The following is a 60,948-nucleotide window of genomic DNA, read 5'->3' as shown; positions in this document are numbered from 1 at the left end:
GACAAAGCATACAAGCTCTACAAACTTCATGATCATCCCTAATGTAATCTTAGTTGTTAAGAAAAAAAATTTATTATTTTATTAAAAAGTTTAATCTATATAAAGACATACATGCTTTGTATATTATGTGTGTTTCAAATAATAAAATTGTGTTATGAAAATTGAGAGGTGTTCCTTTATTTTATGAGTATTAGTAAGTTTGAAAGTTGAAAAATATGATAGCATTATTTATGTGAGTGAGTGATTTTGCGGCCAATATAGTGTAGATATTTTACTAACAATGTGTAATTTTTATCTACATTAATTTCTTCCTTAATTCATTTCCTATTTTTATGTTTTCATCTACTTTTATATATTTTTCATTTTCATATCTTTTGTCAATCATAAAAGACCAAAAGTAGAGATAGTGCTCTTTCTATATTTTTTTACTTATTAAATTAATTATACATTAAAACATATATTTAGTTTCATAATTTAACTCCATATATTGTATACGTAAAGTCTGAAACTTCAAATTTAGTTATGTATATTTGATTTTTTTTCATTAAAAAAAAATTGCAAGTGCAACTAGCTATAATTGAACATGCCAAAGGATTGCAAATTATCATTGTAAACTTCGAGTAATTAGTGAATAATTAGCCAATAAATTAATTATTAATCCAAAAAAATTAGAAAATTTAATTTTATAATTTAATGAAGTAGGATTAACTAAAACATGAATTTTGATACTGATGTTAAAAATTTTGGCCTAAAATTAGACCAATGGGCTAAATCGAGCAAACCGAGCCCAAGTGAGCCCAAGCCCACTCACTTAACCCACATATAAGCTGAATGTTCAGCCTCTTTTCTCCTTTCATTCACAAATTCCACGAAGAAGGAGAAGCATGGAGACAAAAACTTAATCCCCTTTTGCTCATAACTTTCAATCCAAAACTCCGATTGACGAGCCGTCAGTGGCCACGCGTTCATCATGGAATATTGTAACAGCCCAGACCACCCGCTAGCACGATATTGTCCGCTTTGGCACACAAGACCTCACGGTTTTGCCTTTGACGATAGGGATGATAGCCGAAGCCCCCCACACTCACTCGTCAAAACGCGTCATGCTAGGGAGAGGTATCCACACCCTTATAAGGCATGCTTCGTTCCCCTCTCCAACCGATGTGAGCCTTACAATCCACCCCCCTAAGGGAGTCCAGCGCCCTCGCTGGCACATCGATCCGAGCTCTGGCTCTGATACCATCTGTAACAGCCCAGACCACTCGCTAGCACGATATTGTCCGCTTTGGCACACAAGGCCTCACGGTTTTGCCTTTGACGATAGGGATGATAGCCGAAGCCCCCCACACTCACTCGTCAAAACGCGTCATGGTAGGGAGAGGTATCCACACCCTTATAAGGCATGCTTCGTTTCCCTCTCCAACCGATGTGGGCCTTACAATTCTGTAACAGCCCAGACCACCCGCTAGCACGATATTGTCCGCTTTGGCACACAAGGCCTCACGGTTTTGCCTTTGACGATAGGGATGATAGCCGAAGCCCCCCACACTCACTCGTCAAAACGCGTCATGTTAGGGAGAGGTATCCACACCCTTATAAGGCATGCTTCGTTCCCCTCTCCAACCGATGTGGGCCTTACAATCCACCCCCCTAAGGGAGTCCAGTGCCCTCGCTGGCACATCGATCCGAGCTCTGGCTCTAATACCATCTGTAACAGCCCAGACCACCCGCTAGCACGATATTGTCCGCTTTGGCACACAAGGCCTCACGGTTTTGCCTTTGACGATAGGGATGATAGCCGAAGCCCCCCACACTCACTCGTCAAAATGCGTCATGCTAGGGAGAGGTATCCACACCCTTATAAGGCATGCTTCGTTCCCCTCTCCAACCGATGTGGGCCTTACAAATATTCTACAAGATCCACTAAAAATTTTGGTAAGAAACTTGAGTTTTCTCACCCAGATATTCTCGTCTCAGTTTCAAAATTTAGGGTTTATAGTATTGAAGAATCGAATGATTTTGATGATTCAGGTGAACTCTTGCAACAGAAAATTATCGAGTTTTGCCCAATTATTCATGGGTAATGGTAAGGAACTTATAACCCTTGTAAATTCTTTAATTTTATGAGATTGGATAGTAAAATTAGTGGTTGTATATGCAATTATGTGAAATTAGGTTGTGTAAATGTGAATTGGAACAATAATGATGATGTTGGAGGCTTGAGCTCGGGTATTCAGAGCTGGAAATTCACTTGGTGAAGGTTTGGAGCTTGTGTATCGAGGGCTTGCGGTGCCTTGTGGCTTAGGGAGAAATCGGCCAAGGTATGGTTTCTCGTAGTTAATGTTTAATGTCACGTGAAAACTTAGGCTAGAAGACCTTAAGATAGGAATGAATTAAAAAAATTATTGATAGATTGTGTATATGGTATATAATGTGTGTATAAAGGATGAATGGATTTGTATGAGTTAGATTATGATTCTGATGAGTATATATTAATAATGATTGTTAATGTGTTGAGGGTTGATGGTAGACTTGTGAAATTGAATCAAATGGATTGATTGAGAAATGTGTAGTTTGATTTTGTAAACGATTTGATATTAGAGTTGGTTTGATTTTGAAATAATTAATTTGATACTAGGAATGATTTGAATGACTGAGAGGTGTTTGGTTTGGTGGTTGAGACCCTTGAAGGGTGGCAAAAGTCCAAGTTTTAGAGGAGATATTACCAAAAATTTTATGAAAATAGGTGGCTTCATTTGGAGTGGTTATTTAGTAAGATTTGTTTTTTTAAGGATTTTATAATTTGATTTTGGGTTATTAAGAAAATGATTACGCTTTGAGTTTGTTTTATTTAGAAAAGAATGAATGGTGTTTTGAGTTTGAATTATTGATGAACATGATTAGGAGGAATGATGATTGAATGACAATGAAGAATGATGAGATTATGATTTTAAAGTATGATTTTGAATGAAATTGTAATGATAATGAGAATAAACTTCTGAATGTCACTCCGGGTAAGATGCAGTGGTGTTATCCACTTGTTCCTGGTAAGAGTCAATAAGCCGGGTAAGATACAATGGTGATTATCCACTTGCTCTGAAAAATTTTGAGGCTTCGGGTAAGATGCAAGGGCTGAGTTCTGTCGTCGCTTGCTCCGGGTCGAGAATTGTAACACCGCCTAGGTAAGAGACAGTGGTGAGGTTTTCTCCTGCTCCGGGTATGCGAGTAAGATGCAAGGGTTGCGGTGTGTTCCACTTGCTCCGTGTTTGGTGTTCTGTCTAGGGTTAGCTACCGGACATATCGGGTTTGGCTTGATAACCGACAGATGAGACTCATTGGCCATAAGGCGGACATACATCATATGCATATGTGTGTTTTGTTTGATTGTGCATTAATTGCGCTTGCCTATGTGATTATTATGCTTAGTTGCTATATTTGCTACCTGCTGTATCTGTATCCTACTTGTGTTTGCTTTTTGTCTGTATTGCTTGTCTGTGCACCGGAGTTATGGAGGATTGGAGGAAGGCAGAAAGTAGGGCTTAAGTTAGAAAGGAATTAGAAATAAGAACCTTAGATGACCTACCCTGTTTATGGTTTTCCATTTATAAACTTTAAGGCTTAATATGAGTGTCGGAGTTCTAGGATCACCTCTGGCTTTTTCGGGACCTTATATATTATCTATGTGAGCACCTTTACCATACTGAGAACCTCCGGTTCTCATTCCATATCTATGTTGCTGTTTTTAGATGCAGGATGAGAAACACAGCACTGAGCATTCTGGTAACTCTTGGAAGCGAAGAACTATCTTGGAGAAACAGGATTTATATTTATCTGTTGGTTTATTTTTGGGGTTATATATATATATATATATATATATATATATATATATATATATTTTCTAGCCAACCTTTGCTTCACAGGTCGAGTCTAGATCTTGATTATATAACTATCATTTATAACTCTACTTTTATATATCTGTTTTTTGGTTTTCTGTATAAGCCTTCTATCCAAACGCCTTTCGAGTTGATGCGTTTTCAGTCTTGTTTTTATCATCCTTTCTTCCAAAGCTCCTAGTTAAATTATTCTTCATATATATATATATATATATATACGTATTTTTGTTTTAGAGGTCGTAGCGCCTTACCACCTTTGATTTATGTCTTAGGCGTAAAGCTCTGTGTGGTAGGGTGTTACAATCACCAACTCTATTTTCATGTTAGAACATGCCAATAGAATTCATCATCATCATATGAGATAAAAAACAAAATAAGAAACACAAATAGAGAATCCATTACATACATATTTGTATTTTTTTTAAATATTGTGAAATGATAAATTAAATTGTCCTTTATAATATTATTGGATAAAGATAGTAAAATATGCTTTTTGTTCCTAATGTTTTCGAAAATTTTTAAAATTATCCCTAACGTTTAATATGATTCGATTTTAAACCCAACATTTAATTAAGTTTCAATTTTACCCTTACCATCAATTTTTTAACAGTTAGTCAACTTGTCTTTCTAATTTTTCCCTTATTCGTAACCTCATTCACAATTAAACAATTAGTCAATCGTGAGTATAGTGTTCAATATTGGTTAATTGACTTAAATACTTCTTAATTGTAGCTAATATAGTAGCCAAAGTTGATTCATGTTACTTAATTGGTGTCACTAATTTGATATAAGGAATGCTAGAGTGCGCACTACAAGAAAAACACCCATTCAGCCATACTTTTTTTAAGCTACATTTGAAAAGTATAGTCTATTCCTAAAATAGGCTACGCTTTTTCGCAGGGTGCTCTTTTATAAGAGAATAGGAAATACTATTGAGGCATCACTTTAAAAGTGTCTCCTTAGATATTTTAAATATCACTTATAAAGTGTAGCCGTATCTGAATAGCTATGGGGACACTTTTTACACCAAAAGGAGCGCTTTTAAAAAGTAACCCATTTGTTATCTACTAAATCCCTCAATACTTAGTAATTTTTTTTTCATTTTCACCAATACTATCATCACCAACACACAACGTAACTTCAGAAGTGCTTCAGTCGAGAACCCCAACTCGTCACCACCAACATTTCGTCACCTATCTCATCAAACCCCAAATACGTTCTGCCGTCGTACCATCCACCCCTCTTCCACACTCACTGCTTCTCTTCCCCACTCCACGCTAACCACTCGAGAGCCATCAGTCGTCTTCGCAGCGTGCTTACATCGGTCGTCAGCATCGTCCTCCAATCGCGTCGCTCACCATCGTGGTGGAGAAGGTATGTATTCACCCTTCATTTTGTTTCGAAATTTCAGAGGGTTAGGGTTCCGATTTTAGGGTTTTCAATTTGGGGGTTTGGGTATGTTGCGGTGCGGGTGAACTCTTGTACCCTCATTTCTCCTTTTAAGAATTTTATTGTAACTTCTATGATGATTGATACTCTTGGTACCAAATGTTCAGAAACTAATGATAGGAGAGGACCATCATTAAGAGCTAAGATTGCAGGAAGTAATCACAAGAACAAGAACAAGAATAAAGCTAAGGTGGGGTTAACACGACGAAGCAATCATAAGAACAATTCTTTTGAAAAATGTTTCATCCATCTCAGGTAATATTCCTGAAACCTAAACTAGAAGCTTATTAAAAACAGAAACAAGCATTCCTTTAAAGCTTTCGTGCCTTTGTGTGATATAAGAGTTTTTGATAAATGCTCGTAAAGAAGACAGCTCTTCAGAACATTATTTTCTTCATAAATGAGGTTAAATAACCAGCAACAGTAAGAGAACTGAAATGTGTCGGCTGTATAGATAGGGAATAAGATTCTACAAGCAAAGAGATTAAGATAATAATGCAGTCTGTAATAAAAACACTAAAGATACAACTGGACTAAAATGATAATGTAGCAGAGCAATGTTACATCATACCACTTCAATTTTTCCAAGAGCATTTTCCAACTTTGCAGTTAAAGATTCAACCTATGTATATTATGTATAACAAGAACAGAAAAATTAGTCAAAAATCAAATGGGGGATCTTAATGGTTGCATTAAGAATAGTGAAGTAAAGATACAGATAGAGTTATAATATAACAAAATATAAGAGTAGAATAGTATAAAGATCTAGCCACGGCTCGTGGAGTTTAAGCCAGCTAGCTATATACAGAAAATACAGAATCCTGAAAGTTAAAACAGCTTATAAAAGTTTTTCTCTCAAAGTAAGCCTCTAGGCAAAAGTAAATACAAAATTGAGAGATATAGACAAAATAATCAAAAAGACTCCAAAACATATCCAGGATCCTCCGCTCTGTCACCATCAAAGCAACTCACCGAGGTGGGTTGCGACCTGCATCTGAAAAACAACAACAGAATATGATATGAGAACCGGAGGTTCTCAGTATGGTAACAGTGCCCAGTGATGTAAGATATAAGACTCTGGGATGCCAAAGACAATCTTAAAACTTTATATCCATCACAAGATTCATCTTAAAGTATAACTAAAACATTAAAACATAACTTAAAACCATAACATAATAAAGGGGTAATCTAACTTAGGGGATTTTCTAATCTAACAGTTCTCCGCTGTCCCACAGCCTTCACCCACCTATCCTCCATGCGATCCCATCGCCACCGCCTTCCGAACCTCCTCAATCCCAGTAGAATACACAATTAATACAATGCAAGTAAAACACAAGTATAGGCATATATGTCAAGTAATTCAATTAGGCAATTAGGCAAACAATTTCAAGTCGGCAAAGCAAACAAATAGATAAAAGATGCACATGATGAATACCTGTCCTATTGGCTGTGATATCACATTGTCGGTTCAACTGCCAACCCGACATATCTCTATGGAGATGTCGCCCTTCAGAATCATAATGGAAATCCCTGAGATATGGTGCTTGGAACACCGTCCAGGATTTTGTGCCTGCACACTCTAGTGATCCGAAGGGATGCGAGCAGGATACTCTTGCCACAGACCTCACATCTCAACGTAAGCGGGATTAACCACTGTCCTTACGCCACCGCCGTGATCTCAACAGGCGGGATTAACCACTGTCCATGCCAGGTGCATAGCGTCTCATAATTCTCATCATAAAATAGTAATTCGGTGGTTTTCAAAAATCATTTCATTCTAAACTCATTAGTTCACCACTTTCACCACTCATCACGAACTCATTAGTTCATCACTTTCTCAATTCATTGTTAGTAACCACCAATATACTCTTCTTCCTTCTCACTCAACCAAACCCATCCTTAGTACACCAGAAACTTAAGCCTCCGTTCTCTAATTTTTACTAAAAATACCGAAATAATTCCACCCAAGACATTCTTTATGTTTTAACATCCAAAAACAAGCTAAAAAGTCTTAGATAGGTGTCACATAAGTTTACAAGCTTGCCGGGAAGGTGAAACAATTAAAAACAAGATTTTTGTTAAAAAACTAGGCAATGTGCGTACGCACAGGAGTGTGCGTGCGCACGCCCAAGAAGATTTTTAAGATGTGTGTGTACGCATAGAGGTGTGCGTTCACACAAGAGTAAAATTTTCCAATTCTGTTCCCTTGCACAATACGTGCGAACGCCCTCAACAGACTGCACCTTCCAGCGTGTGTGTGCGCACAAGGCTGTGCGTGCACACAGCTTGCAAAACTTCGTTGGTTGTGTGTGCGCACAGAGCGTGCTAGCACTCCCAACCGTAGCTATATCTCCGTGTGTGCGTGCACACATGTTCAAAAATCCACGGGGTGTGCATGCGCACAAGGCTGTGCGTGCGCACACAAACCAAAAATCCTAAAATTCTGTAACATTGCAGAATTCAGATTTTGACACCAAACTTTGAAGAACATAACTCCCTTTACAAAAATCCATTTTCTTTAAACTTTGTATCCATTTAAAGATTTTTCAATGAACCTTAATTTAAAGCAACTTTCAACAAATTTTGAAAATTGAGGCTCAAGTTATGATCCGTCAAAGTTCACCAAAAGTCCGTTTTTACCAAAATTTTACAAGGTTCTCAATTTTCTAATTTCACAACCAAAACCACCTCAACTCCATCCCACATTAGATTTTACCATTTGTGTCACAATCCATTACTCATATCATATAATTCTCAAACTCAAATATCAATTATACCACACTAGCACCCATTCTCAACCATCACATTCATCAATCATTAATCCATCAATACCAAGCATCAAAATCAATCTCATTCCAGCTCAATCCAAATCTTCCGCACCATTTTTATCAATTTTAACATCATAATATATCAACATACTCAAAATCATCAAATCATCATAATTCATCATTCAACAACCAACTCAATCCAAACGTATCCTATGGGTCACTAACCTAACTGTCCAGAAATATTATATATTACATAGAGAAAACCAAAACCATACCTTGGCCGATTCCCAATATGCATAAAATCCAATTTGAATGCAAATCAAGCTTCCAACCATAACCAAGTCACCAATTCCACTCCAAATTCTCCCAAATGTCCAAAGCAATTCCAACAAGCTCCAATATTCAAACTAACATCATACATTTCATATAAATCAAAACCTAACACTCATAATTAATCAATTTACAAGGGTTCTTGAGAAAACTTTCCTTAATCACTGAAATTTAGGATAGAACCCAACATTTTCTCACTAATGATTAGCACCTAAACAACCGAAACAAAATTTTCACTCAATACAAAACCCTAAAATTTCGAATTTTTGAGAGGAAAATATGAGAGAGATTTCGTGATTTTCTTACCAGTTTCTTGTATGAGTTTTGTAGAGCTCTCTGCGGTGATCACGTGGCCGCAAACTGTGCGGCAATCGGAGCTCCGTAGCTCAAGTTATGAGCTTAGGAAGTTGAAGATGAATAGTAAATTTGGAACCCTCTTCCCTATTTCCTTCTCAGCTGAGTTATGTTATATTTGAGTGTGTTGTGTGCTGATAGGTTCATTAATGCGGTGTTTTATATGTTGGTCTTGGGCTCAACTTGGGTCCAGTCCAACTCGTTAGCATTTTTGGCCCGTTTGGCCTAACTTTGGGCCAAACCTTTAAAATTAATGCCCGATTTTCAATTTCTAATATTTTTCTAAGGTTTTCTACTGTTTTCAATTATTCTCACACAGTACCGAATAGACTTAAACCGGTTCGACCGGTTCGGATGCCGGTTCACGATTTTACTCAGTTTTTCACAGAAAATACATTTTCTGACTCAGAAAAATCTACTGAGTCAAAAAATCATATTTAATTTCCCTAATTCTCCTTCTAAATTTTCAGAATCTAATTTGGGCAATTTAACTAATTAATTAAACGGTTAATTAGTCGCGGTTCTTTCATTCTCCCCGCCAAATAAGAAATTTTGTCCTCAAAATTTAGTGATTACCTGAGAATAGCTCGGGATAATCCTTCCGCATCTCGGACTCTAATTCCCAAGTATGCTCTTTAACTCCTGCCCACTTCCAAGCAACTTTAACTAATGAAACTTCCTTTCCTCGTAGTTTCTTCACACTAGTGTCGTCAATACGCACCGGCGTGACTTGAAATGTCAAGTTCTCCCTCAACTCGACCGTCTCGGGCTCTAACACATGAGCCGCATCCGACGTGTATTTACAGAGTTGTAAAACATGGAATACGTCATGCAAGTTAGACAAGTGAGGTGGCAAAGCTACTTGATATGCCACTGGCCCGAATCGCCTTAGAATCTCAAATGGTCCTATATACCTCGGATTCAACTTTTTTATCTTGATTGCTCTTCCAATCCCAGTTGTTGGAGTAACCCTCAGAAATACATGCTCTCCTACTTCAAATTCCAACGATTTTCTTCTCTGATCCGCATAACTTTTCTGTCGGCTCTGTGTAGTTAGAATCCTTGCTCGAATCTTCTTAATCTTCTCAGTAGTCTCTGCTACCAAATCAGGACCCAAAACACTTGCTTCATCGGCTTCATACCAACATAGTGGAGATTGGCACTTCCATCCATACAAGGCCTTATACGGAGCCATCCCAATGCTCGTATGAAAGCTATTGTTGTACGCAAACTCCACCAATGGCATGTAACGGTCCCAACTTCCAGATTGATCCGAAACACGCGCCCTTAGTATATCTTTCAATGTCTGAATAGTCCTTTCCGACTGTCCATCAGTTTGCGGATGATATGTTGTGTTGAGTCATAGTCTCGTACCGAAAGCCCTTTGGAAAGCTCCCCAAAACCTTGATGTCAATCGGGGATCACGGTCTGACACTATGCTCGATGGCACACCGTGCAACCTTACAATCTTCTTGATGTACAATCTCACCAATTCCTCCATTGAATAATTCTCTCGAATAGGTAGAAATTGAGCGGACTTGGTTAAGTGATCCACAATCACCCAAACCGCATCAAATCCCGACCTAGTTCTTGGTAAACCGGTCACAAAGTCCATCGTAATTCCTTCCCACTTCCACTGAGGAATCTCAAGTAGATGTAACATTCCCGACAGTTTCTGATGCTCTATCTTTACCTTTTGACAAGTCAGGCACTTAGACACATCCGTAGCTATATCACCTTTCATCCCAGGCCACCAGAACATCTTCTTTAAATCATAGTACATCTTCGTAATTCCTGGATGAATGGAAAACCCACTATTGTGAGCTTCTGACAACAAATCTTGTCTCAGACTCCCAACATCCGTCACACAAATTCTCCATTCATATCTCCACAACCCTTCATCATCCTTAGTAAACTCTCCATGCCTCTTCTTGCCAACCGGTTGAAATAGTCGCTGAAGTTTTGTTTCATCTTGTTGAGCCCTCTAAATTTCTAACTTAAAAGTACTTGAAATCTGCAACTGATTCAAACAAGCTCTTCCAGCAACTTCACCAATATGCAACTTGAGATCTACAAACTTATCCACTAATTCCTCTTCCTTGATTCTCATCCAAGCTATCGTTAAGGAATTCCGACTCAACGCATCCGCCACCACGTTCGCCTTTCTAGGGTGATAACTTAGCTCAAAATTGTGATCTTTCAAAAGCTCCATCCATCTCCTCTGACGTATATTGAGCTCTTTCTTATCAAAGATGTACTTGAGGCTCTTATGATCAGAAAAGACGCTAAACCTCACTTCGTACAAGTGGTGCCTCCAAATCTTCAACGCAAACACAATCGCCGCTAATTCCAAGTCATGAGTTGGGTAATTTCCTCATGTAGTCTCAGCTGACGCGATGCCACCATGTTCCGGTGCTGCATCAACATGCAACCCAAACCCTTTGGTGACGCATCACAATACACTTCAAACGGTTCGTGCGGTTTTGGTAAGATTAAAACATGTGCTGAAGTTAACTTTTGTTTCAAGGTTTGAAAACTCTCTTCACACTTCGACGTCCACATAAAATGCACCTCCTTCCGGGTTAACTTGGTCATAGGTAATGCCATCCGGGAAAATCCCTAAATGAATCTCCGGTAATATCCGGATAAGCCCAAGAAACTCTTAACTTCTGTCACCGTCGTTGGTCTTTCCCATTCCATCACCACCTCTACTTTCGAAGGATCTACGACTATTCCCCCTTTGCTCACCACGTGACCTAAGAACTTTACCTCCTCCTTCCAGAACTCGCATTTGGACAACTTAGCATATAATTTCCACTCCTTTAAGATTTGCAACACAATTCTCAAGTGTTCTTTGTGCTCCTTCGCCGTCTTAGAAGAAACTAAGATGTCGTCTATGAAAACCACCACGAATTTGGCCAAAAATGGACGAAATACTCTGTTCATGTAATCCATGAACACAGCAGGTGCATTCTTTAACCCAAAAGACATCACCACAAACTCGTAGTGTCCATAACGCGTCCTAAACGCAGTTTTTGGAAAATCCTTCTCCTTCACCCTTATCTGATAGTAACCGAATCTCAAATCAATCTTGGAAAACACCCCAACTCCTTGCAGTTGCTCCATCAAGTCGTCGATCCTAGGCAACAGGTACTTGTTTTTCACATTCACTTTGTTCAGCTGTCAGTAATCCACACAAAGTCGTATTCCTCCATCCTTCTTATTTACCAGTAAAACTGGCGCTCCCCATGGTGATACACTCGGTCGAATGAACCTCTTATTCAGAAGCTCTTCCAACTGAGTCTTTAATTCTACCAGCTCTATCGGAGCCATTCTATATGGCGCAATCGATACTGGTCCGGCTCCCAACACCAATTCAATCGCAAATTCAATCTCCCTTTAAGGTGGGAACTCAGGAATATCTTCCGGGAACACTTCCGAAAAGTCTCTAACTACCGACATATGATCTAACTTCTGATTATCACCTAACGCATTTACAGCCAACAATATATAACCCTGACACTCTTTTCCACTACAATGCACTATTACAGAGTTCAGGTAACAACCCTCAGCTACCACTGCTCCATTTTCTCCTTCCGGCATAAACTGAATTGACCGCTTAAAGCAATCCAACAAAATTCGATTCTTTGACAACCAATCAAACCCCAAAATCATCTCCAACCCAACCAGTGGTAAACAAATCAAATCATGCACAAAGTTTCTACCCTCAAGCTTGAAACCTACTTGTCTACAACCTGACATAGTCACAATTGTCTGATGCGGAATATGTACATGCAATTTAAATATAATTCTGACACTTTCAATCCTAGTTCCTCAACTTTGTTAAATGCAATAAACAAATGCAAAGCTCCAGTATTATACAATGCAACTAAAGTTTTATCACCAATTAAGCATATACCTCTGATCAACGGATCCACTTTAGCAGCATCATTGGCGTTCACAGTAAACACCCGACCTTGTTGGTTCTGGCCCACATTCTGATTCTTCTTCTCCCGAGTGCAATCTCTCGCAATGTAACTCGGCAATCCACAGTTGAAGCAACCACCTATACCAATCTTGCAAGATTCATTCAGATGAAAACGCCCACAACGCACACAAGTTAAATTTGGAGAAATCTTACTCTGATTCCCTCTCCCTTTGGCATACTAAAACTGATCATAAGTGTTCTTTCTGAAGCCTCATTGACCTTGAGGCACATATCCTCCTCTCTTAAAATTCTGACCCTTCGGTTGGAAGTACTTGTCACGTCCCCGATTAGTGTTTAATCCACGAGTGTCCCTTGACGAGGCTACCATCTTTGCACTTTCCTCAATAACTCTCGCCTTGTTCACAAGATCGGAGAAGATCCGAATCTCCAAAGGGGCCACAGCAGTCATGATGTTATCCTTCAAGCCCCTTTGATACTTAATGCATTTCCAACTTTGATAGGTCTCCGGGGCACCCTGACACACCCTAGAGAACGTATAGAGCTCCTCAAATCGGCTAGTATAGTCCACCACAGACGAAGAACCTTGCTTCAGCTGCATAAGCTCCATCTCCTTTGCTTCCCTTGTAGATTCAGGAAAGCACTTCTTATAAAAATCCATCTGGAATACATCCCAAGGGATGTCGGCATTTTGAAGCTTTAGTAAGCGGCATTCTCCTTGCCACCAATGCTGAGCCTCTCCCAAAAGCTGATACGCAGCAAACTCTACTTACTAGTTGTTCGGAACATGCTGTGCTTGTAACGCACGCTCCATGTCATGGAACCAATTATCTGCTTCCGTAGGATTGGTTTGACCTCTAAAACTTGGCGGATGAAGCTTGAGAAAAGTAGCCAAGGTTATCGGAGCACCTCCCATGTTATCACCGTTTCCTTCAGCATTATCATTCCTGTTTCCTTCACCATTTCCGTTTCCAGCTGGCTGACCTAACCTCTGCACAGCTTGCAGAGTCGGAGCAGCATTCGCCTCTATAGTATTAGCGAGGTTAGCCATTGCCACCATGAATTCGGCATGGTTATCGGCCGGTTTCTCATTTCTACTCTCTCCTCGTGAACATGTACGACCTCATCTGCGAGTAGCCATTAGGGTTCCTGTCTACACCAAACAATTGATATCAAGGTGATTAATCTCAATATCAGAAGCCTAGTGCTTTAATTATCCCAAAAAGGCACTCACAAACAAGCATGCTATGCAATATCAATAACCTAAATAACATCAAGGAAAAAGACACAGAGTATGCAATGAAGCACAATCGGTCCATCCCTCAGGCTCACGAGGATAAACCGCTCTGATACCACTAAATGTAACACCCTAATTATCCTAAGAGTTACCTCACGTCGTAAAGAAAAGGTTAATCAAAGGTTACAATAGTTCTAAATCTTATACATACATATATAGAAGGAAATAATATATTCTAGAAGCCCGATGAAGGATACAGCTCAAAAACAGAGTTGAAAAGCGATAAATGTACTCACGAAGCTACACTAAATGAAGCACAAGATATAATTATAATATAACAAAATATAAGAGTAGAATAGTATAAAGATCTAGCCATGGCTCGCGGAGTTTAAGCCGTTTAGCTATATACAGACAATACAGAATCCTGAAAGTTAAAACAGCTTATACAAGTTTTTCTCTCAAAGTAAGCCTCTAGGCAAAAGTAAATACAAAAGTGACAGATATAGACAAAATAATAAAAAAAGACTCCAAAACATATCCAGGATCCTCCGCTCTGTCACCATCAAAGCAACTCACCGAGGTGGGTTGCGACCTGCATCTGAAAAACAACAACAGAATATGGTATGAGAACTGGAGGTTCTCAGTATGGTAACAGTGCCCAGTGATGTAAGATATAAGACTCTGGGATGCCAGAGACAATCCTAGAACTTCATATCCATCACAAGATTCATCTTAAAGCATAACAGAAAGCCATAACATAATAAAAGGGGTAATCTAACTTAGGGGATTTTCTAATCTAACAGTTCTCCGCTGTCCCACAGAATTCACCCATCTATCCTCATGCGATCCCATCGCCACCGCCTTCCGAACCTCCTCAATCCCAGTAGAATACACAATTAATACAATGCAAGTAAAACATAAGTATAGGCATATATGTCAAGTAATTCAATTAGGGAATTAGGCATGTTATACAATTAGGCAAACAATTTCAAGTCGACAAAGCAAACAAACAGATAAAAGATGCACATGATGAATGCCTTTCCTATTGGCTGTGATATCACATTGTCGGTTCAACTGCCAACCCGACACATCTCCATGGAGATGTCGCCCTTCGGAATCATAATAAGAACGCCCGAGATATAGTGCTCGGAACACCGTCCAGGATTTTGTGCCTGCACACTCTAATGATCTGAAGGGATGCGGGTGGGATACTCTTGCCACAGACCTCACATCTCAACGTAAGTGGGATTAACCACCATCCCTGCCAGGCGCATAAGGTCTCATAATTCTTAGCATAACATAGTAATTCAGTGGTTTTCAAAAATCATTTCATTTTGAACTCATTAGTTCACTACTTTCACCAGTCATCACGAACTCATTAGTTCATCACTTTCTCAATTCATTGTCAGTAACCACCAATATACTCTTCTTCCTTCTCACTCAACCAAACCCATCCTCAGAACACTAGAAACCTAAGCCTCCGTTCTCTATGTTTTGACATCCAAAAACAACCTAAAAAGTCTTAGATAGGTGTCACAGAAGTTTGCAAGCTTGCCGGAAAGGTGAAACAGTTAAAAACAAGATTTTTGTTGAAAAACAAGGCAATGTGCGTACGCACAGGGGTGTGCGTACGCACACCCAGGAGGATTTTCAAGATGTGTGCGTATGTATAGAGGTGTGCGTACATACAAGAGTAAAATTTTCCAATTCTGTTCGCTCACACAATGCGTCCGAACACCCTTAACAGACTGCACCTTCCAGTGTGTGCGTGTGCACAAGGCTGTGCGTGCGCACAGCTTGCAAAACTTTGTTGGTTGTGTGTGCACAAAGAGCGTGCTAGCGCTCCCAACCATAGCCATGTCCCCGTGTGTGTGTGCGCACAAGGCTGTGCGTGCGCACAGGTTCAAAAATCCACGGGGTGTGCGTGCGCACACAAACCCGAAATCATAAAATTCTGCAACATTGCAGAATTCAGATTTTGACACCAAACTTTGAATGATCATAACTCCCTCTACAAAAATCTATTTTCTATAAACTTTATATCCATTTAAATATTTTTCAATGAACTTTAATTTAAAGCAACTTTCAACAAATTTTGAAAACTGAGGCTCAAGTTATGATCTGTCAAAGTTCACCGAAAATCCATTTTTACAAAAATTTCACAAGGTTCTCAATTTTCCTATTTAACAACCAAAACCACCTCAACTCCATCCCACATCAGATTTTACCATTTGTGTCACAATCCCTCTACTCGTATCATATAATTCTCAAACTCAAATATCAATTATATCACACTAGCACCCATTCTCAACCATCACATTCATCAATCATTAATCCATCAATACCAAGCATCATAATCAATCTCATTCCAGCTGAATCTAAATCTTCCGCACCATTTTTATCAATTTCAACCTCATAATACATCAACATACTAAAAATTATTAAATCATCATAATTCATCATTCAACAAATTCAACAACCAACTCAATCCAAACCTATCCTATGCGTCACTGGCCTAAGTGTCCAGAAATATTATATATTATATAGAGAAAACCAAAACCATACCTTGGCCGATTCCCAATACGCACAAAAAACCCAATTTGAATGCAAATCAAGCTTTCAACCACTAAGTCACCAATTCCACTCCAAATGCTCCATGTCCAAAGCAATTCCAACAAGCTCCAATATTCAAACTAACATCATACGTTTCATATAAATCAAAATCTAACACCCACAATTAATCAATTTACAAGGGTTCTTGAGAAATCTTACCTTAATCACTGAAATTTGGGATAGAACCCAACATTTTCTCACTAATGATTAGCACCTAAACAACCAAAACAAAATTTTCACTCAAAACAAAACCCTAAAATTTTGAATTTTTTAAAGGAAAATTTGAGAGGGATTTCGTGATTTTGTTACCAGTTTCTTGGGTGGGTTATGTAGAGCTCTCAGCGGTGATCGCGTGGCCGTAAACGGTGCAGCTATCGCACAGTACCGGACAGTACCGGACAGACTTAAACCGGTTTAACCAGTTCGGTTGCCGTTTCATGGTTTTATTCGGTTTTTCAAAAAATACCTTTTCTGACTCAGAAAAATCTATTGAGTCCAAAAATCATATTTAATTTCCCTAATTCTCGTTCTAAATTTTTGGAATCTAATTTGGGCAATTTAATTAAACAGTTAATTAGTCGCGGTTCTTACACGACAGACTATTCATAAATTCTTGTTTTGCTCGTTTCCAGTCTGAGAGACAAGAGACATGGTTTGCTGATAACTCTCCCCTACTTGAGAACTAGTTATGCTTGATTTAGATTTGCTTGATTTATATGTACAAAACCCTGTAAATATAGGTACAAAATTAGATAAACATTAAAAAAGAAAGAAACTAAACAAAACAGCTTAAATCCACACAAATACAATTGATAAACTGAAACTGAAAATCACGTACCTGACTAGTAGATATGCATCAATGCGTTTCTCAAGAATTAGAAGCTTCGGTTTTGGTGCTTATTAAGGAATTCAGCTTGATAAAGTGATCTAAGGGTTTCGATGGGTTTCAGTTTACCTCTGTTCTTCTCTGAGCTCGGTTTCTGAATTGTTGTATCTCTTTCTTGGAATTTGAGTGAAATGGCTTGTGTGAAATTGGGTTCCGAACCTGATGCTTTCCAATGTCAAAGGCAAACATGGTATACACCCTTTTCTTAATGTGTTTGAGTGGTAAATTGTAATTTTCTTAAGCTCAAAAAAAGAAAAAGAAAAGAAAAAAGGATTTTGCAGTTTTGTTGATGTTTTTTATCTGTGTTTTGTAGGTTATATCTTTTGTTTACATGTTTGTGCATTGTAAAGTCTTAGGGTTAGGAATATGGTTCTGTAGTAATTTGATACAGGATGAATAGTTCATTTTGTGGAGGTCTTATTTTATCTAGTTATGGATGAAGTATCTTGAAGTTGGGTTTGGTACTTGAGGCCAACATGTAAAATGGAAACACACAAGTGTTTCATGACTTCTTTTTTTCAGTGTTTGCTCTAAGATAGTCTAGATTACCGTATATTTTTCATTTGATTTTGCTTCTAATTATCATAGCTTATTGCTTTATTTAATTTGCTTGTATTTTCTGCATTATAGGCAACAGCTGTCCATTTAAATGGCCTTGTGATGCACACTTTATTACTATGTTTCAAGTTTTTCCATTCTTTTCTTTTATTACTGCTCAGAATGGCATTTGTTCGAAAAAATGTTTCCAATGATGATAATTTTCTTGCCTTTAATTTTCAAATTAGACCATTTCAAACGACTCTGTTGTGTTGTGTCTTTTGGAATTGTTATTCAAATTTTTCCACTTTTACATAATGTGTAAGCATTTTTTTATTGCCCTTATGACTATAGGTTCTGCACAACTGGGCTTCCCAGTGACATTGTTGTCGAAGTGGGTGAAATGTCCTTCCATCTTCACATGGTATATAATGTTTATTTCTTTTAATATATATTTTTATTATATATAGCTGATGTACTGCCCATATGATCTTTTGTTAACATATGATGTCAATTTTCATGTTACTATTGGTATTGTTGAAATTTAAATCGTTTGGGAGTTGTTCTGGACTTAAAAGAAAGAACTATCATCTTTGCTTGTGTTCATAGACCATTTTGTAAAATTTAATGTAGTGACGAACTGTATTTGGTGCTGTAATTCTACATAAAATAGTTTCTTAGCTGAAAGGCAGCCCCTCAGTACCATTTTGATTAAAGGATGTTGATAAACTTGAATATAAATAAGCTAATTCAAACACATGGTGCAGTTCCCTTTGCTCTCTAAAAGTGGGGTTTTGGAGAGACTGATTGCAGAAGCTTCTGAGTCTAAGGAAGAATGTGTCATACACCTACCTGGCATTCCTAGTGGGGCCAAGACATTTGAACTTGTCGCAAAATTCTGCTATGGTGTGAAACTTGAACTTAAAGCTTCAAATGTTGTGTACCTCTGGTGCGCTGCTGAGAATCGTGAAATGACTGAGGAATATGGTGAAGGTAATCTTATTTCACAAGCTGAAACCTTTTTCAATCAAGTAGTCCTCCGAAATTGGAAAGACTCTCTCAGAGCGCTTCAAACCTGTGATGATGTTCTACCATATGCTGACGAGCTGATTATATTTATGGAATATTTTTCAGCACTTGCTTTCTGACAATTTAGCTGAAGAGCTGATTATATTTATAGAATATTAGAAGATACATTTGTATGATATAATATTTTGCTTTTTTCTAATTTATTAGTAGTAAACTCTAAGTGGTCTCATGCATATTTTGATATGAGTATGCTTATTCTAGTGTGAGATGTATGAATACTCAAAATTATGATTATCTTAATATTCTTGGTTCATTATATAAATATATTTTGTTTCAGGATAATTTTTATTATTTAAAGATTATTGTATGGTATTATTATGTATTTATTTTTATTTTATAATAACTAACTAATTTAATTAAAAATACAGGATTATATATATAATTATATTCTCAAATATTAGATTTTAGATAAAAAGATTATTAGAAATTTCTGTTTATATATATATATATATAAACAGAAATTTAAAAAAATTGAGGGAAAAAAGGCTACACTTATACAGAGTAGCTATAGGTATACTATTTGTTACGTTTATAAAGTGATGTAGTATTCTTGAAAAGTGTAGCCTATTCTTTTGAATTCTGGTAACCATTAGTGCTGAAAAGCGTAGCCTTTGGTCCTGGACAGCATCACTTAAAGAGCGCACCCTATTCCAAAAGTCCAGAAGCGTAGCCTTTGATACAGAAAAGCATAGCCTTTGAGAATAGGCAACACTGGTATAGGCATCCCCCAGAAAAGCGTCTCCAAAGCCTAAAAAGCATAGCCTTTACCTAAGGCATCATTTTTTTTATTTTTGGCTACACTTTTCAAGTGTACCTGAATGGGTGCTTTTCTTGTAGTCGTGTCATCTGAATTTATTGTTTTTGGCCATCAATGTTTCAAAATATGGTTAAAGTATGTTTGATTACTAAACTAAAGGAATCGAGTTGATAACTAAAAGTCAAAATGTCATTGGTTGAGATGACTAATGATATGTAACTTAATTAAAAGGTTAGTAGTAGCAAGAAAATATATATTTTTTGAATTATATAACTAAATTAATCTTTCTCATATTCCCATTATATATGATGATGATATATGATATAGGATAGAAGATAGATAACATGGCCCTTAACAACAATTCAGATAGAGTAAAAAATTAGAAGCATGAGAGTGTTCTCATTCACTAACGCAGAAAATAGAATTAGAGAAGAAGACTTGAGACACGGAAGTGAAACTGAAACTCATATACTGTAATTGTACCACCAGTTCTGGGTAATGGAGTAATACAATATATATAGTGAAAGTACCTATGGTTTAACAACAATCAAAACCAATAAAGACTAATTCACTTATATTCACTCATAGCCCCCTCAAACTTAGCAGTGGGTTGAAGAACCACTCTAAGTTTGTCTCGAAATTTGTGAAATAGAGGTGATGAGAGGGATTTGGTAAAAATATCCCCAATCTGATCTATAGAGGGTATATGGAGTAGGACATAGACTTGTTTTTGATTCACCATCTCTCTTAGGTAGTGAAGGTCAATTTTCATGTGTTTGCACCTAGTATGCAGGACCAGGTTAGCAGCTAATGAGCAAGCACTTTGATTATCACAGTAAATAGTAGGTGCCATTGCTTGTGGAATTCGAAACTCCTTTAGAAGCTGCTGTATAGACACTAGTTCTGACTGAGATGCTTCCATGCTCCTATACTCTACCTCAATGCTACTGCGACTAACTTTGGCTTGTTTATTGCTATTCCATGATACCAAATTGCTTTCTAAGTATACACAATAGCCAGTAATTAATTTCCTATCCTCCAAATCCCCTGCCTAGTCTGCATCTGTGAATGCAAGTAATCTAAAGTCAGTACATTTTTGAAATTTAATGCCTGCTGATACTGTACCTACAATATATATGAGGATGCGTTTGACAGCCTTCCAGTGCTCTATTGTTGGAGAGTGCATGGATTGAGAGACCTTGTTTACAGAGAAAGCAAGATCTAGTCTTGAAATAGTCAAATACTGAAGTGATCCAACTGTCTCTCTATACAATTTTGGATCCTGAAAATGCTCAGCATCATTTGATGTAAGCTTCAAGGCTGAGACCATAGGGGTAGGCATTGAATTTGTAGTGTCCATTTTGGTTTTTTGTAACAAATCTCGAGCACACTTTTGTTGAGAAACTAGAATGGATCCATATGTTAAATAAGAGAATTCTAACCCAAGAAAATAACTAAGTTTTCCAAGATCTTTAAGCGGAAAGATTTTATTGAGATCAGAGATAAGTTTGTCTATTTTACCAGTATCACTTCCAGTGACAACAATGTCATCTACATAAGCTAAGAGAAAGGTGATAGATATACTAGTGTGTTTAACAAACAATGAGATATCACTTTTGGTTTTTGGTAAAACCAAACTATAATAACATAGCAGCCAATGTATTGAACCAAGCTCTTGGAGCTTGTTTCAATCCATAGATTACTTTGTTCAACTTACAAACCTGTGATGCATTCCCAAATTGATAACCTGCTGGTAGAGACATGTATACCTCTTCTTCAAGAATACCATTCAAAAAGGCATTATCAAAATCAAATTGCCTTATTGTCCATCCACGTGATAGAGCCACAGTAATTACAATTCTCACAGTAGTAGGTCTCACAACTGGACTGTATACTTGGCTGTAATCTATGCCTTCAACTTGCAAAAAACCTTTTGCAACTAACCTGGATTTGTACCTGATGATGTTGCCTAACGGATCTCTTTTTGTGGCAAATACCCATTTAGAATCAATAATAGTTTTATGCTTTGGTGGTTCAACTAAATCACAGGTGTTACATCTTACTAAAGCCTCAATTTCAGTATCCGTTGCATTTTTCCAGTGTAAACACTGAAAAAGTTGTTTAACATTCTTTGAGGTATTGTTAATCAAATCATAAAGTTCTACTGAAGTTATAGCTAATGCTTGAGGCCTATTGTTTCTGGTTTTTGATCTTGTAAGCATATCGTGAGTATTAGAAGATGTAGTAGAATTAATGTTTGTAGCATTTTCAAAAGGTTGACAGATTTCAAGACATGAAATTGAGATGGAAGGATTATGATTGAGGCCAGTACTAGAAGAGGTATGCTCAGTATTTTGAGTGTCAAGGCAAGTAGTTGATGAGGCAGAATCTGAGATATCTAGAAGAGGTAGAGTTTGGGGAGCTTTAGAAGTCTTGGGTGAAATGTTGAATGTAAAAGCTGGCAGATCTTTAACTGTATCCTGTTTCACTACTATATTTTTATTGTGAAATAGAGAATTGTAAGGAAATTCAGTTTCATCAAATATCACATGTCTCGAATAGTGAATTTTCCCGTCTTTAGTCATGCACTTATAACCCTTGTAGTTACTATCATAGCCAAGAAATAAGCACTTTTTTTATTTGAATGCAAACTTTACTTTGTTAGAAGATCTTAAATAAGGAAAGCAAGCACATCCAAATATTTTAAAGTCCTTATAATCTGGTAATTTTTCAAATAAAGTTTCAAAAGGTGATTTATTATCTAATGCAGAATATGGTAATCTATTGATGATATATACTGCTGATGTAAAGGAGTCTTCCCAAAATAACATTGGTAATGCAGCAGTAGCCAAAAGTGACAATCCTACTTTAGTTATATGCCTATGTCGTCTCTTTACACTACCTTGTTGTTGATGTGTATAGAGGCATGAAATTCTATGCATAATACCATGTTTAGTTAAAAATTGACTGAAGGAGTGTGACATGAATTCCATACCTCTATCAGTTTGCAAAGCCTTAATCTTCAATCCTGTTTGAGTTTCCATAAACAGTTTATAAATTTTCAATGATTGTAGTGACTGAGATTTATGAGTTAGTAAGAAAATAGTTATGTATTTTTTATGAGCATCCACAAATGAGATGTAGTATCTATATCTATTTCTAGACATCATAGATGCAAGCCCCCAAATATCAACAAAAATAAGGTCTAAGGATGCTGTATAGACTGATTCAGATTTTGCAAAAGGCAACTGATGCATTTTTTCCGTAGCACAATATTCACATATTTGAACAAAATTAGAATCAAATTGAGCAGAAACTCCACATGTTTTCAAGATAGAAAGTACAATTTTTATTTAACTGTGACCCAGGCGTTTATGCCAAAGGTCAAGGGTTATATTTTTGTTGCTTTGAGTTACAAATGCTTTCTTAATAGAAGAATCTATAATGCTATGCTTACAAGAAACAGAATTATTCAAAGAACTATGCATTAAGGACTTATTAGGCACAAGAATAAACAAGTTTTTAAAGGAGTATATGCCATTTCTAGCTTTGCCTTGGAGAAGAATTTCTTGAGAGTTCTGATCACGCATAATACAATCATAAGGCCAAAATTCATAATATACATGGTTATCTAAAGCAAATTGAGTTACACTTAATAAATTCTATGTGATTTCAGGAACATAAAGTAATTTGTTTAAAAAAACTTGATTTTACTGTCTTTATCACAAAGAATTGAAGTTCCTTGAGTTAGAATTTTCGTACCTTGACTATTACCTACAAACAATTGATCAGAATCTGGAATTGAAGAGTTCGAATTCAGCAAGTTGAGTGAATCTGGTGTGACATGGTGAATTGTTCCTGAATCTGGGTACCATACAGATTCTTGATAATTCCAAGGATTTGAGAAATAAGCTCTTGGTTGATGAAACTGTGATGATAGTGGTGGTGGTTGTGTTTTAGAGTAAGGAAATGTGGATTGTTGTGATTGTGAGCTATTTCCATAAGCTTGAAAGTTAGGATCGAATCTATGGAAGCAAGTTTGAACCACATGGCCTTGGCAACCACAAAGTTGACACTGAGGTCGATTACTTTGATTAGAAAAATGACCTCCTCTTCCAAATCTTCCCCCTCTTCCTCTTCGAATAAAAGAGCCTCTTTGAGATTGAACGGTATACGGTTATGATTGATGCACCACTATTTCGTGGTACATCTTGTGCTTAATTGAGTGGATTTTATCCACTATTCTCACATTTATTCACAGAATTCGCATGTTTTACACTTTCTTCCTAATTTTGTGCTATGATTGAAAACATGCTTCTTTGGCCTTAAATTTGCTAACTTTAATCCTCTCTTATTACCATTCGATGCTTTGATATGTGTGTTAAGTGTTTTTAGGGTTTATAGGGTAGGAATGGCTTAGATGATAAAAAGGAAGCATGCAAAAGTGGGAGGAATACAAGAAACTGAAGGAATTACTAAGCTGTCCAGCCTGACCTCTTCGTACTAATTCAACCATAACTTCAGCCACAGAGGTCCAAATGAGGCGGTTCTAGTTGCGTTGGACAGCTAACATCTGGGACTTCAAAATGATATATAATTTGTCATGGTTGCTCTGCAGATAAATGGCGCGCACGCGTGCATCACGCGCACGTGTGCATCTGCGAAATTTCAGCGTTTCTGAATTCGCCCCCAGCGATTTCTGGGCTGTTTTTGGCCCAGTTCTTGGCCCGGAAAATATATATTAGAGGCTGCAGAGTGGAGGAATGAAGAGACAACTTTCATTCACATAATTTTAGGCCCAGTTCTCTCTACGATTTAGGATTCCTAGTTTTATGCTTTTGAGTTGGATATTGACAGAGTCACTACCCCGTTGAAGTCTTTATCATTCTAGTTTGTTTTCTTTTTCCCTTACTCTTTCATATCCTTAATCTTTGTTCAGAGTTACCATTGGATTGTTTTTAGAATTTATTAATGTAAGAAGTATTTTTCCATTTAAATTTTATTATTTGTTTAATTGCTTCCAATTGATTTTAATTACCATGTTCCCTTTTTACTTCTCTTATAACTTTACGAAGATGGTATTCATGTTGACAGAGTAGACTCCCAACTTGACTTAAGATTAAAAGGAGACCCTTGAGTTGGAATGCTCAAGTGATTAGTTAAATTGGAAGTTGTTGGCTAATTCTCTATTTACTAACGCTAATCCTTCCCAAGGGAGAGGATTAGGACTTGCGAATAAGAGTTAGCTCAATCACTTGACTTTCCTTTATTTAGTAAGGGTTAACTAAGTGAAAATAACAACCTTTTGATACTATACTTGAGAAAATCCAACAAGGATAGAACTTCCAAATAATCATTCCCCCGGTCAATGCTTTTTATTCCGAATATATAAATCTATTTTAATTTACATTACTTCAATTTATAATCATTTATTTTTCCACTCTCCAACTCCCAAAAATTTCTCAGAAAATCTCATAACCAATAATAAACATACTTCCCTGCAATTCCTTGAGAGACGACCCGAGGTTTAAATACTTCGGTTATTACTTTTTAGGGGTTTTGTTACTTGTGACAACCAAACTTTTGTATGAAAGGATTCTTTGTTGGTTTAGAAACTATACTTGCAACGAGAATTTATTTGTGAATTCTTTACTAGCGAAAATCCGTTCGTCAAAATGGCGCCGTTGCCGGAGAATTACAAACGTGTGCCTTATTATTGGTTATTGTAAATATTTGCTTTTTCGTTTCTTTGTTAGTATTTCTAGTTTTAGGAGTTTATTTTCATTAATTTTTAGGGTTAAGTACTGAAATCGTCCCTAAGGTCTGGGGTGAAAATCAAAATCGTCCCCGACCTTTTTTTGTTATTAAAATCATCCTCAACGTTATAAAACGCTATAAAATCATCCTTTTTTATTTTATTTTACCAAATTACCCTTATCAATTAATAAAAATAATATTAAAAATAAAAAAACCTCCCCCCTCCACCTGCACCCCAACTTCCTTATCTCTTCCCTTTCTTCTCTCCAACTACTGCCATTAACTTCCAACAACCCGTCTATTCTTCTTTGTCTTCTTTAGGTACTCTCAGCTTCCAGAACATACTGTCGCAAGTACCGCCTCCAAACTACCCTTCTCATCAACATCATCATGCTGTTTTTGTTGCCGCCCAAGTGGGACTGAGGCAACTAGTGCATCTTGACAACAACGTGAACAATGAAAACAGGTTGATGAGTAGCAGTAGTAATGATTCATCAAGGAAGGAATGGGTCCAGAGAAGAAGTGATGGTCAAGGAGAACTGATAAACCACTATTTTATGGTTTATATTGTGTTTAATTGTGTGGTTTTATCATGATCCTTACCCACTTATTCATTAAATTAGCATGCATTTAGATTTCCTTCCTGAATTTATTACATGTTTGAAAACTGTTTCCCAGAGACTTTAATTACTTATTTTTAATTCTCCTTTATTCCATTCGATGCCGTGATCTGTGTGTTGAGTGTTTCAGACTTTACAGGACATAAATGAGTTGGAGATTGGAAAGGAAGCTAGCAAAAATGGAAGGAACACAAGAATTTGAGGAGATAACCAGCGAGAAGTGACGCGGTCGCATGGCTCACGCGACCGCGCGAAGGAGCGCAATTCGTAGTGACGCGACCGCATCACACACGCGGCCGCGCGGATTGGAAAAGCTAAAGCGACGCGGTAGCGTGGACGACACGAACGCGTGGCAAGGAAAAACGCGAATGACGCGTCCGCATGGATGACGCGATCACGTGACATGTGCGATCTGCATAATCTGCAGAATTCGTTGGGGGCGATTTTGAACCTTATTTTGACCCAGTTTTCGGCCCAGAACAGCAGACTAGAGCCAGAGAATATGCAGAAACAAAAGGAGCATTCATTCTATACAGTAGACAGTTTTAGATCTAGTTTTACTCCCTTAGGTTTTCCTCTCTATGTTTTGGAGAATTTTAATTTTGAATTGATCTTAGCATTGGAACATTGAGAAGAGTTATTTCCTCATCGAGACCTCATCATTCTAGTTCGTTCTCTTAACTTGGTTTTATTCTTCCATGTTCTTTGCTTTGTTCAATTTTGTCATTTGAATACTTTCATGATTATTTGATACAAGGATTATTTCTTCCATTTTAATTTATTTTTCCATTCCAATAATTATGTCTTCTTTTAATTCCCTTTCATGTGTTATGAATTTATTATTTACAATGAGTGAGTAGTTCCCTCACTTGATGGGGAGTTGATTGAAAGGAACTCTTGAGTTGGAAGGATTGAAAGAAAAATTGTAATTGGGTTAACTATTGGATTGTTATCTAATCACTAACACCAATCCCTTTGAACTAAGTGGGTTGCAACTTGTGAATAGATCTAGCATTCCAACTTGTTTGACTTTCCTTTACCTAGTAAAGGATAACCAAACAGAACAACCATTAATTATAATTTAATCTTAAAATCACTCCATCAACAGTAGAAATTTCAACTAATCAACTCCCAGTCAAGGCTTTTATTCATATTAATTAAATTTCCTCAATTTAATTTCCAATTTACTTAACTCAACTTCTTGAAACATCTGATTAATAAAATAGCACACCTTCTGCAACTCGTTGGGAGATGACCTGGGACTTAAAACTCCCAGTAATTTTTAATTTAAACTCTCTGTGACATATTTCTAAATTGATAGGCAGATTTTCGGTGAGTTAAGAACTATACTTGCAACGTAACCATTTTAATGATTTTTAATTCACCAACTTCCGTACCTCATCAAGAACCAATGAACTTAACCCCCTTAATTACCCAAAAATTCAGTAACCATACAAATGAAACAAATAAAAAAGCCAAAATTGATTATCAACAATTATCAAAACAAACAAACAAAAAGAAGAGAACAAACTCCTCAATTGCTTGAAACTGCGATCGAGTTGTGCCTGACTAATCTGGAGCATCTCAGAGACCTGATCTCCGGCCACCGCAGCTTTGTCAAAGCTCTCTTTAATGGCTTCCACGATCTCCTTCAAGTCCTTATGCCGCACCACCATCTTCATCTCCATCATCTCCCCATACTTGCTCCTTGCGTCATCCTCCTCCGCCATCGGCGCTGCCTTCTTCCCTGCCATCGGAGGCAGCGGCGTCACCGGATCTTCCACCACCGACGATCCCCTCATGGAAGACCCCCTCACTGATGATCCGAAAGAATGAGGAAGAAGAAAGTTGAAACTTGGAAAGGAGGGTCAGGGGCCTGAGAGTTTGGTTAGATCTGAAAGTAAGAGGAAGGTAAAATTTTGGGGGTGAAGGGGGGAGAGACCGAAGAGGCTGGGAGTGGGGTGGGGTGGGGTTTTTCTTTTTTTTTTTAATATTATTTTTATTTTTATTTTAAGGATAAAATTGTCAAAGTATTATTATTTTTTGTAAAAAGGATGATTTTATAACGTTTTGTAACGTTGAGGATGATTTTAATAACAAAAAAAGGTCAGGGACGATTTTGATTTTGACCCAAGACGTCAAGGTCGGAATAATCAAAGATGGGAGGAGCCACGAGGATTTGATCAACCCTTTCGGCAACCACCTCCTCCAAGGTGCCATGGGCAATGACCATTCTACGATGCATCCTAAGACAATAGTTATGGTGGACCCTTTCGTGACAACCAACCTCCACCAAATTACTATGGTCAAGAGCCATTCCAGGGTGCGTACCAAGATGATGAATATGATGGACCCCCTTCTAGTTACCAACAAGCCCCACCATATGCTTATGAACCACCTCCTCACCATAATTTTGAACTACCGTACTCACAAGCCCCTTACCACCAAACACCCCCATATGACCCTAATCCTTCTCCACCCTACCAATCACCATATGAACCATACATAGAACCACCCCAATTCCAAAATAATTGCCCTCCTTCATCTTTCTATGACGAGATGCTTCAATCTCTTGCACAAGGACAAAAGGCCATGGAGAACACACTTAAATCTACCTTAAACGGTCTTACCTCTGCTTTACAAGCTCTCGCCTCACAGATTGGATCATTGAATACTCCCAACAATCAACCCTTAAGCTCTAGTGCACCTCCTTTTCAACCACATAATGATCTCTCCATCCCATCACCGCCCTCCATGGAAGAGCACCCACATCCATCAATCCAAGAGCAACATGATCCCAATGATGCTACTGACCCAAAACAAAAGAGAAGGGATCAGTTTCACAAATTCATACTTCACAAGAAGCTAGAGGAGGCCCTAAAGGTGAAGGTAGTTGAGACCCTTGAGGAAAGTTGTCATGAAGGGGAAGACATCAAGGAGGAGTCTGCTTTTGTACTAGAGAAAGTGGAGAAAGCCGAAACTATCAAAGAAGAAGAGGTGGTCGAAGACTTAGGAGATGCAGAACCTCCATGGGAAACTCAAGTCATAGCGCCTCCTTCCAAGACGTTTGAATTTGATGTTGAAGAAGGTGTACAACCTCCAAGGCATATCATGGTTGAAAACTTGGAAGCTGTTAATCATGAGATGAGTTCAATAGTAAATGAGTTTCTACCTACAATTGAACTCTCTCCCATTGAACTAGAGGAAGAGGTTACTGTTGCAGAAGCTTGTCAAGAGGTGGAATTTGTCAAGGAAGAGCTCAAGGAAACGGAGCTAGAAATCACCTTGCCAAAGTTTTTGGGGACATCTCCCCCAAAGCCATCACCATCCATTCCTTTATTCAAGTGGGTAAATCTTTCATCTCTAAGCTTAATTAGCCCACTTGAATATGCTTTGCTTGAGACGGATGGGCAACTTAGAGCTCTTTGTAGCTATAAGAGTAAGAGGGAGTTGGTTAGTGGTAAGAGTTGTCATGCAAGGTTCAATACGGTTGCATACTCAAAGTTGAAGTGCAAGAATTGGTGTAGAGCTCGATTGAATGGGTCTAGGAGGCTGTTTGGATGTCTCAATGAGAATTCTAATTGCTCACCACCCAAGTGGAAAAATGATGATCAACTTGAAGACGGGTGTGGAAACAAGATTTGGGATCCCGACATACAAGAGGATCAATTTTGGGAGCTCAAAACTTGTGAAGAACTCCATCAAAGCTTGGGAAATTTACTTGGAGATGTTATAGCTCATTGGAAGTCAAAGCATTGGTGGAAGTTTCAAGACGAGTTCAAGCACAAGCCACCATGATAAGGAGCAAACCAAATGTCCAACTTAAGGACTTTAACTAAAAGTGCTAGGGGGGAGACAACCCACCATAGTATGATCTTTCATTTTATTCTTATTTTTATTCTATTTTATTTTTATTAGTGTTCATTCATAATTTCTGCATATTCATCTGCATGCTGCATTTTGCATTCTGCATAAAAAAAGGGGGGAACCAACGCGTGTGTGTAGGCCACGCGTGGGCGTCGATTCCCAATTTTGCTATCCCATCCAATGAAGAGAAAGTTGTGATGGAATTGTGCGACTGGTGTGCTCTGCGCACAATTTGATCCACACGTACGCGTATATCACGCGTGTGCGTCACCTGCAATCTGGGAAATCCACGCGTACGCATCAAGCACGCGCACGCGTGGATAGGAAAATCGGCGTAATAAGCGTGCTAACCTGAGAGTTGTGCTGCCCTTGCGATGAAACTGTGCTAAGGGCACAAAATCACCCACGCGTACGCGTCCCTGACGCGTGCTCGTCATTTCGCTTTCAGACCACCCATGCGTACGCGTGGGCGACGCTTACGCGTCGAACGACCAACTCAGTTTTCATGCGTACGCGTGATGCACGCGTATGCGTCGCGCCCTGTTTTTCATTTCTTACTTCTTTCTTCTCTCCTTTCTCCTTCTTTCCTCCTCTTTTCTTACTTTCTTCTTCTTCATCTCTTTAACTTCTCATCCTTCTTCACTTTCATTCTATTTTACCTAATTTATTTGCATACTTTCATTCATTGCATTTTAATTTTGTGCATATTTTTATTCCTTTTTCTAAGTTTATTATTTCTCCATTGGTGTTACATGTTCTTATTCAAATGTTGCATCTTCTCTTGCATTATTCTGGTACTTCATGACTTCTTTTATTCTGGTTGGGTAATATTATTTAAGTCAATGCTAATCTTTTATGATAGTTGTACTCTTTTTGCATTGACATGAATTATATTTTCTTGCATTACCCATACTCTCTTTCCATTGTTGCAATTTTTGCAGTATTAATATGCCATGTGCTTCTACTGTTTTCTCACTTGCATGTTGTAACTACCATGTAATTGAGACTCTCATCATTTGGCATTAACCCAACCATATTTTAATTGTTTCCTATCTTTATTTTTGGGTTACTTTTATTCTTTTTCCTCTTCTTTCAGGATGGCCACCGAGGAAGAAAAATAAAAACGTTTACATGGGGCGACAGACAAGTCCATCTGCACGTTCTTGGGAGAAAAGAATCAGTGTAGCAACTCGTCCACTTGCACATCTCAGCATGCACCGAGGACGGTACAATCTTTAAGTGTGGGGAGGTCGATACCGACTTCCGTGGGTTAGTTATCTTATTTTCAACACCAAAGTTTTATTTTCTTTGTTAGTTCATTGTTGCATTTGCATGTCTGATTGCATGTTTGCTTGATTCTGTGCATATTTTACCACTACTTGGTTGAAGTAATATTTTCTTTTTCAAGAAATTTTTATAGCATTTCACTAATTTAAATTAAATCTTTTTTGTTAAAATTGTTTGAAGATTATAATTTGGAACATGGTTTTTGAGCTAAGAACACACAACCTGTGAGATTTGAGCTTAATTACATGGTTACATTATTTAACCATAATATGTTATTCTTGTGTGTTTCCTTCTCTATGACTGCAATCTATATTTTGTTCCATTCTATATGTCCAATGTTTAGTATATTTACATGCTTGCATATGATTGAGGCCATCATTTGATTTTAGCTCACTTACCTCAAATAGCCTGCCCTTTCAATTACCTTTGTTTGCCACTTTGTGCCTTTTCAATCCCCGTTTATTCTATATTTTACCACATCACTAGCCTTAAGCGGAAAAACAATTGATTACCCCAATTGAATCTTTGGTTAGCTTAAGATAGAGATTGTGTGTCAATTAAGTGTGGGGAACTGTGGAAACTTGGGTTGATGAAAGTGTGCTGTGTTTTGTTAACAAAATATTGGGAATTTGGGTGCATACTCATGTGAGACCAGAAAAATTATAAATCCATGTGCATTGATATGTTATGTTTACTTCCAAAAAAAAAATGAAAAAAATGAAAAAAAAAGAAAAAAATATTCAAATAAATAAATTAAATAAATAAATAAATAAGGGGACAAAATTATCCCAATATTAAGTTTAATAAAAGATCAATGCATATGTGATAAAATTAAAGAAAAGTTTATACATGAGTATGTAATGCAAAAGTGGGAATTTTGGGTAGCTAGGCATGATTTTAGAATTATATAGAGTGTGTGTGTGTGTTAGGTGAGAACTTAAGTTAGTCAAAGATTCATATTATAGCTCACTTGGTCATACATATATCCTCACCCTTACCTTAGCCCCATTACAACCCTGAAAAGACCTCATGATGTTTGCATTTGTACACTAGATATTTGTTGATTGGTTAGATGAAGAACAATGTTTTAGAAAGCATGACTAGAGAAGAGTAGAGTGAATTAACCCTAGACACTTGAGCGATTAGAGTGCATATACACTTCCTGTGAGGGTTCAATGCTTGATTCTATGTTCCCGGCTTTCATGAGCTATCTTCTTACAAGTTTACTTGTCTCTTATTGTGTGATTTGAATTAGTGGATCTGATTTATATTTGTCTTGAAGAATTTGTTTACTTTTAACCAAGTAGGTGGAAGTATTTTTGCATTTAGTTTCATTCATATAGATAGGTTGCATTTCATAAGTTTTACCATTCCTCTTCACTCCGTTATAGCTTCTCTTGAGCTTAGCATGAGGACATGCTAATGTTTAAGTGTGGGGAGATTTGATGCACACTATTTCGTGGTACATCTTGTGCTTAATTGAGTGGATTTTATCCATTATTCTCACATTTATTCACAGAATTTGCATGTTTTACACTTTCCTTCCTAATTTTGTGCTTGATTGAAAACATGCTTTTTTGGCCTTAAATTTGCTAACTTTAATCCTCTCTTATTACCATTCGATGCCTTGATATGTGTGTTAAGTATTTTCAGGGTTTATAGGGCAGGAATGACTTAGAGGATGGAAAGGAAGCATGCAAAAGTGGGAGGAATATAAGAAACTGAAGGAATTGCTAAGCTGTCCAGCCTGACCTCTTCGTACTAATTCGACCATAACTTGAGCTACAGACGTCCAAATGAAGTTGCGTTAGACAGCTAACATTCGGGGCTTCAAAATGATATATAATTTACCATGGTTGCCCTACAGATAAACGGCGAATGTGTGCATCACGTGCACACGTGCATTTACGAAATTTCAGCGTTTCTGAATTCGCCCCAGCGATTTCTGGGCTGTTTTTGGCCCAGTTCTCGGCCCAGAAAACACAGATTAGAGGCTGCAGAGTGGAGGAATGAAGATACAACTTTCATTCAAATAATTTTAGGCCCAGTTCTCTCTAGGATTTAGGATTCCTAGTTTTATGCTTTTGAGTTGGATATTGACAGAGTCACTACCCCGTTGAAGTCTTTATCATTCTAGTTTGTTTTCTTTTTCCCTTACTCTTTCATATTCTTAATATTTGTTCAGAGTTACCATTGGATTGTTTTTAGAATTTATTAATGTAAGAAGTATTTTTCCATTTAAATTTTATTATTTGTTTAATTGCTTCCAATTGATTTTAATTACCATGTTCCCTTTTTACTTCTCTTATAACTTTACGAAGATGGTATTCATGTTGACAGAGTAGACTCCCAACTTGACTTGGGAGTTGATTAAAAGGAGACCCTTGAGTTGGAATGCTCAAGTGATTAGTTAAATTGGAAGTTGTTGGCTAATTCTCTATTTACTAACGCTAATCCTTCCCAAGGGAGAGGATTAGGACTTGCGAATAAGAGTTAGCTCAATCACTTGACTTTCCTTTATTTAGTAAGGGTTAACTAAGTGAAAATAACAACCTTTTGATACTACACTTGAGAAAATCTAACAAGGATAGAACTTCCAATTAATCATTCCCCCGGTCAAGGCTTTTTATTCTGAATATATAAATCTCATTTAATTTACATTGCTTCAATTTATAATAATTTATTTTTCCACTCTCCAACTCCCAAAAATTTCTCAGAAAATCTCATAACCAATAATAAACACACTTCCCTGCAATTCCTTGAGAGACGACCCGAGGTTTAAATACTTCGGTTATTACTTTTTAGGGGTTTTGCTACTTGTGACAACCAAACTTTTGTATGAAAGAATTATTTGTTGGTTTAGAAACTATACTTGCAACGAGAATTTATTTGTGAATTCTTTACTAGCAAAAATCCATTCATCAATGATGCTTGTGCCATATTTGCCATGGGGATGCCACCTTATCGTTTCTTGTATCTTTCCAACATATCATCATAGGCTTTGAGAAAAGACTCAATTTCAGGCACACTGTAGGTTGATAATTTTGACATTATAGAAGTAATAAAGACAGTATACTCCTCAGGTAAACCATCAAGAATTGCTGAGATATAGTCATCTTGTTGAATTTGGTATCAAATAGATTTTAGAGTCAACAAGATCTTGAATTTTTTAGAGATAATCTGGTATCGATCCAGTTTTTCTTACTGATTTTAGTTGAGCTTTTAAGCTTTGAATTCTTGTGGCAGAGGTCTCAGCAAAATAGTCATTAAGTGCATTCCAAATTTCATAAAATTGATGACACTGAAGGATTTTGATCTTGAAGGGCTTTGTGACTGATGCAAGAACCCAAGTTGATAGAGTAAGATCATCTAACCTCCATTGTTTGAAGGCTTCAGTTTCTGTTTTAGTCTTCTTGGCAGCATCTTCTTCGTATTGTTGTGGAATCTTGCTTTGGTACAAATGATCTTCAAGACTTAAACTCTGAATTGTAAGCAAAGCTTGGTGTCTCCATGTATTATAATTGTTGTGATCCAACTTCTCAGAAATTGGGGAGATCGATCTCTTGGTTGAAGATTCTGATAGAGTAATTGACATTGTGGAACACCAAATTGAAGAAATCAAGAAAGAAAAAGGGGAAGAACAGAGACAAGAGGGAAAAATTGGGATAAAATTGGGACAAAATTTGAAAAAAAATGAAAGAGGAATCAGAATTTGAAAAGGAGCAGGATCTCAAGCTCTGGATACCATAACAACAATTGAGATAGAGTAAAGAATTGGAAGCATGAGAATGTTTTCATTCATTGACGCATAAAATAGAATAAAAGAAAAAGACTTGAGACACAAAGGTGAAACTGAAACTCATACACTGTAATTGTACAACTAGTCCTGGGTAATAGAGTAATACAATATATATAGTGAAAGTACCTATGGTTTAACAACAATCAAAACCAATAGAGACTAATTCACTTATATTCACTCACAACCCTTAAGTAGACGATTAGGATTGGTGAGGCACAAATTTATCCATCATTACCCCACTACTATCACCCACCACCTCCATCTCCATCTCCATTCCGCTGTCACCCAAATCCCACACTACTAGGGGTGGGCAAAAAATTCACATTTTGGATTTTAAACCAATCCAAACCAAACCATTTAAAAAAAAACTAATTTTAAATAAAAAAAATCCAAACCAAACTATATTTATTTTACAATTTGGTTTTTGATCCAATCTATTTAAATGGTTTTAAATCCGGATCCAGATCCAGATCCAAATTAAAATCCACATCCAAAAAAACCCTAATTTTGAGTCTTCTCCTCTTCTCCTCTTCGACAAATCCTCTTCGACAAAACCAAATCCACTCTTCGCCACCGTCAACATTTCTTCTTCTCTGCCTCTCGTCGGAGCTCGCCGGTGGTTTGTCGGCCTCTACCTCTTCGAGTCTTCAGTCTTCACTTTGATTCGAGACTCTGTCTCTCTGCCTCGACCTCCCATTCGCGACTCTGTCTTCTCTCTTTTTTGGTTCTCTTCTTCTTTCGTTGGTGGCTCACCAGAGCTCATGCTCATCAATTGAGGTAAGCCTCCTCCTTGCCCTTGGTTCTGAGTTCTGAGTTTTATCTGGGTTTTTTCTATTTTGTTGATTTGTTTTGTTTTGTTCCTTCATGAGTATACTGACTTCTTCACTTCAATGGATTGAATGTGCAGATTTTAAAATCTCTTAGTATTGAACATTTGAACTCTCCATTTCAATGGATCCTGCTGTAAGTTTCTTCTTCACTGTAGTTCACTTTTTGTTGAAAAATATCTAATTAAACTAAGTAGTAGTTGAATCCTTGATGAACTGATTGCCATGCTCATTTATTATTTTTTTGGTTCATGCATGTACCATAATATATATAGTATATATGTAGCGCTAGTTGTTTATATACGGTGTATGAATTTTCAAATTGAACCCCCCTAAAACTTGATTTCGTAAAAAATCTACTTGCTGAATTAAGCCAATAAAACTAACAACCAATCTCCTAATCTCTTATAGGAATTAGAATTAGATAGACTAGTAGTTGAAGTTGCAGGGATGAATGATGAATTTGAACAATGCTGCATAAGAGGGATAGTAAGAACACTTCAAATGGTGACATTGATTCAAGAACTTTAGTAAGAAGTGTATTAACTGTGGTTCAATTAGCAATCATATGAAAAATCATTATTTAGTTGAAGAAAACTAACTTATCTTATACATGTTTCCGGCTTTGTTGTTCTGATTTTTGTTGTAAATAGAATTTTGTTCTGAAAAATCATTAACTGTGTTCTGCCTTGGCCTTCTTTTTCTTATCCTTATTTACTGCCTTGAATCTCTCGCTCTAGCAAGTAGCAACTATAGTATAGGCAATGGAAACAACTCAAGATCTTAGGACTTAGGAGTGCTTGCTTTCACTAGTCCCCACCTTAATTTTGTTGATATGAAACACTGCTGCTGTCTTGTTCTGCTGTTTTGAGGTACAGGATAGTGATTTAGTGAATGTGTTGGTTGTGGTTAGTTAACCGATTTATTCAATGAAATTAGTGAAGTGCATGTTGGGATTAATTATAAATGTCTCTTCTTCGTTATTTTTAGGCACTGTGGAATTGGCTTCTGCTGGTGTTTCCATGACCATCTTTAACATCATATCAAAGCTTTTCAATATTCCCCTTCTAAGTGTTGCTACATCTTTTGTTGCTGAGGACATAGCCAAAACTGCTGCCGAAGAATATCTTTCGGGTGAATTTTATGTCCACAGTTAACTTCTTCATAGCTCATATATGTTGCTTGCTATCATTTTTCATTGTCAACTCATGCCATGAATGAATTTCCCTACAGAGCACAGTGGTATACAAAATATTGGCAATGGTAAATCCTTCGAAAGAGGCAATCGAAAAAAGCAATTTTCCTCTGTCTCCACTGCTTTGCTATTAGCACTTGGGATTGGAATTTTTGAGGCTTTAGCTCCTGCTGTTGTACTTTCTTTTGCTTTACAAGGCATTTTCCATGGTTTTAAGGATACAAAAACTCCTGTTCTATGCCTAGGCAAGTGCTTGGTTTAAATTCTGTTTCTTTGCTACATTCATCTTTTGAATGGTTTTTGTATTATTTTATTTATTTATTTTTATATATTTTGTATGTGCTTTGACACCTTGCTCTGCTATCTAGTGCTTCAAAATTAATGTTTTCTTATCCCTTTGAATGGTTCATGAATAAATTGTTATTATTAATTTATTACTGAAAATAAATTGTTGATCATTGCAGCCATACTATGCATTGTAATAATATGCTTCAATATAATTTAGTAAATTTTATATATAGAAATCAATATCTTTTAGGATTAGTAGTAGTTTTATTAGCCAAAAAAGTTGACGGTGATGGAAATCAGGGGCTGCCGTGCTGGTTTGGAAAGGTTTCGGAGGGTTGTGTTTTTTAATTTTTAATTTTTGGTTTCAGTGTGTGTTGAATATAACAATGTGAAAATTGGATTTTTAAAAACTAGTTTTAAAATTGAATTTTTGGTTGAAGAAACTAGTTTAAAACTGGATTTTCAAAAATTGGTTTTAAAATTGAATTTTTGGTTAAAAAATCTGATTTTAAAACTGGATTTTATAAAAAAAAACCGGATTTTAGATTTGGATTTAAAAAAAAACCGGATTTTAGATTTGGATTTAAAAAACCGGATTTAAAACCGGTTTTATATGTAAAATTGGATTTAAAACCGGTTTTATACGTAAAATTGGATTTAAAACCGGTTTGTAAGTAAAACCGGATTTAAATTCTAAAACCGGTTTAAAACCGGTTTTTATTTTTTCAAACCGGTTTAGAACCGATTTCTCTCTTCAATCTAGTTTTGGTTTGGTTTCATGAACCATAAAACTGGTTCTGAAATGGATCCAGTTTGGATTTATAAAAATCCAAACCATGCCCACCCCTACTTCTTCTGTAACCATGGAGAGGAAGCATGAAAAGCTTCTCTCAATACAGAGTCAAACAGAGTTCCGACACTCAACTTCTAAGTTTGGTGTTGGGAGGCCAACACCATTAAGCTCTGAGTCTCTGTGAAGCTCTCTAAGAGCTTCACTGTCAAGCTATTGACATTAAAGAAGCGCTTGTTGGGAGGTAACCCAATGTTATTTAATTATATTTATTTATTTTCCATTGCTATTTTATGTTTTCTTTAGGTTGATGATCATGTGAAGTCACAAAAACAACTGAAAAATAAAAAACAGAATGAAAAATAGCATTAAAAACAGCACACCCTGGAGGACATGCTTACTGGCGTTTAAACACCAGTAAGGATAGCAGAATGGGCGTTTAACGCCCAGCCTGGCAGCATTCTGTGCGTTAAATGCCAGAATGGGCAGCACTCTGGGCGTTTAACGCCAGAAAGGGCTGTCTGGCACAGGCTGGCGTTAAACGCCGGAAATGGGCATCTGGCTGGCGTTTAACGGCAGAAATGGGCATCTGGCTAGCGTTTAACGCCAGAAATAGGCAGCAGAGTGGCGTTTAATGCCAGGAAAGGTAGCAGAGCTGGCGTTAAACGCCAGATTTGGCACAAAATGGGTGTTTAAACGCCAGAATGGTGCAGGGACTCAAATTCCTTGATACCTCAGGATCTGTAGACCCCATAGGATCCCCACCTACCCCACCTCTCCTTTTCTCCTCTTCACACCTTTTCATAACACTCTTCCCCAAACACCATTGACCAGTCCCATCAAAACCTCTTTCCCAAATACCCTTCACCTATCAAATCTTACCCTCTTCCCCATCTTCTCTTCACCACTCACATTCATCCATCATTAAACCCTACCTACCTCACCATTCAAATTCAAACCATTTCCCTCCTAAACCCAACCCCACATGACCGAAATCCCTCTCTCTCCTACACTATAAATACCCCTCCTCACTACCTCAACTTTCACACAACATACACACTTCTCTCCCCCTTGGCCGAACCACTTCCCTCACTCCATCTCCCTCATTTCTCCTCCTTCTACTCCTTTCTTTCTTCTTTTGCTCGAGGACAAGAAAATCTTCTAAGTTTGGTGTGGGAAAAGCTAAAGCTTTTTGTTTTTTTCATAAGCACTAATGGCACTTAAGGCCGGAGAAACCTCTAGAAAGAGGAAAGGGAAGGCAATTGCTTCCACCTCCGAGTCATGGGAGATGGAGAGATTCATCTCAAAGGTCCATCAAGACCACTTCTATAAAATTATGGCCAAGAAAAACGTGATCCCCGAGGTCCCCTTTAAGCTCAAAAAGAGTGAATATCTAGAGATCCGACATGAAGTTCGAATAAGAGGTTGAGAAATTCTCACTAACACCATTCAACAAGTCGGGATCTTAATGGTTCAAGAGTTCTATGTCAATGCATGGATCACTAAGAACCATGATCAAAGTGTGAACCTGAACCCAAATAATTGGCTCACAATGGTTCCGGAGAACTACTTGGATTTTAGTCCGGAAAATGTGAGGTTAGCATTCAACTTGCCAATGATGCAAGGAGATCCTCACCCTTTCACTAGAAGGGTCAACTTTGATCAAAGGTTGGACCAAGTCCTTAGGGAAATTTGTGTGGAAGGCGCTCAATGGAAGAGAGATGCAAGAGGCAAGCCGGTTCAACTAAGAAGGCTTGACCTCAAACCCGTGTCTAGGGGATGATTGGAGTTTATCCAATGCTCTATAATTCCTACTAGCAACCGATCTGAAGTTACTATAGACCGGGCTATCATGATCCATAGTATCATGAATGGAGAGGAAGTAGAAGTTCATGAGATCATATCCTTAGAACTTTACAAGGTGGCGGACAAGTCTTCCACTTTGGCAAGGTTAGCCTTCCCTCATCTCATTTGTCACCTATGCAATTCAGCTGGAATTGCCATAGAGGAAGACATCCTCATTGAAGAGGACAAGCCCATCATTAAGAAAAGGATGAAGCAAACAAGAGAGCCCACTCATGGACCTCAACAAGAGCATGAGAAAATTCCTCATCATGAAATCCCTAAGATACCTCAAGGGATGTACTTTCCTCCATAACACTATTGGGAGCAAATCAACACCTCCTTAGGAGAATTGAGTTCCAACATGGGACAACTAAGGGTGGAGCACCAAGAGCATTCCATCCTCCTCCATGAAATTAGAGAAGACTAAAGAGCCATGAGGGAGGAGCAATAAAGGCAAGGAAGAGACATTGAGGAGCTCAAGCACTCCACAAGATCTTCAAGAGGAAGAACTAGCCGCCATCACTAAGGTGGACCCGTTCTTTAATTTCCTTGTTCTTATTTTTTCTGTTTTTTGAATTATATGCCTTATGCTTTATCTATATTTGTGTCTTTATTACATGATCATTAGTGTTTAGTGTCTATGTCTTAAAGCTATGAATGTCCTATGAATCCATCACCTTTCTTAAATGAAAAATGTTTTTAATTACAAAAGAACAAGAAGTACATGATTTCAAATTCTATCTTGAAATTAGTTTAATTATTTTGATGTGGTGGCAATACCTTTTGTTTTCTGAATGAATGCTTGAACAGTGCATATTTTTGAATTTGTTGTTTATGAATATTAAAATTGTTGGCTCTTGAAAGAATAATGAAAAAGGAGAAATGTTATTGATAATCTGAAAAATCATAAAATTGATTCTTGAAGCAAGAAAAAGCAGTGAATAGACAAAGCTTGCGAAAAAAAATAATGAAAAAAAAGTGGTGAAAAAAAGAGAGAAAGAAAAAGAAAAAGCAAGTAGAAAAAGCCAATAGCCCTTTAAACCAAAAGGCAAGGGTAATAAAAAGGATCCAAGGCTTTGAGCATTAATGGATAGGAGGGCCCACAGGAATAAAATCCTGGCCTAAGTGGCTAAACCAAGCTGTCCCTAACCATGTGCTTGTGGCGTGAAGGTGTCAAGTGAAAAGCTTGAGACTGAGCGGTTAAATTCGTGGTCCAAAGCAAAAAGAGCGTGCTTAAGAGCTCTGGACACCTCTAATTGGGGACTCTAGCAAAGCTGAGTCACAATCTGAAAAGGTTCACCCAGTTATGTGTCTATGACATTTATGTATCCGGTGGTAATACTGGAAAACAAAATGCTTAGGGTCACGGCCAAGACTCATAAAGTAGCTGTGTTCAAGAATCAACATACTGAAATAGGAGAATCAATAACACTATCTGAATTCTGAGTTCCTATAGATGCCAATCATTCTGAACTTCAAAGGATAAAGTGAGATGCCAAAACTGTTCAGAGGCAAAAAGGCTACAAGCCCCGCTCATCTAATTGGAACTAAGTTCATTGATAAGTTTGGAATTCATTGTATATTCTCTTCTTTTTATCCTATTTTCTTTTTAGTTGCTTGGGGACAAGCAACGATTTAAGTTTGGTGTTGTGATGAGCGGATAATTTATACCCTTTTTGGCATTATTTTTACATAGTTTTTAGTATGTTTTAGTTACTTTTTATTATATTTTTATTAGTTTTTATTCAAAAATCACATTTCTAGACTTTACTATGAGTGTGTGTTTTTCTATTATTTCAGGTATTTTCTGGATTAAATTGAGGGACCTGAGCAAAAATCTTATTTAGAGGCTGAAAAAGGACTGCAGATGCTGTTGGATTCTGACCTCCCTGCACTCGAAGTAAATTTTATGGAGCTACAGAAGCCTAATTGGCGCGATCTCAATTGCGTGAGAAATTAGACATCATGGGCTTTCCAGAAATATATAATATTCCATACTTTTCTCGAGATTTGATGGCCCAAACTGGCGTTCAAAGTCAGCCTAAACATCTTGGCGTAAAACGCCCAAAATGGCACCAGAATTGGAGTTAAACGGCCAAACTGGCACCAAAGCTGGCGTTTAACTCCAGGAAAAGCCTAAGCACGAAAAAGCTTAAATTCACAGCCCAAGCACACACCAAGTGGGCCCCGGAAGTGGATTTTTGCACTATCTGCACTTAGTTACTCATTTTCTGTAAACCCTAGTTACTAGTTTAGTATAAAAACTACTTTTAGAGATTTATTTTACATCTTTGGACGTTTAGTCCTTAGACTTTTACCATTGTACACGTTTGGAGGCTGGCCTCACGGCCATTCCGAGACCTTTTTCACTTATGTATTTTCTACGGTGGAGTTTCTACACCCCATAGATTAAGGTGTGGAGCTCTACTGTTCTTTATGAATTAATGCAATTAATACTGTTTTTCTATTCAATTCACGCCTACTTCTTCTCCAAGATATACTCTCGTACTTAATTCAGTTAAGTCAGAATGAAGGGGTGACCCGTGGCAATCACCCAATCTTTGTTACTCGCTTAGCCAAGGTCGCGTGCCTGACAACCACAAAGTGATCTACATGATGTTCAACGTATTCATTGGATGACAGCTGTAGTATATTCTCTTGGGTTTCTAATCTAAGATTAGAACCTTCATGGGGCTAGAATTATTGGCAGCCATTCTTGGGATCCGGAAAGTCTAAACCTTGTCTGTGGTATTCCGAGTAGGATCCGGGATCCGAAAAGTCTAAACCTTGTCTGTGGTATTCCGAGTAGGATCTTGGAAGGGATGACTGTGACGAGCTTCAAACCTGCGAATGTGGGGCACAAGTGACAGTGTGCAAAAGGACAATGGTCCTATTCCGACGCTAGCGGGAACCGACAGATGATTAGCCGTGCGGTGACAGCGCATATGGATTTTTTTTTCATCCGAGAGGATCATACAGCTTGCCATGGAAGGAGGTAACGCATGGTTGGAAGAAGGTAGTAGGAAAGCAGAAGTTCAGAAGCAACAAAGCATCTCCAGACGCTTATCTGAAATTCCTACCAATGAATTACATAAGTATCTCTATCTTATTTTATATTTTAATTATCCAAACCTCATAACCAATTGAATCTGCCTGACTGAGATTTACAAGGATGACCATAGCTTGCTTCAAGCCGACAATCTCGTGGGATTGACCCTTACTCACGTAAGGTTTATTACTTGGACGACCCAGTGCACTTGCTGGTTAGTTGTGCGGAGTTGTGAAAAAGAGTCGAGATTACATTCGTGCGTACCAAGTTTTTGGCGCCGTTTTAGAGATCACAATTTCGTGCACCAGCAGCACTAGATTTGGGCTCCAAACCATGCTGCCCTAGTCCAAGGATAGAGTAGCAATGCATGCTCAGTGGTCTCTGGTTCCTGCAAACAAATAGGACACATAGGGGTGTTAGTTAGTCGTTTATTAAAAAGATTTCAAAAAACAAGTAATTTGTTATGCAAAGCTAGCCATAAAAATGTTCTGATTTTTTGAGGAACTCTTAATTTCCAAATCCCCTGCCACAAATACTTAAAGTCATCACTGGTAGATGAGTTATTATTGCTACCCAAGCTGCCTTCATTCCTAGAAACATGATATCCTAACTTGATAGTGTAAACGCGATCCGTTCTGAAAGGCCAGCTAAACATATCCTCCCTTCCAAAAAGACTTATTGGGGTTCTAATGATTTTATCAACCGAAGCTCCATCAAAATACATCTTTAACTTATTCATATTCCACCCCCCATAACCCTCAACAATCAGATCCTTCACAAACTTAATATCATTATTTCTAACTACAAGATTGCTATCCATGTTCATTATCCACCTGTCTTTCTTGATCCTCACTCTCTTTCCATTCCCTATCAGCCATCTTCCACTTCTCAAAAGAAATTTCTTGCCATGAACAATACTCTTCCACATCCATGAGGCTGTCCTACCTGCTTTAACATCTTTGAAATGTTCCTTTGGAAAGTAAATAGCTTTTAGTACCTGAACCCATATTGCATTAGGATTTTTGAAAATTCTCCACGCTTGTTTTGCCAAATGCGCTATATTCTGACTATATAAATCCTTAAAACCAATCCCTCTATCCTTCTTACGGGCACATATCTTATCCCAACTCTTCCAATGGATACCTCTTTCCTTATCTGAAGACGCCCACTAAAATTTGGCTATTCTCTTACTGAGTCGTTGACAAAAATCTTTAGGAAAAAGAACCACATTTATGGCATAGGCAAGTACCGCTTGAATAATCAATTTGATGAGGACCTCCTTCCCAGATTGATTAAGGGGTTTTTGTTTCCAACCACTTAGCTTATCCACCACTCTGTCCTCAATCCAACTAAGAGCTCTATTCTTTGATCTTTTCCAGTGAGCCGGAAAGCCCAAGATACTTACCCGGTCTATCCCAAGCTGACAAACCCAAAATCTCTTCAATTTCTACTCTATACCTAATAGAGATCTGGTTTCCAAACGTGATCCCAGACTTGCCCAAGTTGATCCTCCGCCCTGAGACTTCGATGTACATGTTCAAAATAGTAATGAGCTGAAAAATTTTCTCCTCACTATCTTTTGAGAAAATTATACAATCATCTGCAAAAAGGTGTGAAATAGCCGGTGCAGTAGGGGAAATTTTAACTCCCAAAATTCTGCCCTCTTCTCTAACCTTATCCATAAGAATTATAAAAACCTCTGCCACCATGATAAAAAGGTATGGTGATAAGGGATCCCCTTGCCTAAGTCTCCTCTATGGCTCAACGGTAGTCGACAAAAATTCATTAATCTTAATCTTATAACTTACTTGTCTCACACACTTCATCAACAGCTTTATCTAATGCGGGTTGAACCCAAAGGCCCTTAGAATTGCTTCTAGGAACGACCACTCTAATCCATCATAAGCTTTATTCATATCAATCTTAATGGCTAAATTCCTAGAAGCATTCATCCCTTTTCTATTCAAAGCATGGAACATTTCCTGCACTACTACCAAATTATCTTGAATCAAGCGTCGTCTCACAAAAGCACTCTGAATGGGGGATATAATCTTATCTGTTATTTTCCTAAACCTAATAACCAACACCCTAGGGATAATTTTGTAAATAAAGTTGCAGCAACTAATCGGCCTAAGTTGATTAAGGGTTTCTGGATGATTAGTCTTAGGAAAATTCCCGTCATGAAAAAAACTCTTAACAACATCACAGACCTCTTTACCAATAAATGTCTAGTACTTTTGAAAGAAAAGACCATTTAGCCCGTCTGGTCCTGGTGCCTTGAGACTTCCTAAACTAAAAATAACCTCTTTAATTTCTTGATCAGTAACCTCCTCCATGAGCTACCGATTCATATCATCAGTCACTCTAACAGGAACATGGCATATGTGATGAGCGGATATTTTATACGCTTTTTGGGGATAATTTCATATAGTTTTGAGTATGTTTTAGTTAGTTTTTAGTTTATTTCCAGTAGTTTTTAGGAAAAATTCATGTTTCTGGACTTTACTATGAGTTGTGTGTTTTTCTGTAATTTCAGGTATTTTTCTGGCTGAAATTGAAGGAGCTGAGCAAAAATCTGATTCAGGCTGAAAAAGGACTGCTGATGCTGGTGGATTCTGATCTCCCTGCACTCAAAGTGGATTTTCTGGAGCTACAGAACTCGAAATGGCGTGCTTCCAATTGCGTTGGAAAGTAGACATCTAGGGCTTTCCAGCAATATATAATAGTCCATACTTTGCACAAGAATTGATGACGTAAACTGGCGTTCAATGCCAGCCTTCTGCCCAAATCTGGCGTCCAGCGCCAGAAAAGGATAAAAAACTGGAGTTGAACGCCCAAACTGGCACAAAAACTGGCGTTCAACTCCACAAATGGCCTCTGCACTTGAATTGCTTAAAGTCTCAGCCCCAGCACACACCAAGTGGGCTCCAGCACACCAAGTGGGCCCCAGAAGTGGATCTCTGCATCATCCATCATAGTCCACTCATATTTTGTAACCCTAGGCTACTGGTTTAGTATTTAAACAACTTTTAGAGACTTATTTTGTATCTCATGACATTTCAGATCTAAACTTTGTATTCTCTGACGGCATGAGTCTCTAAACCCCATTGTTGGGGGTGAGGAGCTCTGCTGTGTCTCAATGAATTAATGCAAGTATTTCTGTTTTCCATTCAAACACGCTTGTTCCTATCTAAGATGTTCATTCGCGCTTAACTGTGATGAAGGTGATGATCCGTGACATTCATCACCTTCCTCAAACCATGAACGCGTGCCTGACAACCACCTCCATTCTATATACGATTGAATGAGTATCTCTTAGATTCCTTAATCAGAATCTCCGTGGTATAAGCTAGAACTGATGGCAGCATTCATGAGAATCCGGAAAGTCTAAACCTTGTCTGTGGTATTCTGAGTAGGATTCAAGGATTGAATGACTGTGACGAGCTTCAAACTCCTGAAGGCTGGGCGTTAGTGACAGACGCAAAAGGATAGTAAATCCTATTCCAACCGGATCGAGAACCAACCGGTGATTAGCCGTGCTGTGACAGAGCGCGTGAGCGTAGTTTTCACTGGAAGGATGGAAGGTAGCCATTGACAACGGTGATCCACCAACACATAGCTTGCCATAGGGGGACGTGCGTGCGTGAATCAGAAGACAGAGGAAAGCAGAGATTCAGAGGACAAAGCATCTCCAAAACTCCAACATATTCTCCATTACTGCATAACAAGTAACCTTTAATCCATGCTCTATTGTTTATTCACAATTCAACTGATAAACATAATTGACTTCCTGACTAAGATTTACAAGATAACCATAGATTGCTTCAAACCAACAATCTCCGTGGGATTCGACCCTTACTCACGTGAGGTATTACTTGGACGACCCAGTGCACTTGCTGGTTAGTGGTACGCGTTGTGAAAAGTGTGATTCACAATTCGTGCACCAATATGCAAGCACTCATATCTAAGTTCTCTGAGGCCTTGAAAAGATTCTAAAAGTAACCTGCTGCTAGCTTGAGAATATCCCTTTCCCCACACACCCAAACTCCTGTAGAATCCTTTAATCTCTCTATCATATTCCTATCCCTTCTTTGGATGGTAGAGGCATGAAAGAATGATGTATTCTTGTCCCCAAATTTCAACCATTTCACCCTCGACCTTTGATCCCAATATTTCTCCTCTTGTCTCCATAATCTGGCAATCTCCAGCTTAAGCCTGTTGATTTCCTTTTGCCGAGCCTCTGTAAAATCAGCTTCCTGCATTTGTTTGAGGTGAAGCTTTAAATTTTCTATTTCAATATCTGCCTTCTTAAAACTAACTCTACTCCATTTGGTCAATTCCTTCTTACAATTTAAAAACCTTCAATTCAAATCTGTCCAGTGATCAACTCCAGTATTGCCAGAACTGCTCCATCCTCTCCTCATAACAGTATCACAGTTGACATGGTCCACCCAATATGCCTCAAAGTTAAAATTTTTAGTCCTTCTACCTCTAGGTTTAACATTGAGAACTAGAGGGGAATGATCCGAGCTAATAGGTGGTAAGGCTAAGAGCGTGGCATGTTGGAAAACTCTTCTCTATTCCCAGTTGACAAGAACCCTATCTAGCCTCTCCTTAGTAACACAACTATTTCTTGGATTACTAAACCACGTATATTTCATTCTTTGTAGTTCCAAATCCAAAAGAGCATTACCATGTACAAAATTCCTAAAAGATTCTATCTGACTAGTTGGTTTAGGATGCAAACCTACTTTCTCATCTTGTGAAAGAACATCGTTAAAATCACCCATCAATATTCTTGGCTGTACCAAATTACTGTTAACTCCTTCCACAACTCCTTCTTTTTCTTGTAATCTGGATGACCATAAACAAAAGTAGCCTCCCAATCTTTATCATTGCCACTATTGATTCTAGCTTTAATAAAATTATCACACCAAGCATAAATATGAATATTTACATTACTCTTCCAAAAAATACAGAGTCCCCAGGATAGCCCACAGAGTTCTACACAAAACATATTATCAAAATGTAACTTTCTCCTGACTCTATCACAACTTAGTTTACTAGCTTTAGTCTCCATAAGGAACAAAAGGGGCGGCCTGAAAGATTTACAGATACTTTTTAATTCATGCACTATCGAATGGGCCGCTATTCCTCGACAATTCCAGCTGACGACAATCATGGCTGGCAGTGGGGCATGTCAAGGCCTGCCTCCTCAACCATGTCTGTTTCAACATCATTTTTGTACCTCTTACCTGGTTGTTGCATACTAATTTCCTGAGCTTTTGTCATTTCCTCTCCATAATCTAAGTTGATGACTAAATCTCTCTTCCTTTTGAGGTTCAGGTGTATCCCTAAGTTAAAAGCCAGCTCCGAAGCCCACTGGTAAACATTCCTCTGCTGAGGCATTGCAATGCTATCCTCTTCCATTTCTTACTGATCCTCTGCTAGCTCAACGAAATACTTCTCCCTATTTTCCATCCTCTGAATCATGGTTCAGGTACCTGCAGTGACAATTCTTTTCATTTTTTGTTTTTTCCTGTAACTCCACAGTTGATATGCATTTTGACATATAATATCTGTCCTCTTCTCTGTTTGTTCCAGCATTTTCTCGTTGAGTTGTTGATTTAGTTGAGACTCATTCTTGCCAAAAATCATATTCAGCTCTTCCTTGATTGTTAAACAGCTGTTATTGTCCTTGCCTCCTTCCTCTATATGCAAGTTTCCTGTTTCTTCCTCAGTTACCATGAGCCCAGCTAGCTGGAAGTCATTCGTTGTTGTTTTCGTAACAAAAGGTTGGGCCTCCTTAGTTTTCTCAACTCGTACATGGTTCTGAAGCCCCTCATAAGTTTGCCTTGCATTCCAATTATCCACTTCTACCACCTGAAGCTTATCCTTCCCTTTTCTCATCTTATTGATAAAGACTGTTGGCTTCTCTCCCAATCCTAAATGCTTCTCTTCAGGAAACACGTGCCTGGTTGATAGGCTATCTGATTCAGCATGAATTTGCTCCCTTGATCCCTGGCTCACTATGATGGATTTTTTTATGCTCCAAGTTAGGCTGAAATAAACTCTGAAACCCTCTCCCTACTTTGTTACACTACAACTCTCATCTGCCGACTTCTCCTTCAAAGTCTCCATATTCGCACACTCTCCTTCACACGCTTGTTTATCAACCGCCCACTCCCTGTTTCCCTCCACTTCTTGCTACTTAGCTCCTCTATCTAAAAGGGCCTTAGCTCTGTTGACCCCTAATCCCGAAGCATACCTCGATTTCGTAGGATCCCAACATGCCGTAGCCATTGGATTTTTGCATTCCTTCTTATTATGACCAAGGATTCCACAGTTTAGACAGTAGCTATCCTGAATCCTTTCATATTTAAGATCAACCCACAAATCTGGATGATTTTCTCTAGCTAGCCAAAAACCAGTGGGTAAAGATTTAGTGACATTTAAAGTTATCTTCACCCTCAAAAAGGTTCTCTGAAGGATGTTATTGCAACTAGGATCTTCTGTTTCCATTACGACACCTATTCTCTTACCAATGATCTCAGTTGTTTTCCTCGATATGTAATAAAGTGAAAGCCCATGTATTTGTATCTATAATTCCATATATTTGTGGTCGACATCGTATACTGACTGTCTGTCATTCCATATCTGCAGGTTAATAAGATTTCCTCCGATGCTCCAAGGTCCTCCCTTGCGTATCTGGACACCCTTCCTAGCATCCCTGAAGCTGATAAGAACCTTGTTTTTACCGATATCTGAGATTGCTACTCCTTCCGAATTTTTCCAGATTCCCAAAAGTACTGCGTTGCAAGTCTTGGAACTGACTTCTTTGTTCGAGATTATCTTACCCGCCATATTTAGGTTTCCTTCAATATAGCTATCGTCGTACTCTGGATTAAGACGAACAACTTCACCCTCAAAAGACTGATCCACTCCCTGAGCCATGTTTGGAGATACAGGAGGAGATGAAACAAGAATTGTCGTAGAGAAATGAACTAAAAGACACTCCTTAAGAGAGGAAAATTCTCCTTGAGAGAGATAAGGCGGTCATCACCGCTTCAGACGTATAGAAGTTCATCTAATGTTCCATATTAAATATTTTTTTTGTGGGTCATGCTTTTCTTATTCTTTTTCTGACCTTGTTAAAGATTTTTTGGGAGCTTTTTTATATTACTTCGTTCCCCTGTACTTATATTGTTGGTCCAATAACTAGTTTAACCCATCATCAAACTATCCTCAAGAGTCTCATTAGTTATTAATTAGGCATCCTCTCTAAAACGGAAAATGAAAATAAAACTGATGCTCAAAAATTCAATGCAAGGTCCTCACCACCTTACCAATTTACCTTCCACACACCATGTTCTTGCGAGAACACGCCTCAACAACATAGCATGCTGACAGAAGAGGTCGGCACTAGAGAACTCCCCTTATTTTTTTGGTGTTCTATAGTTCATGATATTAATTCTTTACTCTTTTGACAAGGTCAACAATCATTTGTGTATTGTTTTAGTTTTTTTCTTCATTTACTGTTTTAATTTTTTTTTTTTTGGTAACTTTTCATTATTCAATATAAACTAGATATTTTTTGTTTTATTTAATATTTATGTCAAAAAATACATTATAAATTCATAACACATCCAAAATCACATAATAGTACACAAAATATTTATGTACACGTCTAAGATTCATTTAAACCCTTGGTTATATTATTTTTCTTAACATAATATAAGAAATTTACCACATTATATATTATTTGGGCCTATAAAAGGATCTTGCATTTGCTTATGTAAATGTTAGTTGCAAAAAAATTAAGAATACTATACCAAATCATGACGATACATCCAAAATAATATAATAGCACATAAAATACTTTTGAACACATCTAAAATTCGTCCCAATTTATTCAAAAAGTATCATTACTTAGTAATTAGGATTCGATATAATTATAATACATCAAACCTTAATAGCGCATCTAAAATCACATCATAGTATATAAAATACTTTCTAAACACATTCAAAACTCATACAAACTCATAGTTATAGTTTCTATCATCAAACTTTTAACCACATTCAAAACTCATACGAACTCATCCACGTATAAAATTACCTAACGCTCACATTAACAAAAAAAAAAAAAAATTAAAACTAAAAAAGTCATATATACTTAGATTTAGAACCGAAGAAATTGATATAATATTATTTTATTTTTAATTTGATTAGAGTTTAATTTTAGTTTGTTATTTTTATTTTATTAAATTTAAATTTAAATATTTTAATTTTAAAAAAATATAATTTTAAATTTTAAATATATTGAAAAAATCTTAAACATAATATCTAAAAGTAACTTTTATAATTATTTTATTAATTTTTTACCGATAATAACTGATTAAAAGATAAATAATGATGAATATCTAGTTGTCCTGAGTAAATATATCAAATTTGAAAGAAGAGAGGAAGCACGTGTTTGTCTGTACAACTTGTACCAATAATCTTCCATAGTTAATGACAACTCTATCTTTATAGATACAGGACCCAATTATCTTTTTTTTTCAATATTTAATAAAAAATTACGAAACTTAAAATATTGAAAAAATGTTTTTTTTTCTCTTTTAGGTTCCCAAATCCCATGAAGTTCTAAAATCTTATGTACTGCAATACAATAAAATTTGGCAATATTATTCTGTAACACTAATAAGTAATAACAATCCAGCCACTCTCTCATCCCAAAGATCTAAACACACAATAAAAAGGGTTTTAATTTAATTTAAATTTTTTGGGTGTTTTTTGAAATTGTCGGAATAATGGAAGTGGTGGAGGTTTCTCTCTCTATCTTGAATTCGAAATTTGATGAAGAAGAGGTTCGGATTGAAAACGATTATGTAGATCGGGTTAGGATGAAGAGAAAAACCCTTGAAGTCGATTTAAAATTGTCCGACCTATTAATTCATTGAAGATAGATGGGATGTCTATTACAATATAGTCAATACTGGCTATCTGAGCTCTAGGACTTTTGCTGAATGTAATAAAAAGGCTTATGTACTCAAGAAGTCTGATGGATGTTTCTCCTAATCCGAATAGAGAGTTCGGGTACTCCTTTATGCACTTTTCTTCTTCTCAAAGGCGTATTTGAAGATGTTTGTAGAATTCCCTTGGTCCACCAGTGTCTTTTGGAGTTCGGCATTGGTTAATAATATTGTTATCACCAAGGAACCATCATGGCTGAGAGTCATACCTCTGATATCTTCTAGCGCAAAGATTTTAGTGGGAAGGTCGAGTTCATTATAGCTTCTTCTAATCTGGTAGACTTCTTTGAGATGTCTTTCCTAAGATGACTTAGATGTTCTACCTTTAGCAGGTCCTTCTGTGATAACATAAACACATCGATCCAGGGTACTAATTGGATTTGACGATCTTTCTCTGTCTTCGAACTCCCATATTCTTTTGGTGGTCTTTGTTTTTTTGTTCCTAAATTGGTAATTCTTTTGCCGACCTTGCTGAGGCTTCATGATATGCGCAATCTCTTCTAGGTTGATGTATTTTTATGCCGTGTCTTGTATTTCGGACAATAAAGTCGGGTATTTCTTTGAAAGGGACTGTGAGAATGGACCATCCCTGAAGTTATTGACGAGTCCCACTATAATTGCTTCTATTGGTAGACTCTGTATCTCCAAGCAGGCTTTGTTAAATATTTTCACATGAACCCTTAGAGATTCTCGTATTTCTTGTTTTACTCCGAGCAAACTCAGAGCATGTTTTGTTTTTTACTTCATCGCTGCCTTGGTGAGAGTTAATGGGAAGGCCTTACATCGGGTTGAATCAGATGTGTCAACTAAGTACATAAAACTCTTAAAGTTGCTGAGATGGTTACATGGTTTAGTAGATCCATCATAGAATTTCATGTCAGGATATTTGAAATTTCTTGGGACAGTTGCACTCATGATCTCTTTAGAGAAAGGATCACCCCCTCTAGTGAAGATTGGGTCTTTGTCATCCTGACTTCTTTTTCTTCTTAGCTCGATTTTCAGTTTCTTTTAGGTAATAATCCATCCAGCTTCTGCTACGCAACACTTTTTGAAGTTGTCTCCCCAATTCTCTTCATCATTCTAGCTTGATTTACAGTTGTTCGAGTCAACCTTGATCATGGAAAAGTCTCATGATCTTTGCACCATTTCAATTCTCTGATTCTCCACAGATGCAAATTTGAGAATTCACTCCATGTCCACCACGTTCCCCTATGTCTTTCGAGGTGTTACAATGAACAGAGAGTGTTCGATCATCATGGCGGTGGTCTCCATTTTTTTTATCCAAAGTTGGACGAAATTCGTCCATCTTGATGTTGATCATATGCATTCAAGGGTTGAGCTCCAGGTTCTGACAATGACGCTAGTGTTCCGAGAGTTACCTAAAACTGTCGATTTGGGCCTTAACGTGAGGTCTAGACTCCTTAAGGTATTGAATCCGATGTCTCCTCTGATGTGGTGAGGTCGTCCGGCGTCTTTGAGTGGGGATATGAGTGGCACCTTCAAAGGACTCTGATGCTTAAGTTAGCAAAGGTTTAATATAGGTTTTTGAGTTATGGATAGAGAAATACCTGAGTTCTAAGAGGGTATTTATATAGTGGAAATGATGGCTTAATCATCACTTTTGTAACTCCCCTCCTACTTTAGTGGGTAGTTATTCTCCTTTTTATCAAGGGGTTGTTAAGATTCCTTATTTAAATATATAGGCACATTTGTAGGAGTAGTTGAAATTTCGAGTGAAAGTCGATCTGTAGAGGTCGAACGTGACGATGAGACGAGAATAAATTTTTTGTAGATCGGATCTTATCTATTTTTCGGCCTGGCTAAGTTGTAGGTCAATGTATGAAAAATTAGATAATATAAAAATTTATCTATGAAAATTTTTGTCTGATGTAAATTCAAAAAAATTACTATTTTCAAAAAAAATAATAAAGTATTATCTATTGAGATACAACGTTTTTTGACATTGTATGTAGTTTGTCTATTGAGTAGACAAATTATACTAATTTGACCAGTAATTAAGCAAACTGCTCTTCAACCATGTATTTCAGCTAGTAATTAGATAAATTGTATGTTATGCAGTTCAATTTGATATAATTTAATATAATTTGGATCGTATTGATATATTTTTATTTTTTAAATTAATTTATTATTATTCAAATAATTTATAATTTTTAAATTAAAAATTTAAATAAATATAATTTTATTAGTAATTTAATTTAATTTGATAAAAATAAACTTGCTTGTATTATTGTTAGTTTGTTACGCTTATTTTTTTTAATTAGAAAAATAATACTCTTTCTTTGGTAAATAGCGTCTTCAATTTTCTATACCGTATGCGAAGCCATTAGATCTTCATTTTCTAGTAATCCAGTCACAGCTTCAACAACAAGGAGGTAATTGTGTGAATATTAAGTCGTGTTGAAAATAAGTGAATGTTCCATATAATATTTAATATCCTTTTTTTTTTTTGTGGGTCATGCTTTTCTTATTCTTTTTCTTTGCCATTGTTGGTATTAAGAGAATCATTAGAATCGAATTAGATCAATTAGTATCATTTGTACTTATATAGCATATCTGTATATTAATTGTAGGATGCTATACTTTTATTACTTTGATTCTACTAGCAGCTATATAAACCCTTGTACATTGTACTTTCAGATAAGCTGAATAATACACTATTTCAGATTACTCTCTTGTTTCTAACATGGTATCAGAGCTATAACCAAGGAAACAACACATACGAGCCCGAGGTTCAAGTTTACTATGTTCATGAGGCTGAAGAAGAACAAAACATACACAACCGAAAACTGGAAGAGAACTATAATCTGGGGAGGTATGATAAAGACGCTCAAAGGGAGTAACATTATCAAGAACAGAAGAAGGAAGTCTATTGATAACATGGACAGTAGTGAGAAAAGCTTCACCCCAAGTACGCTCAGGACACGAAGAAGAAAGAAGCATTGCACGAACAGAGTCAAGAATGTGACGATGTTTGCGTTCAGCTCGGCCATTTTATTGAGACGTACCAGGATAAGAAAACTCAGACAAGGTACCCTGTTCTGCAAGAAAGGTTAAGAGTTTAGAATCACGGTATTCCATAGCATTACCGTGGCGAAAAACCTTCATGACCTTGGAAAATTGAGTTTTAATCATAGTGGTAAAGTTAATATAAATCTGAGGTAACTCATGGCGATTAGTCATCAAATAAACCGAAGTAAAACGAGAATAATCATCAATAAAAATGACAAAGTATCGAGCTCCTCCCATAAAAGCAGTGGGAGCGGGACCCCAGACATCAGAGTGGATAAGATCAAAAGAAGAGCAATCAAGAGAGGAATTATTGTGAAAAGATAAAGCGGGTTGTTTAGCAGTTTGACAAGAAATGCAATCAAAAGACTTATTATTAACTTGACCCAAGACATCCTGAAACACAAGAGGACATAGCTTTCCCAAGGAGGTGTGGACAAGACGTTGATGCTGTAAGACCCGGTTAATTAATGGCTAATTAACCCATAAATGAGAATTTATTCTAGAAAAGCCAAAAATGTTATTTTTATGGATTAATATGATAGAGGAGATTGGGACGAGAATTTCGGTACCAATTTTATAGAAAACGGACTAAGATTGGACCGAACGGGCTAAACCGGTCCAACCGGACCCAAAGTGGGCCCTTGGCCCAACTAAACTAAACCAAAACCCCATATTTCAGCACTCTCTCTCCTCACAACACTCTCATTCACGCTGAAATGGTGGACAGGAAGGGAAGAACACTCTTTCAAGTTCTATCTCTCACTTGATCTTCAAACCACCATAACTTTTGATCTAGAGCTCCGATTGCCGCACCGTTTGCGGCAACGCGTTCACCGCGGAGAGCTCTACAAAACCCATACAGTCAATCTTGAGGTAAGCCACGTTTTAATCTTCGAAATTCCAGCCCTTGTTTTCGAGTTTCATGGGTGAAATGTTGAGATTTTGGGTTCTTTAATGTTATAGGACCCAACTCTCTTGAAGGAGAAGGTTAATCTTGTCTCCTTAGATCTTGGGTGTGGTAAGATTCTCAACCCTAGTATAATTTGTTGTTCTATGATGTTTGGGTATTGAGATGTTGTGTATGGGTATGATGATTGTGACTTAGGTTGTGTATATGTGAATATTGGAGCTTGATTGGTGATTTTGGAAAGCTTGGAAGAGGGTTTTGTGTGATAAAATCTGTTCTTGGAGATATTGAGACCGTAAGAGCTTATGGACAAGTGGTTTGGAAGTGCTCCGGTTGAGCGTGGGAAATCGGCTAAGGTATGGTTTCGGCTTCCCGTATCTAATATGTAATGTGGTAGGAAATACTTAGGCTAGAGGCCCTAAGATAGGCATTGAATTGTTGATGTTGTTGAATGGTTAAGATATATGATGTGATCATATATGTGATTATAAATATTGATACCTTGATTGTGTGATATATGAGAAATGCATGTTGTAATATATGCTTGATGGATGATTGAGGTTGAATTGATGGGTGGTACCATGTTGATGGTGAGTATGATGTTGATTATGTATAATGATGGTTGATTGAAAATGGTATTATTGGAAATTGGGATGAGGGAGGATGTATGACATGAATTTGTGTTTATCCTTTAGCCATTTGATAGAGAAGTGTTAAAAGGGTCGGATGGTGATTTTGGGAAATTTAGTAAAATGTCAATGTGTGAGTAGAGGATGGCTTGATGTTGATTTTGGTACATTTTGATTGATTTCAAAGAAAAGGGATGAAATTGGCATGTTTTGATTGATTTTGAAAAGAGTTGAAAGTGGCCTGTTTTGAAAATGGCACTTTATGGTTTTGTATGAAAATATGGTTTTTGGGCATACTTTGACGGGACATAACTTGGACTATGGATCTCTGATTTGGACCAAATCTATTTAGAAATGAAATTGAATCCGGGATGTCCATGCCGTTCAAAGAACGGGTGAAAAACGATTTAAAATGAGAAAGTTACGTCCATCGAAAGATTGGGGGTTGAATTTGTGAATTCTGCAGCTTTTAACTTAGAAAATTTTTAGCAAAATGACCCCCCGCGCGTAGGCGCACTTGGTGCATACGCGCCGTTCTTCGATAAAGCACCATCCACACGTGCGCGTGGTGTGCGCGGGAGCGTCGATGCGCTGCACCAAATGCCCAACCATTTTTCCGAGAGTTGTGCCAGAGTTGTGCCAGTTTTGTGCCTGTGGCGCAGGAGCACCCACGCGTACGCGTGGCTGACGCTTGCGCGTCGTTTGGCTAATTTTCAATCCGCGCGTTTGCGCGTATGACGCTTGCGCGTCGATGAGTTTTAAAGCCATCCACGCGTGCGCGTGGAGTGCGCGTACGCGTGGCCTTGTTTTCATCCCAAAGTTGATTTTTGAGTTTTAAAAGCCAAATTTCATAATTCTAAGCCTCCGATCTCACCACTTATGTCTTAAATCATTATGATATGCCTAGCATGAGAAAAAATACTAGTGAATGTGGTAACTTGCGAGTGAAGCAAGGGGAAAAATGAATGATCATTGAGGATCAAAGATGATTATGTGAGATGCGGAGGATGGCGGTGAAAGTGCTTGTTGTGCCACGGGCCGAAGGGCCGTAATTGTTAATGAATTGGCTGGTTATGGATTTAACCGTGAGCCAGATAGCTAGATTATTGCCGTGTTACGGCGGAGCCATGATTATGGCAAAGTATAAATGCATATATGCTGTTGAATGAATTGTGAATGTTTGCACTTCCACCATCGGAGATGAGGGTTTCCCTGGGAGGAAGCAGTGGCTAGCCACCACGTGCTCCAGGTTGAGACTCGAAGCTCTTTTAACCCTATGTCATAAGTGTGGCCGGGCACTGTGAAAGGCCCGGATGAGCTCGCCCCCGTAAATATTCACCAGTGAGGGTGATGGATATGGATCATGATTATGATCAAGTTTGTGATGAGTATAACTCGAGTTGGGGATGCACGACAGAGGGACAGTCTAATGGTTAGCTACCAGGACTTGTCGGGTTGGCTCTATAACCGACAGATGATATCATCAGCCACTAGGGACAGGCATGCATCATAAGCATACTACATGAATTGTTTGAGATTGCCTATTTGACTGCATATTACTTGCTAATTGTCTAAATGTCTTATCTGTTCCTATTTGTAAATCTCTTGTCTGATATAACTGTGTTTGCTATATTATACTCCTGCTGGTGGTTAGGAGGTCTGAAGGAATTGGAAAGGGAAGTATTAGTTAGACTGAAGGATCTTTAGTCAGTTGCCACTTACGGTTTAGTTTGTTTATAAGCTTTGATATTATCTGGAGGAAGTTCTAGGATTGCCTTCGGCTTTCCTCTATTATTATGTATTATATATGTGGAAGCTGTTACCGTGCTGGGGACCTCTGGTTCTCACCCATGCGGATTTTGTGGTTTTCAGATGCAGGACGCGAGGCTTCTCGTTAAGGCATGCTGGAGACTTCTGGATTAGCGAAGATTCTTTGTTCTCAGGACTCTGTTTTGGTTTATATATCTTGTTTAGATACTTTTATCTCTATTAAATAATACAAATTGTGATGACTCCTTCTAGAGGAGATTTTGGAGAATAGGGTTCTGTATTTGTGTCCCTTTGGGTTTCCTTTGGGGTTTTCCTTATTTTATTACATGTATAAATATTGCTATGCTCGGACCGGTTATCTTCGCAATCGGATTTTGAGTCTTGATATTCCCGTTTTTGACACTCTTTGTATATATATGATCTCGCGTTAGCTTATCCCTGTTCATTACGTTATCGATCGGAGTGTTGCGCTCTCGAGTTACGGTTTTTGTTTACCCCTTTTTCTACAAAGGCTCCTAGTTATAATCAATTATTCATACTACTATATGTACTAAATTTTTGTTTTAGAGGTCGTAATACCTTGCCATCTCTGAATTATGACTTAAGCATAAGAATCTGTATGGTAGGGTGTTACATTATGGTATCAGAGCAGTTCGTTCCTGTAGAGCCTGAAGGACGGACTAACGATGCTTCTGTGCATTCTCTGTATGTGTGTTATGTGCTGTTAGTATATCTACTTGATATAATTGGCATAAACGTTCATGAGCATACATTTGGGACTTTGAAGCACTAGACTTCCGATATTGAGACTGATCAACTTAATATCGATTGTTTGGTGTGTATAGGAACCAGATGGCGCCTCGTGGACGCGGTAGAGGTCGTGGGAGGAGTCGTAATAATGCTCGTGTGCCGGAGAATAACCCTAATGAGCCGGTGAACTTTATGACTGCGTTGGAGAACATGGCTGCTGCTATGCAAGCCACTGCTGAGGCTCTTGGTCAACAGATGAACAACCATGGTAATGACGGAGGTGGAGTTCATGGCCCGATGACACTGGAAAACTTTTTGAAGGTTAATCCCCCGAAGTTCAAGGGAACTACTAGCCCGACTGAAGCCGATACATGGTTTCAGGCTATGGAACGAGCACTGCAAGTGCAGGTGGTATCTGAAGGGAAGCGTGTGGAGTTCGCAACCTATTTGCTCACTGGGGAAGCGTCGCATTGGTGGCAAGGAATCCGACGCCTCCTGCAGCAGGGTGATGATTATATCACCTGGGATGTCTTCCAAGAGGAGTTCTATAAGAAGTACTTTCCGACTTCTGCTAGGACGGTCAAAGAGCTTGAATTGTTGCAGCTAAAGTAGGGTACTATGTCCGTATCTGAGTATACTGACAAGTTTGAGGAGCTGTTCAGATTCTCTCGTATGTGTCAAGGGACTCCGGTGGAATATGAGGAATGAAAGTGTGTTAAGTACGAAGGAGGACTCCGGAGCAATATTTTCGGTTCGGTGGGGCCAATGGAGATTAGGACTTTCTCCGAGTTGGTGAACAAGTGTAAGGTTGCTGAAGAGTGTGTGAAGAGGGCAGCCACTGAGAAAGGAAGTCACAAAGGATCATTTCTACAGAACCGAGGGAAGAATTTTGCACCTAGAGGTCCGCCTTTCAAGAAGGGAGGTTCCTTTAGGAGGCCCAACAACAACTACTCCCAAGGGAAAAGATTTGGGAAGCAGCCTCAGAATGATCAAGCTTGTACTAGGTGTGAAAGTCACCATCCGGGAGTACCATGCAAGGCCGGATGGGGTTTGTGCTACAATTGTGGAAAGGCGGGGCATAAAGCCGCAAGTTGTCTGGAGCGGCAGAAGCAAGGTGCTGGGAAAGCACAACAAACTGGTCGGGTGTTCACCACCTCAGCTGTGGGTGCAGAGGGATCCGAGACACTCATTCGAGGTAACTGTGAAATGGCTGGTCAAAATTTAAATGCTTTATTTGATTTGGGAGCATCGCATTCATTCATTGCATTTGAGAAAGCCCATGAGTTAGGATTGAAGATCGTAACCTTAGGTTATGACCTAAAAGTATATAATGCTACCCATGAAGCCATGGTAACTAGGCTAGGATGCCGAAAGTTTCGTTTAGGTTCAAGCAGCATGATTTTGTCCATAATTTAATCTACTTACCGATGATCGGTCTTGATCTTATCTTGGGATTGGACTGGTTATCTGAGAAGCATGTCCTGCTTGATTGCTCTACAAAGTCGGTGTACTTTATGCCGGAAGATACAGAAGGGCCGGTCATGGTAAATAATTATTACTTGAATTCGATGATGGTGAACTGTTCTGGAATCGAATGTCAGGGTATCCTGTTGTTAACCGCGGGTGTTTCGGGTGATGACCAAAGGT

At 37.8% G+C, this 60,948-nt stretch overlaps 2 protein-coding genes across 2 annotated transcripts; one reads left to right on the top strand and one right to left on the bottom strand.

Annotated features, from left to right (window-relative positions):
• Positions 1 to 9,359: 9,359 nt before the first annotated feature.
• Positions 9,360 to 9,989, bottom strand: LOC112763205 (uncharacterized). Its single transcript, XM_025808936.1, has one exon. The coding sequence runs from the start codon at positions 9,987 to 9,989 to the stop codon at positions 9,360 to 9,362; it is 630 nt and encodes a 209-aa protein (XP_025664721.1).
• A 7,295-nt stretch (positions 9,990 to 17,284) lies between these two features.
• Positions 17,285 to 19,379, top strand: LOC112765942 (BTB/POZ domain-containing protein At1g30440-like). The gene is made up of 3 exons (XM_025811813.3): positions 17,285 to 17,666; positions 18,368 to 18,437; positions 18,781 to 19,379. The coding sequence occupies exons 1-3, from the start codon at positions 17,608 to 17,610 to the stop codon at positions 19,159 to 19,161; spliced, it is 510 nt and encodes a 169-aa protein (XP_025667598.1). The 5' UTR covers positions 17,285 to 17,607; the 3' UTR covers positions 19,162 to 19,379.
• Positions 19,380 to 60,948: the final 41,569 nt, after the last annotated feature.

Source organism: Arachis hypogaea, chromosome 17, assembly GCF_003086295.3.
Source record: "Arachis hypogaea cultivar Tifrunner chromosome 17, arahy.Tifrunner.gnm2.J5K5, whole genome shotgun sequence".
In the NCBI taxonomy this organism is placed as follows: domain Eukaryota; kingdom Viridiplantae; phylum Streptophyta; class Magnoliopsida; order Fabales; family Fabaceae; genus Arachis; species Arachis hypogaea.
This window is presented reverse-complemented; position numbering and strand designations above follow the sequence as displayed.

Bases quoted from the DNA above. Each gene is read 5' to 3' on its own strand.
- LOC112763205 (XM_025808936.1), bottom strand. From the start codon at position 9,989: ATGGCTCCGTATAAGGCCTTGTATGGATGGAAGTGCCAATCTCCACTA.
- LOC112765942 (XM_025811813.3), top strand. From the start codon at position 17,608: ATGGCTTGTGTGAAATTGGGTTCCGAACCTGATGCTTTCCAATGTCAA. The intron at 17,667-18,367 runs GTATACACCCTT...TTATGACTATAG, and splicing joins CAATGTCAAAGGCAAACATG to GTTCTGCACAACTGGGCTTC. The intron at 18,438-18,780 runs GTATATAATGTT...CACATGGTGCAG, and splicing joins TGTCCTTCCATCTTCACATG to TTCCCTTTGCTCTCTAAAAG.